The sequence below is a fragment of the Pristis pectinata genome, chromosome 27 (assembly GCF_009764475.1).
Source record: "Pristis pectinata isolate sPriPec2 chromosome 27, sPriPec2.1.pri, whole genome shotgun sequence".
NCBI lineage: Eukaryota > Metazoa > Chordata > Chondrichthyes > Rhinopristiformes > Pristidae > Pristis > Pristis pectinata.
Window position 1 is genome coordinate 28481402 of NC_067431.1, and position 72089 is coordinate 28553490.

Here is a 72089-nt window from a genome sequence, read left to right on the forward strand (position 1 = left end):
AAACAATGACTCATCAAAATCAGCTGTTCCATGACAGATTACACAATTACTTCACAAGCCCGCTCAAAGATACAGCCACATCCACCACCTCTGCAATCTGGTGTTTTTATTTTAAGAAAGAATTGTAGGGCTACTGGGAAAAAGGAAAGCCAAAGGAACCAACAGCACAGGAACAGACCATTTGGCTCACATTGTTTGTGCCAAACTGATGCCAAATGAAACTAATCCCTTTTGCGTGCACATGATTCATCGCCACCATGGGACTGATGGGGTTGCTGCTACCAATGAGGTTGGACTTAATGCGCTAAATGTCCCCTCCCAAATTCCATCAGGCCACTTCTTTGCTACCTTCCAGCACCTGCAAAAAGTTATTTTCAATCCCCTCTCCCGGGTGCAGCATCAACTTGCAGACTGACACTCCATCCTCAACTACTCAATCCCAATCATGAGTCGCAGACCGTTAGGGAAAGGTGGGTGTTGCATCCTCCGCCCGTCGGCACATGGCTGCTACACGTTCCCACCGGCGCCCCGTGTCCATTCGCAAATGTTCTGCCGTTTGTAGCGGACATGGACCGGGGAATCTACAGGCTGATGAGGAAATTCCTCCAGACTGAAGTCATCCGGTGTGTGCTCGGCCGGCCGGGAGCCCCACGGTGACTGGGAGCCGGCGGAAGGGGCAAGTCCACGAGGCAGCACCCAAACCACGGGACCCCCCACCCACTCCAGGGATCCCAGCACCCAAACCACGGGACCCCCGCCCCCCACCCACCCCAGGGATCCCAGCACCCAAACCACGGGGGTTCCCAGCACCCAAGGCCACGGGGACCCCCTCGCCCACCCCAGGGCTCCCAGCACCCAAGGCCACGGGAACACCCCCCCCCCCAACACACACACCACGGGATCCCCCCTCCCCCAACCAGGAGCAGATCACGTGCCGCTCTCCCGGCACCGGGGTCACGTGGGACGGCCCCGCGGCACCACGTGGTCGGCGGGAGCCTGAGCCCGGCGCAGGCGGCGGTTCGTCCGCCGCCCGCAGTTCCTCCCTCCGGCGCCCAGGTGGGAGGGCGGAGGCTCGGAGACTGTTCGAGAAGAGTGGGCGGAGTAAAGCGGCGGGCCGACACCCACCGACGTCCTCGGTCAGTCGGGACACTGGGCCCGCTGCCAGCCGGCGCCCTGGGGGTCGGCTCGGGTAAACAGCCGCAGCATCAGGGCGGCGACGGGCCGGGGGCGGAGGGGAGAGCACAGGAAATGGCGGCAGAGCGCTTGAAGGCGGCCGGTATTCGAGTGAGTAAACATGAAAGAAATAGAAAAATACATAATTACTACACAAAACGTGAGTGGAGTGGAGTGGAGTTACTGAGCCGGGGCTGTACCTGGTGCTGCTGGCGGGGTTGAGCCGGAGGACCGAGCCGCGAAGAGAGCTGTCTGCAGTGTCCGACGCCGCAATGAGACCGCGCCGCTCCCGCCCGCCGCTTTTATGGCTCACCCGAAAGTTCTAGAAAGCCGTGCGCGTCACGCCGCCGCCGACCAATCGCCGCCGAGCCGGCTCTCGTCAGCGGGCGCGGCGGGAAGGCAGGCGTGGAGCTGATTGGCCGGCGCGCCGGCGAGGGCGGGACTGCCGGACGGGGCGGGGAGGCCGCTGGCGCCCTGGGCGGACAAAATGGAAGCCGGAGGTTCCGATGGCGGCGGTGGGCTGGGCGTGAGCCCGGGGAAGGGTTAACGGTCGGGGGAGCCCATCCGTGCACGGCAAGATCCCGGAGGGGGGAGGGGGAGCCCATCCGTGCACGGCAAGATCCCGGAGGGGGAGCCCATCCGTGCACGGCAAGATCCCGGAGGGGGAGCCCATCCGTGCACGGCAAGATCCCGGGGGGGAGGGGGAGCCCATCCGTGCACGGCAAGATCCCGGAGGGGGGAGGGGGAGCCCATCCGTGCACGGCAAGATCCCGGAGGGGGGAGGGGGAGCCCATCCGTGCACGGCAAGATCCCGGAGGGGGGGAGGGGGAGCCCATCCGTGCACGGCAAGATCCCGGAGGGGGGGAGGGGGAGCCCATCCGTGCACGGCAAGATCCCGGAGGGGGGGAGGGGAGCCCATCCGTGCACGGCAAGATCCCGGAGGGGGGAGGGGGAGCCCATCCGTGCACGGCAAGATCCCGGAGGGGGGAGGGGGAGCCCATCCGTGCACGGCAAGATCCCGGAGGTGGGGAGGGGGAGCCCATCCGTGCACGGCAAGATCCCGGGGGGGGGGAGGGGGAGCCCATCCGTGCACGGCAAGATCCCGGAGGGGGGGAGCCCATCCGTGCACGGCAAGATCCCGGAGGGGGGGAGGGGGAGCCCATCCGTGCACGGCAAGATCCCGGAGGGGGGGAGGGGGAGCCCATCCGTGCACGGCAAGATCCCGGAGGGGGGGAGGGGGAGCCCATCCGTGCACGGCAAGATCCCGGGGGGGGAGGGGAACCCCAGCGGCGAGGACCTCTGCTCCCTCCCATCGGGGAGGCTCATTACTCACGCCACCTTAGACTGCATACGTGCTGGTTTGCATGACTTCCCTCGGCGAGGGCCCGGTGGTTTGTGTGAGGGGTGTTAAACGTTAGGCGGGAGTCTGGGGGACGGGGGTTTAATGTCCACCCCCCCCCCCCCCCGGCAGTCCCGCACCATGATATCAGCTTGTATTTCTGTGCTGCTCTCTGGAGTGAGACTGCAACCCGCAGCTTGTTGACAGAGCCACAGCTGTGGGATCCAGCAAGTGTTCCGTGACTGAAAGGGGCAATTTACTTGTAAAACATCTGAAGCACATGTTCCTTTTGACGCAAAACGAGTGCTACCGACTGACAGGAATGGCCATGTGATTATTGGAGTAATGCGGGCAATGGGATACAGGGCACATCCTTTCCAAATCAATGGCGTAGGCTCTTGTCCACCTGGGTCAATTGAGCCTCGGTTTAATAGCTCACTTCAAAAATGCTGTATGCTTGTTCGTAGAATGGCACAGATCATGATAATTAGTTGACAAGCAATTGTGAGCAATAGTTCATTATGTATTTTTCAAACCCATCTTTTTATTTTTGTCTAATTAAACGTGACTTTGAATTGATAGGCATCGTGTCAGTCAGCAAGGCGTGGTTTCGTGTTCTGCTCAGAAACTTGAGCACAAACTCGAGGCAGCCATTCCCAATGAAGTATGAGGAAGTGGCCCCAGAACCTTCTAGAATCTTTAAATCGCTTGCAAGGACATTTTATACGACAATTAAGAGCAATCATTGTTACGGGGCTGGAGTTACACAAAGGCTAGGGTGGTTAAAGGCATAGTTTGAGAACAATAGTGAGCATTTTTTTCATTACAATCTAACATCTTGATCTCTTATGATTACCTATTTTATATTGTATATTGAATGTAAATTCTCAAAGTGTTGCAATGAGGTTTTAATTATTTGCAGGATTATTGGTGTAAATTCTGAATTGGAAGTTTAATTAAATAATCATTAAAAAAAAGTTCTCTGTAAAAAATTTTTTTAGGGTTCCTTCTGAGTATCAGAAACATTGAGAAACTTTCATTTGAGGGTATGCACTAGGATAGTATTCTATCCTAGCACATGCCAGCAAGTGGAGTAAAAAAATGAATTCTTGTCTGGGTTCATTCTTCAAACGTGGAACAAATCTGTAATATATTTGGGCTATGGGGAAAAAGCACATTACATATTTGTAATAAAAATAGAAAATGCTGGAAACATTAAGCCAGACAGATTCTGTAGACAGAGAAACAGAGCTAATGTTTCAGATAGAAGACCCTTCATCAAAAAAGTGAGAAAATAAGTTGATTTGAAGTGGCAGAGAGATTATGAGTTGGCATTCTGGTTCCCAGACTATAAAAAAGACACAACTGCATGGAGAATGTACAGAGGAATTCACCAGGAAGTTGTCTGGCATGGAGGAGAGACTGGATAGGCTGTTTGAGCAGAGCAGGCTGAGGGGGAAGAGTCTCTTAAACATTCCTATGCTATCTGTTTCTACCACCCCCCTGGCAGTGCATTCCGGGTCCCCACCACTCTGTAAAAAAAAACTTACCTTGCTCATCTCCTTTGTACTTTCCCCCTCTCGCCTTAAATACATGCCCACTAGTACTTGACATTTCCAATCCTGGGAAAAAGATGCTGGCTATTTATTTATAGGAATATAGAAAACCTACAGCACAATTCGGGCCTTGCATAATTTTATAAACTTCTGTCACATCTCACCTCAGCCTCTGCCACTCTATAGAAAACAGCCCCATTTTGTCAAACTTCTCCTCATAGCACATGACCTCCAAACTAGGCAGCATCCTGGTAAACCTCCTCTGCACCCTCTATAAAGCTTCCACTTCCTTCCTATAATGAAGTGACCAGAAATGAAGCAATGCTCTAAATGTGGCCTAACCAGAGTTTTATAAAGCTGTAACATAATTTCCTGGCTCTTGAACTCAATGCATCGACTAATGAAGGCAAACACACCTTCTTTACCACCCTATCAACCTGTGTGGCCACTTCTAGGGAGCCATGTATCTGGACCCCAAGATCCCTCTGTTCACCCCTTTATGTTGGATCTCCACCTGCTACTTGTCTGCCCATATCTACAACTGATTTATATCCCGCTGTATGCTTTCGCAATCTTCTATGCAATCCACAATGCTACCAATCTTTGTATCGTTTGCACACTTACTCATCCTACCATGTTTTTATCCAGATCATTTACATATATGACAAACAACAGAGGTCCCAGTACAGATCCCCGCGGAACACCACTAGTCACAGACCTCCATCCAGAATAAAACCCATCCACCACTGCCCTCTGCTGTGGGCAAGCCAATTTTGGATCCAATCAGCCAAATCACCATGGATCCCATGCATCCTAATTTTCTGGATGTGCCTACCATGTGGGACCTTGTCGAATACCTTATTAAAATCCATGTAGACAACATCCACAGCTCTACCTTTATCAATCACCTTCATCTCCATGAAAAATTCAATCAGATTAGTCAGACGTGACCAGCCCCACACAAAGCCATGTTGACTGTCCCTGATTAGACTATGCTTCTTCAAATGCTCGTGAATCGTATCCCTAAGAATTCTCTCCATTAATTTCCCTACCACTGACAGACTCACCGGTTTATAATTTCCAGGATTATCCCTATTCCCCTTCTTCAGCAAAGGAACAACGTCAGCTACCTGCCAGTCCTCCGGCACCACACCTGTGGCTAGAGAAGATACAAAGATCTTGGTCAAGGCCCCAGCAACCTTATCTCTCACCTGTCTCAATAACCTGGGGTATGTCCCATCAGGCCCTGGGGACTTATCCACCTTAATGTTTTTCAAGAGACCTAACACTACCTCTTTCCTAATCTCGAAATGCCCTAGCATAGAACATTACAGCACAGTACAGGCCCTTCGGCCCACAATGTTGTGCCGACATTTTATCCTGCTCTAAGATCTATCTAACCCTTCCCTCCCACGTAGCCCTCCATTTTTCTATCATTCATGTGGCTATCTAAGAGTTGCTTAAATGTCCCTAATGTATCTGCCTCCACTACCTCTGCTGGCAGTGCATTCCATGCACCCACCACACTCTGTGTAAAAAAAAACAACTTGTCTCTGACATTCCCCCTATACCTTCCTCCAATCACCTTAAAATTATGTCCCCTCATGTGAGCCTTCATCACCCTGGGAAAAAGTCTCTGACTGTCCACTCGATCTATGCCTCTTATCATCTTGTACACCTCTATCAAGTCACCTCTCATCCTCCTCTCCAAAGAGAAAAGCCCTAGCTCACTCAACCTAGCCTCATAAGACATGCTCTCCAATCCAGGCAGCATCCTGGTAAATCTCTGCACCCTTTCTAAAGCTTCCACATCCTTTAATGAGGCGACCAGAACTGAACACAATACTCTTAGCATGCTGCACTCTGATATCACTATGCGTCCTTCTCCTTGGTAAATACTGACACCAAGTACTCATTTAGGATCTCGCCCACATTCTCTGCCTCTAAACACAAGTTCCCTCCTTTATCTTTGAGCGGTCCTACCCTCTCCCTAGATATCCTCTTGCTTTTGATGTATGTGTAGAATGCCTTGGGATTCTCTTTAATCCTACTTGCCAAGGACTTTTCATGATCCCTTCTAGCTCTCCTGTACCCTTCTTAAGATCCCTTCTGGCACCTTTATAGTCCTCAAGCACCCTGTTTGATTCCAGCTTCCTAAGCCTTATATATGCTTCATTCTTCTTGACTAAATTAACTACCTCTTGTCCTCCAAGGTTCCCATACTTTGCTATCCTTGTCCTGCCCTCTTACTGGAACAAACTGGTCTTGAACTCTGTGCAGTTGGTCTTTAAACAGCCTCCACATGTCAGATGTAGATTTGCCCGAAAATAACTCTTCCCAATTAACTTTCCCAAGCTTCTGTCTGATGCCCTCATAACTTGCCCTCCCCCAATTTAATACTTTCCAGCAGGGTCCACTCTTGTCCATATTCATAGCTATATGAAATCTTAAGGAGTTCACCCAGTGAAAGGTCAATCACCTGGTCAGCAACACTGTAAGAAAGGAAATGCAGGAGCAAGATCCAGTATAGCTTCCCCTCTAGTTGGACTATCCACATACTGCTACAAAATCTTTATTAGTCACATGTACATCGAAACACACAGTGAAATGAGTCTTTGTTTTTGCATTACTGAGAATGTGCTGGGGACAGCCTGCAAAGTGTTGCCGCTCTTCCGGCGCTGACATGGCATACCCAGAACTCCTAACCTGTAGGTCTTTGGAATGTGGGAGGAAGCAGGAGCACCCAGAGGAAACCCACGCAGACACGGGGAGAACGTACAAACTCCTTACAGACACCGGCCGGAATTGAATCCGGGTTGCTGGCGCTGTAATAATGTTACGGTAACCATTACACTACCACGCCTGCCCTCTTTGAGCCTCTACAAGAAACCCTCTTTGATACACTTAACAAATTCTGCCCCATCCTAAACCTTTTGCACTAAGGAGTTCCCAGCCTATGCTGGGGAAGTTGAAGTCACCCAGAATGATACCCCTGTTGTTTTTGTTCCTTTCTATAATCTGCCTGCGTATCTGCTCCTCAGTGTCCGTATGGCTATTTGGAGGTCTAATAGTATAAACCTATTAAGAGTGATGGCACCTTTCTTATTTTTGAGTTCTACCCATACTCAGTCAATGAGCCCTCCATTTCTTCTCCTCTGAGTGCAGCTGTGACATAATCCAACTCCTCCCCTTCTTTTATCTCCCTATCTCTTCTAAAACATTGAAACCCTAGAACAGTAAGCAGCCAAGTCCTGTCCTTCTCTCAACCAGGTCTCTGTAATTGCCACAACATCATAGTTCCATGTACTGACCTATGCTCTAAGTTCATTGCCCTTACTCTTAGTACTCCATGCATTGAAATAAACACCTCAATCCATCTGTCATGTTGTTTATATGCCCTGGCTCATGACTTTCCTTCCTTATAATATTGCTGCTCATGACATCTAATTTAGCTTCAATCTCTCCATTCTGTGACCTAGCGCTCTGCTTCCCATCTCCCTGCCAATCCAGTTTAAACCCCCCCCCAGGTAGCAGCAGCAAATCTCCCTGCCAGGATATTGGTTCCCCTCCAGTTAAGGTGTAGCCCTTCCCTCTTGTACAGGTCACCCCTGCCCCAGAAGAGGTCCCAATGATTCAGAAACCTGAAACCCTGCCACCTGCACCAGCTCCTCAGCCACACATTCATCTCCTCTAACTTTCTGCTTCTACCTTAACTAGCACGTGGCACTGGGAGTAATCCAGAGATTACTACCCATGAGGTCCTGCACTTTAATTTCTTTCCTAACTTCCTATATTCACTGCGCAGGACCTCATCCCTCTTCCTACCTACGTCGTCGGTACCAATGTGCACCATGGCCTCTGTCTGCACACACTCTCCCATGGGAATGTTCTGTACCCACTCTGAGACATCCCTGACCCTGGCAACCGGGAGGCAACACACCATCCTGGTATCTCTTCTGCGGTTACAGAATCTCCTATCTGACCGCCTATCAAGACACCTATCACTACTGCTCTGCCTGACTTCTCCCTTACCTGCTGAGCCTCAGAGCCAGTCTCAGTACCACCGAGCTGGCTGCTGCTGCTTTGCCCAGAAAGGTCGTTCCCCCCCACCCCCAGCAGTATCCAAAGGACCTCGCTGAGAGGAATTGCCACAGGGGAACCCTGCACTGTCTGTCTGTTTCCTTGCCTCTCCTGGTGGTCACCACCTGGACCTTGGTGCTTCTAGTGTGGTCTTTTCTGCATTGGAGAAACCAAACGAAAATTATATGACCGCTTTGTAGAGTACTTTCTTTCAGTCTGTAGGGATGAGCCTGAGTTTCCAGTTGCTTGTCACTTTAATTCTCAATCCCACTCGCAATCTGACCAATCTGCCTGAGGCCTCCATTGGAGGAAAGGAATTGTCAATGTTTCAGACTGAAATGTGAAGAATTCCTTTCCTTTCACAGATGCTGCGCAACCCACTGAGTTCCTTCAGCAGATTGTTGCTCCAGATTCCAGCACCTGCAGTCTCTTGTGTCAATGTTCTCTTTGGCCACATTGTAGCCTTCAGGACTCAATATTTCAGTAATTTGCTTTCTCTGTATAAAAAACTGGCCAGTTCCACAGTAAGTCTAATATCGAATCACTTTTTATTCTCCATGGACACTGCATTTCCACATTCTCCTTTCTATTTCAGTTCCCTGTGACAGCTCTGATCTTTCAGTTTTTACATACCTTTTTTCATCTTTTCACTCTTAGTAATTTATCAACCAGTGACTTTGTAAACAGTGTATCATCATGGCAACCCTGGCCTCACCTAATCAGAGATATTATCAGGCCTTATTGGGCCTGTACTCATTGGAGTTTAGAAGGATTGGGTTGGGGGGGCGGGGGGGATCTCATTTGAAACCTACCGAATACCATAAGGCCTGGATATAGTGGACGTGGAGGGGATGTTTCCAGTTGTGGGAGAGTTCAAGACCAGAGGGCACAGCCTCAGAATAGAAAGATGTTCCTTTAGAACAGGAATGAGGAGGAATTTCTTTAGCCAGAGGGTGGTGAATGTGTGGAATTTATTGCCACATATGGCTGTGGAGGCCAAGTCATGGATATATTTGAAGTGGAGATGGATAGGTTATTGATTAGTAGGGGCATCAAAGGTTATGGGGAGAAGCCAGGAGAATGGGGATGAGATGGAAAAATAAATCAGCCATGAACAAATGGCAGAGCACACCCGATGGGCCAACTGGCCTAATTCTGCTCCTATGTCTGGTGGTCTTATATTCCCTATGACTTACCCATGTTTTCTGTGTTCTCTGAACTCAATTTATGTTTTCTCACTTTTCCAGTTCTGAAGAAGTCTTTGACTTGCACTATTAACTGTTTCTCTCTTCACAGATACTGCCTGTGTCTTTCTAGCATTTTGTTTTTACTTCAGATTTCCAGCATCTGCAGCTTTTACATTTTCAATTACATTATTTCTTATAATAACATGTGATTTGATATTCCAGCTGATCATCATAATGAGACCATTTGGTTCATCTTGCTAATGTTATTTTTCAAGAGTTATCCATGAAGTCTCACTTGTCCACACTCTCCTCATAGCCCTGTGATCAAGTCTCTTCAGGACTGGAGGTGGGAGGGAGAAAACACTGGGTGTAGTTTCTACTTTATACATTTCAGAAACCATAAATAGTTTTGATAAATTCCTTAACATTCCCTGCTCTGCACCACCAAAGAATTTTAATTAAATGGGATTATTTAATATATTCTGAACATTCAGAAAATCCAGAGGTGAGAACGCTAGCTGCTCTATTGCACACAGATGTAATCTGCATGACCTGATTGGACACTTATCCTCCATCCCTGAGCTATGCAAAATCCTGGGAGAGGCAGAACATCTGAAAAGTAAAAGCAGAATTAAAGTGGATGCATTTAAATCTGGGTAATTCCTGTCAGACAAAATAGGTTCAGGTGACCCACCATGTACTTTTAACTGTTCATCCAGGTACCTGCCAGATTTTGCCCTTAATGGTGCTGAAAGGTTTGATAATGACTACCAATCTGGTTATTGTTTTCCAGTGGCAAACTCATGAATCCTTCTGGTTTACTCAGTGAAAGGCAAAAACAGGATGGGCAATGAAAAAGACTCAGACCTACAATGTGGATGTTCCTCTGTGGTTACAATTACTGTATTGCAAAATGTTGAGATCACTATTTACATAATTGTGAGATCAGGGAAATTTAATAACATCAACCCTCACCTCAAATGTATGGACTTGAGCACATTTACATTGGAATGCAGGAAATTACAAAGCTAGTCTATCACCTGACCAGGGAAGCAATTAAAGTGTGTAAAGGAGAATTAAATTTTTGACACCAAGAGGGTGGCTGAGATCTATAATACTGAGGTGGTGGTAGGGGCAGGTACTTCCACAAGCACTAAGTGCCATGGCAGAGAAGGCTATAGGCTGTGTACTGGAAAATGGGATTAGTATGGATATTAATAGGTACATACAGTAGGCAGCCTGCACTCCACTAACCACCCTTTTCATAGCATTTTCCTCATGTAACATAGGAGATGCAACATCTGCTCCTTTAACTAGTCCTTTCTAAACCATCTAAGGATTAAGTAGATTCACTTACATTTTAAAAGTTCCCATACAACTTGCTTGTAGTTAGAAAATTTATACTGGAGGATGAGAACTTAGTCAAAGAACTTCTGGAGTTGAGGCACCTGTTGATCGACTAGGGAAGCTTGGAGATTGATGGACTATGGAATGGAACAAGTCAATAGGAGGGATATGATTGGACCACAGAAATCCTCAGTGGAAAGGCATCAAAATTAAGTGATAGAATGAAGGTGATTGACAAAGAACCAAACAATCACTTCAGGAAATAGTACTTGTGGTTTGGAATTTATTGCTGGGGAAGTAGCAGAGGCAATTGTAAAATTCAGGGAAATGAACCTGGAAAAATTTAAGAGAATAGAGACAGGCAGTGGAACCATCTAGATTGATCTTGGATACAGCTGGAATTTGACAGACCAAATAGAACCCTGTGCTGCAATCACACAGGCTGTGAAACTGAAAGACTTTTTTGGGAGGGGGGGTGGTGGTGGTGGTGGGGGGCAGGGCAGCAGTTAGGAGAAGGAATAGGAAGATGGTGGGTAGAGACAATCTTTTGCTGGAAATACTTTTAAAGGTTTCAAGCATACATCAAATGAGTAGTTACTTAATCCAAACTCAACCTTGTCCCCTACATTTAAGAGGGTGCTTTAATGGAAAAAGTACTAGAAACCCAAGAAAAACCGCAAATAGTTCAATAGCATCTGTGGAGACAAGTTAATATTTTTTAGTCTGTTACCTTTCACTCAATTTTTGAAGCAGTTCTAACTAGAGGTGGATGGCAACAGGAAAACAGATGATTGTGCAGAAGGATGACAATGAGATGTGAAGTAACACAAGTGTAAATAGAAAATGTGAATGTTCAAATTAGAGAAGTAAAAACTGGAAGTGTTGAGACCAGAAAGCTGCAAGATGCCTAATCATAAGATAACTCTTAAGCTTCCATTGGAAATGTACAAGAGATTGGATAAAGATTTAAAGTGGCTTTTGCATTCTACCAAGACAATGTAATAGTCTCAACTAGAATTTATTTATCCACATATTTAAGTCTCAAACTTACACCACATTTAGTAACAATAATGGGATGTTTGTATTACAGTACAGTAACAGCCAAATTACTGATGCATGTGTTTTAGTCAACTTCTTCAATAGTTGGTCCAGATGTTCCTCCAGGAGCAGCACCAGCTCCAGGAAAACCTTCTGGCATACCACCGGGCATGCCACCAGCACCCTGATACAGCTTGGCCATGATTGGATTGCAGACCTTCTCAATTTCTTTTAGTTGATGTTCATATTCATCTTTTTCTGCAGTCTGAAAAGATAATTGACCAGTTAGCTGATTGGTAAAATATTCATGTTTTAATAAGCATTTCAGAATAGATTACCCAGTCAAGGCTGTTGCATCAAATCAGGATCAGCTGAAATATCAGTGTCATTAAACTCTTGATCTCTCAGCTTACCTTGTCATGGCCCTTGCACCTTTTATTGCACTCTAACTGTAATACTGTAGTGCTTTTCTCTTTGTACTACCTTCATATACTTGTTTTGGAATGATCTGGATGGCATGCAGAAAAGTTCTTCCACCATTTTGGTACATCTGACACTAATAAACCAATTACTTTTCACACTCTGCAAAATCCTTAAATGCTTCCAATAAAATTCTCACTGAAGAAACTAGTAATTGAAAGAGTTTAAGCACTCGGCCATCTTTCTCTTCCTTCCACCCCACAATCCCCTTTGCCTCCCCCACAGAAAGAACAAAATGATTACCAGCCACATCTGTCCACTTTTTAAACTGGAGTTTTGGTGATCCTATACTGATCAAAAATACAAAATCCTTCTTGAAAACTTGATTTCAAAATTGGCCAACTCTCTTGGATAATACTTTCACTTAAACCCATTGTACACATTAGCTTTAATACATGTACCTGACAACACTAACTCTTAAATTCCTTATTCTTCACTTAGTCAATTCGTGCTACTCAACTCCATAGCCATTTCCACTACCAAGTATAGCTCTGAGGTACAGAAGTTCGAGTTGAGCTCATGAGTACCACAAATTGGTACCAGCATTTAAGGAGTAAAAGCCACATCCTCTATTGAGGAAAATTTTGCAAAAGAAAACTTAAATGTACCTGGACAAGCAACTTTGGTACGGGACAGCCCATAGAAATGACCCATTATCTGCTTGGTAAAAATCTGTAAAGATTTAAAGTGTTCCACACACCAAGTCAACCCATTAAAATTTACCTGGTTTTTGTCCAGCCAACTGATAACCTCATTACATTTATCCAAAACCTTCTGCTTGTCATCATCACTTATTTTGCCCTTCAGTTTCTCATCTTCAATGGTAGCTTTCATGTTGAAAGCATAGGACTCAAGAGAGTTCTTTGAAGAAACTTTGTCACGCTGTTGTTCATCTTCTGCTTTGTACTTCTCAGCCTCTTGGACCATACGTTCAATGTCTTCCTTGCTTAAACGACCTGTTGATTTAAATCAGAATGTTTACCTTTTTACTAAAAATAGAAAAAGAACTCAATGAGTTAGAGACAAAGAACACTTCAAAATTTGCACTGCTCATGTTTTTTCCTGTAATTAAGTAGGAACTTCACGGAAGCACTCTTTCTGCAAGTCATTTACATTATATAAAGGCTAGTTTTGTATTGGATACTTTCACCTTGACACTGCACTAATGTATCAAATCATAATTTTAAGCACTGATGCAGTTGACACCACTTAGCAATTTCAGTAGGTTTGCTGAATGAAGAATCAACCAATTAGCAAAGAGCAGTCTCAGGAAAATCAGGTGCCAGAAGTTCAAGGACCATTTGAAATCCTAATTTTGCAACTAGTACTACATGGGAGCTTGATTCAGCACTAAGGCAATGAATACAAAGGATGTAAATCTATTAATGCCCCTGTGTTAAACAACTTGAGAATCATTCAAAAAGGAATAGCATTTCCCACTTTTCTGCAGATATAACTTTTACATAATAGATCAAGGAGGCTTCCAAAAACAAAAATGGAAGCTAGAGGCAACATCAAGACAGATTCCAAAAAGGCATTTAAGAGTATCTTACAAGACCCAGACATTGCTGATTGGGAACTATAAGGCTGATGTGGTAGGATGTTCAGCTTGGGTTGCTGAAATTAAATGCATTTATAGTGCCATGAACCATGTGCAGTTGATCACTGGTTTTAGCTGCATCTCTGCCCTTCCCATAGTGAGGTTTAAACAAAAGGATTTGATAATATTGGTTTGAAATCTGTGCCCATCATATACTTATAGACTTCAGAACAAAATTGATGAGAGCTGTTGAGGCATTAAAACCTATGGAAAGTGATTTACCTTTATCATTTGTGATTGTGATCTTGTTTTCTTTTCCTGTGCTCTTGTCCACTGCAGACACATTCAAGATACCATTGGCATCAATATCAAAAGTAACCTCAATCTGAGGCACACCCCTCGGAGCAGGTGGAATTCCAGTCAACTCAAACTTGCCCAGCAAGTTGTTATCTTTAGTCATGGCTCTCTCACCCTCAAATACCTAAGAATACAATTTTCAGATTACAAAAATCGTCAAGCACATTAAATCATTCTGTATGATTTTTATAAATGACTGAGGATGTGGAAGGTGGGTTAGTAGGTTTGCTGATGATATCAAGGTTAGTGGTGTTGTGGATAGTGCAGAAGGTTGCTGTAGATTACAACAGGATATTGATAGACTGCAGAGGTGGGCTGAGAAGTGGCAGATAGAGTTCAACCTGGAGAAGTATGAAGTGATACACTTTGGGAGATTGAATTTGAAGGCAGAATACAAGGTTAATGGCAGGACTCTTAGCAGTGTGGAGGAACAGAGGGATTTTGGGGTCCATATCCATAGATCCCTCAAAGTTGCCGCACAGATCGATAGGGTTGTTAAGGCAGCGTATGTACGTTGGCCTTCATTAGTCAGGGTATTGAGTTCAAGAGCCGTGAGGTAATGTTGCAGCTCTATAGAACTCTGGTTAGACTACACGGAGTAGTGTTCAGTTCTGGTCACCTCATTATAGGAAGGATGTGGAAGCTTTAGAGAGGGTGCAGAGGAGATTTACCAGGATGCTGCCTAGATTGGAGAGCATGTCTTATGAGGTTAGGTTGAGTGAGCTTGGGCTTCTCTTTGGAGAAGAGGAGGATGAGAGGTGACTTGATAGATAAGAGGAATAGATAGAGTGGACAGCCAGAGACTTTTTCTCAGGGCAACAATGGCTAACATGAGGGGGGCATAATTTTAAGTGATTGGAGGAAGATACAAGGAGGATGTCAGGGGCAAGTTAATTTTTTAAATACACAGTGGTGGGTGCATGGAACATATTGCTGGCAGAGGTTGTGGGGCCAGATACATTTAGGGACATTTAAGAGACTCTTAGACACATGAATGATAAAGAAGTGGAGGGTTACATGCGAAAGAAGGGTTAGATAGATCTTAGAGCAGGATAACATGTCAGCACAACATTGTGGGCTGAAGGGCCTGTACTATGCTGTAATGGGCAAGCAATAAGTTCACCAACATTGTCCGCAAATTCCACTATCTGATTACTGATAATCAAAATGTGTTTCTCAATTCTTTCTGCTTTGTAAAGCTGTGCCTTGGGAGACAACTTCAAACTACCCTGTAATGTGACATTTAACAGCTAGTTCTGACTAAGTGTACTTTCAAACAACTCTGGCACAATTTTAGTATGAACTGAACTTAGACCACCTTCTGCATACATCTGTTAGTAGAGATCATCCATGCTTTTTTTCACCTTCAGATCAAAAATTTGCTCCTCTAGCCAGACAGTTATTCTACTTGTCCAACACTTTGGCCCTAAATGTACAGTTACTTCTGATCCCCAGCAATTAGTAACTCCAAGTTTAAATGCAAAGAACTCACCTGAATGAGCACACCTGGCTGGTTGTCAGAGTAGGTGGTGAATGTCTGAGTTTGCTTTGTTGGAATGGTGGTGTTGCGTTTGATCAAGACTGTCATCACACCACCAGCAGTCTCAATGCCCAAGGATAGAGGAGTGACATCCAGTAACAGTAGATCCTGTACATTTTCCGACTTGTCACCAGCCAAGATGGCAGCCTGCACAGCTGAAGTCAAAGTTCATTATAGATTTGGCAGTTACTTAGAAAAGCTACAAGATTATGCTTACAAATAGACCTCTCATTCCAAGTATCACGTATCAATACTTCCCAACATTAGAGTATGAACTTATGGTTTCAAAAGTATAATTTCAGGTAAACGTTTGAGTTTACTTCTGCGAACCAGATATTTCCCCCTAAAATGAATGAACTTTGTTACCTGCACCATATGCAACAGCCTCATCAGGATTGATGCTCTTATTCAATTCCTTGCCATTGAAGAAATCTTGCAACAGCTTCTGGATTTTGGGAATGCGGGTGGATCCACCAACCAGTACAATATCATGAATTTGAGCCTTGTCAAGTTTAGCATCTCTCAAGGATTTCTCTACAGGGTCAAGTGTGCCACGGAAGAGGTCAGCATTGAGCTCTTCAAATCGTGCTCTAGTGATTGAGGTATAAAAATCAATACCCTCATATAGAGAGTCAATTTCAATGCTAGCTTGCGTACTGGATGACAGTGTGCGCTTTGCACGTTCACAAGCTGTGCGGAGACGGCGAACAGCTCTCTTGTTGTCAGTAATGTCTTTCTTGTATTTTCGTTTGAATTCAGTAATAAAATGATTGACCATGCGATTGTCGAAGTCTTCACCACCAAGGTGGGTATCACCAGCTGTAGATTTGACTTCAAAAATTCCATCTTCAATGGTCAAGATGGAGACATCAAAGGTACCACCACCCAGGTCAAAAATCAGGACGTTTCTTTCTGAACCAACCTGTGACAAGAAAATACATTTTTTCTCTTAAAAAGGCAACTTTGGCAAGCTGCACATAAATCCAAGCTACGTTAGTGGCCCGAATGGATTACGTTTTAACTAGACCTCAACCCCTGCAACACCTTCTGCAGCCCTGAGCTAATTGTCAGAGGCCGATTTGCTGCAGCATCCTGAGGTGAAACAGTTCACAAGTGACCACCAGGCCTCAGCTGGTGGTTTCCCTAAGGTTCATCCTCATGGCCCTTTTGACAGTTAAACTGGTCAAAGCTTTGACAACAGGTGATCAGACATTTACACTGTTCAAGTAAAAGTTATTTAACACCTTAAATACTATAAGTGAGCTATTTTAATCATGGCCATTCAAATAAAATGATGCTACATACATTACCTATGCTCAGCTTAAAGTGAAGGGCTGGAGGTAAATTCCACAAAGCCCTTGCATCAAACCAATAATACCACTCTCATCTCCACTTCCTTAAATTTGATTTTGCTCATCATTCCAGGACCTTAGAATTAAACATGCACCTTCATTTCCTACATATTTGTTCAACATTTCAGCTTCAAAATGAAAGATTTAATCTTGATTATCCTCCTCCTGAACTGCAACATACCCTTTCTTTGCTTGCTTCAAAATGCCATTCAAGAACTTTAACTTGCAGATTACCCCAACCTCAAGCACAGTAATTGGTCAGCCCTGCAGTGAATATAGATAGGCTCAAATACCTAGCAAAGCTTGAAGGCACTAACTAATGCCCACGTCATTAAAGCATTTTGCTTCTGAAATACCTTTTTATCCAAGCCATAAGCAATGGCAGCAGCAGTTGGTTCATTTATAATACGGAGAACATTAAGTCCAGAAATTGTTCCAGCATCTTTTGTTGCTTGGCGTTGGGAGTCATTAAAGTAAGCCGGAACTGTAACAACAGCATTTGTAACAGTCTGCAAGGTAAAGTATTTGAATTGAATGTTATACAATGGTTGTAGCACATGCAAAGCCAGTTCAATATTTATCTCAAATCACTGGTCCCCAATTTCCTAGTTCTTTGAATTTCAGAACTTCTTTGATTATAAGTACTTTGAAAAGAACACTTTTAGGGAAGAGTTAAAGTAAATTTTGTCCAATATACAATCACTGTGCAGGTCAATTGGGATGGAAATTACCATAAAATATGACCAACAATGGTTTACTTCCATTTTAGTGTCTAGATTAAGAAATGAATGCATGTTCATTCTGCATCAAATGGCAAGGCAAATGCTCATTTTAGCACGAAGTTAACGGTTACCTACTTTTCCAAGGTAGGCTTCTGCAATCTCTTTCATTTTTGTGAGCACCATCGAAGAAACTTCTTCAGGGTAAAAAGACTTGGTTTCACCTTTGTATTCAACCTGAACTTTGGGACGACCACCATCATTTATTACACTGAAAGGCCAGTGCTTCATGTCAGTTTGAACAACACTATCTTCAAATCTACGTCCAATGAGGCGCTTGGCATCTGCAAAATTCAGATTTGATGAAAATTTAAGTTTACAGGAAAAAAGTTCTGTTACGAGATAGCATAGTTCTACAGACTTATGCTCTACAACAGCATTTTCCAAGATGACTTGGACAGAAATCTACACCAGCAAACCACTCAAGTTGAGAAATCTCAATCTCAACACAAGTATCCACACAAGCAACAGCAAATTACCTCACCTGTAAAGCTCAATGCAAATCACTCAGCAAAGTGTTAACTTGGTTACCTAGTCCTTGTGCATGTCCAAATTCATCTAGCTGTACTTTTTTTAAAAAAAGTGTAAAATACTAAAGGAAGAATACGATAAAATATTGCAGTTTATAACTACATTGCAAGATCTTTATGTAACTCACCAAACACAGTGTTGGTCGGGTTCATGGCCACCTGATTCTTAGCTGCATCGCCAATGAGCCTTTCTGTATCAGTGAAGGCAACATAGCTTGGAGTGGTGCGGTTGCCTTGGTCATTGGCAATAATTTCAACTTTGCCATGCTGGAAGACACCCACACACGAGTAGGTTGTCCCAAGATCAATTCCAACTGCTGGTCCCTTGGACATTTTGCCTGCAAGAGAAATTGTGTTTTTATTTTCAAAATACGTATAGAAACAGAAGTAGACTTCAACTATTTCCAACATGATTTTTTTGCAACCTATGGAATATGGGAATCACTGGAAATTGCCATCCCCAATTGTCCTTGATGAAGTGGCAGCAATCCTCTTGCTATGACCTGTGGTTCTGATGAAGGCACACCTATTGGATGGCTATGTAGAGTTTTCAGGATTTAGACCTAGGGATAATGAATAAAAATTCTATTTCTAAGTCAAGATGGTATGCAACTTCAGAAGGGAATCTTCACTTGTTGCCTGGTTCTCCGAGGTGATAGAAGCTGCAGTTTGGGGAGGAGGTGTTGTCAGTGTGATCACGACACTTAACTATAGCATATTTTGTGGCTATCCACAAATTGTACTGATGAAATGTCAATGTTCAAGGCAGAGGAGACAATGGTACCAAAACAGTGGTTGGAACATTGTTTATAGACTAGTAACCCATAAACTGGCAAGCCACACCGCACCCCCCCCCCCCAAAAAAAACTTAAGTAGGCAGCTTTGTACTAAGGTGTTCAGCCTCTCTTATTCAAGCAAGTGGGCTGTACTCCAGTCCTGATTTACGCAGAGGGGAAAGTGTGTACAGTCACTCTCCACATTACATACATCAATGTGTCAGTTGGAGCCTTTATTTATTGAATGTAATTTCGGCATGGATGCCATTGCCTCAAGATTCTTAGTAAAACTATTTATAAAAGTTAGTCACATTAGCTCCAACTATGGTTAAAGTAGTTATTGAGTGTAAACAAAGGTGTGAACAAGACCCTGATCACACTCTCAGAGTAGAAATAGCTACACGTGGTATTGAACTGACCAACTGAAAATCCAGATGCAAAACACCTGCATTTCTGATGAATAAATTTCAACAGGAAATTACATGCTGGAATCTGGAACAAAAACAGAATGCCAGAAAAACTGAGCAGATCAAGCAGCATCTGTGGAGGAAAAGGTGAAATTGATGTTTTGGGATAAGGGAAGGCTGGCTAGTATGAGGGGGTGGGTGAGATAGAGATGGATAGGTGATAATGATGGGAAGATGAAACCAGGTGGGAGGGAGGGATGGAAGAGATGAACAAAGGGAGAAGAGAACTAGGTGGACAGGTGATTGTGTGGAGAACACAGGGTGTGGGCTACATTGGAAAATTCAATGTTCATACCATTGGTTGTAAGCTACTCTAGTGGAATAAGAGATGTTCTTTCATTTTGCAGTTGGTCTCTCCATAGCAATGGAGAGGTCCGAGGACAAATAGGTCAGTGAGAGTGGAAAGGAAATTTAAAATGAGATGTAATCGGGAGCTCAAGATGGTCATTATGGTCAGAGCACAGGAGCTCTGCAAACCAGTTGTCTAGTCCACATCACGAGCACCAAATGCAATAGTCTATGTTGTAAGAGGTGCCGGTGAACATCTGGCTCACCTAGAAGTCTATTTACGACCCAGAATGGTGGTGGAAAAATATTGACTGTACCTCCTCCATCCTGCAGGGATGCCATTATTTTTGTCAATTTCTCCTTCTCCACTGTATCTGTTCAAGATGAGGCCTTCTCAAGTTTCTAAAATGTCCTTTTCTAAAAGTGTGGCTTCTCCCTTTGCCACAGTAGATGGAGCCCTCAGACTTATTCCTCCACATCTGCTCTAGCTCTTTCCGCAGGGATCACTTTTCGGGACTCATCCCTCCCTGACACTTCCTTCTGCAACAAGAGGTGTAGTCCTGTCCCTTCACCTCTCATCATCACCATCCAGGGACCTAAACAGCCATGTGAGGTGAGGCAGAAATTCGCTTTCACTTCTACCAAACTTGCCTATTGCATTCAATGCTTAAAAAAAACAAGCCAAGGCAACTGTTTTGCAGAGCACTGCACTCTTACAACAATCGTCATCTACAGCACATCATTTTAACTCTTCCATTCCCATAGTACAGAGGAGCAAAATACAACTTGGAAGAACATCTCATATTGTGCTTGGGTAGCTTACAATCCTATGGTAAGAACATTGAATTTTCCAATTTCAGGTAACCCATACCCTCAGTGCACTCCTCCCACACACATTCATGTGCCCACTTTGCTTTTTCCCTTCTTTGTTCATTCTTCCTCCACCCCTAGTTCCATCTGCTCATGATTTCCTCCCCATCTAGCTCCACCCATCAGCCTCTATCCCTCCCTCTACTGGCAATCTTTTCTGTTCCCTCAATCCTTATACAGGGTCTTAATGTGAAGTATCAACTGATACCTTTTGCCTCCACAGATGCTGCTTGACCCAGTTTTTCCAGCATTGTTTTTAATTCAGATTTGCACCTGCACTTCAATCTTTTTTATTAAATAGGAAACAAAACTTGAAAAACATGAACACAAGGAGTCAAGCATGTGATAGTAAAACCATTGCAGAATAAGTCTGGGGAGTTATGAAACAGCAAAATTTCACTCTCCCCCAAGTAAGTATAGAAACCAACCCACCAGCTCACCAAGTCCATGCTGGTGATAAAGTATCTTTTTACACTGATCCCATTTTATTCTCCATATGGCTATCAACTTTCCCCAAATTCTACCACTCACCAACACTGGGGGCAACCCACCAACCCACACCTTTGGGAGAAAGCAGGAGCACCCAGGCGGAACTCATGCAGTCACAAGGAGAACGTGCAAACCCCACGCAGGCAGCAGCCACAGTCGGCATTGAACCAGCTGTCACTTGCCACCCATACCGAACATTTCCCATTACATGCAACTGCATGGACATTGGACAGTGAACTGGAGGACATCCTATCGCAAGGAGAGATCACACATCAGTTTGATCTGCAGTCAGCACCATAGAGGTGTAGAATTCACCCACACCTAGGAACCAAGGAAGGAATCAGTTATTTCAACAGAAATAGGCATTTTTCAAAAAAAAATAATCACGAAGAGGGGTGAATCAATAGCAAGCAGACAGCTTTGTGCTTATTTATCAGCAGCTAATGAGACAGTTTGAATGGTAATGGTTGAGGCGCCCATTTATCCCATTAACTGAAGTTGTTAAGGGCTCAGGGAAAGAAGCTGCTTTAAACCCCGGGGATTATCGTTATTTGAAATAGCAAATCTGCCACCTGAAACCTCGGGACGAGGCATGCGGTTGGGAATAAACGGAGTGCGGGGAAGCGGGCTCACTGCAGGCTGTTCCCCGAAGGTCTGGGCATCGAGGAGCCGCTCCCCCGGAGCCGGGGGCGGACGGCGAGTACCGTGGGGAGAGGGTCGGCCGGTGCTGGGATCCCATCACCCAGGTCTCCACATCCCCCTCCACAGATGCTGCCCGAGCCCCCACAGGATACTTTTTGCTCCAGGGTTGATCCGAAGCAAGGTCACCTTCAGGTGCGCCAGTTTAATTCAAAGCCCCAGCAACGAATGAACCCCGCCGTGAATTAACCACAGCGTCAGGTGAAGGAGCGGGGAGTGGACGCTGCCCACCGTGGACGTGCCGCCCATACTCACTCCTGGGTCGCGACTGCTGTCCCGGCTCCACACACGACACCGACGATGCTCACAGCGCTCTGCCGCCTCGCCGCTGCCGAAGGTGCGCTACCTCAATCGCCCCAGAAGCTTCTGGAAAGAACGGGAACCTTCCCACCAATGAAAAGCGCGCCCTCCCAGGCTGCGGCACGCAGGCCGGCCCGAGCAGCCAATGGGAGCGCGGCCGGCGGATGGAAGCATCTGGAAGCCGCTCGAATCTTCCACCTGGTGCGTGAGTCCGGCAGATTCCCACCAAACGTGTGGAAACCCTCCTGTCTCCGACCCCCGCACCGATTCCCATCGGAACACTCATCAATTCACCCGTCACTGAAATCCCAAATTAACCTTCGCTAAATAAATCAATTAACCACCGCAACCAGGTGATTCCCTGAACGCCGCCGACGGTGATTTAAATTATACCCGTGATTTTGTTAGAAGGGATGGCGCTTCAAACTTCTTGCGTTTTGTCGGCAACAGCAATGCATTTTGTTGCTGTTGAAGACGGCGCCGGCTGCGAGGGGGATGGCGCTAACCCGCCGGTTGAAGGTGCCCGCCGTCCAAGGTGAGACCATTATTCCCGAGTGCCTAATGCCAATTAAGGGGGATGAGATTACTTCGCGTTGGCAGCTTCAGCCTATAAAATGCGATTGAACGGCTCAGTCCAGCCCCGGGTCCGCCAGCAAACACACGGTTCCTGAGAACAAACCGCGAGGAGATGCGATGGAGGCAGGTCACTGAGCCAGTGACAGGGTAACACGGGAGGGGGGGATCCCTTCAAACCAGCGGCGGCTTCAAATCCCTCCTGTTCCCTTTGCCTCGGGCACTGCTGCCTGTGTCTGGCTGCAATGGCGTAGTGGACTTGCAGATGCCGGGAAGCAGAAGAAAATGGTTCTAATCAGGCAGCTCTGCGGTTTGATTCCACTGCAATGCTTTTTGTCGTTGCTTCTAACCCTAAAGCTGGGGGAAATGGGCGAGGTCTTAAATAACACACACGATGCTGGAGGAACTCAGTGGGTCAGGCAGCGTCTGTGGAGAGAAATAGTCGACGTTTTGGGTTGAGACCCTTCATCTGGACGTGAAGATAGAGGGAAGATAGCCAGTATAAAGGAGGGAAGGGCTGGGACAAGAACTGGCAGGTGATAGGCAGATAGAAGAGGGGAGAGTGGGAATAGCACCAGAAACTGTGTCTGCATTCACCATCCAGGACATTGTAGTTGGAGAAACAACCAACCTGGAGGAACTCAGTGGATCGAGTAGCGCACGGGGGGGGGGGGGGGGGGGAAGGAACTGTCGACGTTTTGGGTCAAACTCCTGCATCAGGAATGAGAAGGGAGATGGCCAGTATACAGAGGAGCTGGGGAATGGTGAGACGAGCCCAAGGTGATTGGTGGGCTGAGGAGGAGAATTCAGAGAGAGGGTCAGTGGAATTCTGGAACAAATTAACATTACAGAGGAGGAGGTATTTGATGTTTGAGCAGGCTTAATTCCCAGGGCCTACAAGTTTTCAAATCTTCTCTGCCCACAGAAGAGGTGCCAGTTAATTGAAGGACAGCAAGTGTGACATCCTTATTCAAGAAGAGCAGCAGGTAATTACAGCCCAGTCAATGGTAGGAAAATTACTGGGAAAAATTCAGAAGGATAGAGTTAATCTGCGGTTGGAAAGGCAGAGATTGATTGAGAATATTTCAGGGAAGTTGTTGTCTGATGAATTTGACTGAATTTTTCAGAGAAGATGAAGGGTGTCGAGAATAGTGAAGTTGATGTAGTCTATGTGGGGTAAGGTCTTTGACAAGGTCCCATATAGGAGACTGGTTCCAAATTAAACTGAGTCCATCGCATCTTGGGCAATTTGGAAAATTGGATCTTGCATGTTTCAATGAGGGTTGGTCATATTGAAACATATCAGATCCTGAGGGGGGATTGTTGAGATGTTTCCACTAGTGGGTCAAAGTCAGTGTTGAGTTTATTGTTACATGCAGAAGTACATGTATGCACAAGTGTAATGAAGAACTTACTTGCTGCAGCATCACAGGCATATACCATCATTTAAGCAGCATTCACAAGAAAGACATAAACATAGATTACACACAATTTTTACAAGAAAGAACACAATTAGAACAAAAAAACGAAGTCCATTTTAGTGGAAAGTGATCAAAGTATCACTATCAAAAGAGTGGATATTGTTAGAAGATTAGGGAGGTGGTCATTTAAAACTAAGGTGTGGAGGAACTTCCTCTGACGAGCATGGTGAATCTTTGGGATATTTATATCTTGAAAGCTAAATATTGCAGATATTTAAAAAGGATATAAATAAACTTTTGAAAGGGGAATCGAGGGCTATAGCAAACTGGCATCAGTCCTGCAACAGATCAGTCATGATCTTATTGAATGGCAGGATGAGCCTGAGGGGCTAGTTGCCTTTCTCCTACTCCTATTTTCTTTTGTTCTTGTGTGTTTATGAAATTGGAATAATAATATTTGGAATATTTGGTTTATTATTGTCACATGTACAGAGATACAGTGAAAAGCTTTGTTTTGCATGCCATCCAGGCAGATAATTCTAAGCAAGTACGTTGAGGTAGTACAAAAGGAAAAATAATAACATAGTTCAGAATTGGCATGGTAATATGAGGCAAATGGTGACAACGGAGGTTGTTCTTGTGATTAGAAGCCTGCGATCAGTGGTGTACCACAAGGATCAGTGTGGGAACCCTAAACTGAATGTGGATGTAGGAGTTTCGATGAGTAAGTTTGCAGTTGACACAAAAGATGGTGGAGTTGTTGACAGGGAGGAGGGTAATCTTCGGCTACAGAATAATATTCATGATAAAGTGGGCAGAGCAATGACAAATAAAATTTAATCCTGAAAAATATGAGGTGGTTCATTTTGGGAGGACTAATAAGGCCAGGGTATGCACAATGAATGGTAGGATCCCAGGGAATACTGAGGAAGAGAGGAACTTGGACATTTCCAAAGATGCCTTAAGGCAGCAGCATGTAGATAAGGTGGTCAAGAAAGCATAAGGGATAGCTGGGGCACAGAATATAAGACCAGGGAGGTTATGGTCTTACTATATACAACATTAGTTATTTTCCAGCGGGAATACTGTGTGTGGTTCTGGACACTACACTATAGGAACAATGTGATTACACTGGAAAGGGCACAGAGGAGATTCAGCAGCATGTTGTCTGGGATGGAGCTTTTAAACTATAAGGAGAAATTAGATAGGTTGGGTTTGTTTCTCTTGTGACAGAGAAAGCCGAGGGGAAACCTGATTGAGGAATGTAGAATTGTGAGGCATATCAGTAGGATGAAAAGTGAGCAACTTTTCTGCTTGGTCTATAACCATAGATATAAGGTATGGGGTAGAAGATTTGAGGAACATTTTTTTTCATCCAGAGGCTGCCTTAGGGGGTGGTGAAGGCAGTTACTCTCACAACATTTAAAAAGTACTTGGATGAGCACTTGAAATGCCATGACACAAGGCTACAGGCTGAGTGCTGGAAACTAAAATTAACATGGATGGGCACTTGATAGCTGGTGTAGAAATGATGGGCTGAAGGGCCTGTTTCCGAGCAGTATGACTGCAAATCCATGATGTAATAGCTGAGATGTGGCTCTATCTGGTAGCAATTGTGTGATTTTCAAGTACTAAGTCATAGGATTGATCACAGCCAATCTCAATGCCATTCACTGTCCTTGTGTACTAATTTTATGTACTTCTGTGAATGCCTCTTTCACATCCTTTAGGGTAATAAGTCTTGAGTCTTTATTGATCGATTGTTCAAAACTTAGGTTTGTTATAGACCTTCTAGGGTTAGTGCTGGCATCATTAACTAAATTGAATATCCTGTATTTATAGCAGTTGACTTTCATTATTTAATTCCTGTTTAAAAAAAAAACCTATTCTGTAGCGTTAGAATTAATACCCATTTGGTTTGGTGAATCACATTTTGAATTTCTGCTTGAATGTATGAAGGTTGACTGGGTATGATAGTACTTCATGAGAGGAAATCAGGCACTCTTCATTTCATAGAGAAAAAATAACAGCAATGAATTCAACCTGTACCCTAGTGCTTTTGTATAAAAAGCTACAAACAGGTTGTGCAAAAATGATGGGGTTGTCCTGAGGAAAGATTGAGCAGATGTTCTCTGGATGTCTTTTTTAGATATCAGTGAAATATATATGATTTTGAGGGAGTGATAGGGTATGTACTGGAAGGATGGTCCCCCTGGTATGGTAGTCCTTAACTAGTGACATAGTCTCAGATATTGAGAATTTTTCTTCTCACAAAGGATTGTGAATTTTTGAAGTCCGTACTCAAGAAAGGAGAATGGACATTGAATCATTAAATATATTCAAAGTCGAGGTAGATTTTCGAACAGAAGAAGAATCAAAGCTTATGGTCATGGATTAAATTCTCTTTTGGTGTTTCTGTCTTTTGTTAATAATCCTTTGCTCTCAGTTGACAAAGATCAATCTTTCTTAAATGCTTGGGTATAAGGATTTTCTAATTGTCAAGTTAGTAAATAGGTAATTTATATAACTATCTATAGGGAATTAGTATTGGCTTTGAGCCTGCAGTACCATTCAATTAAATCATAGCTTATCTGCATCTTAACCCCATGAAACCACTTTATTCATCAACAGAAAACTATTTCATTAGCATTTTAATCACCAACTTTCCCAGATGCATCTGTTACATTTAATTTATGTGAATTTTAGTATGTTTAAAAATACAGTCAGGAAGTCGGCTAGTAGACTTTGCATTGTGTAACAGATGGTGGTTAAAGAAATAACTCACTATGCTGCAATCAACAGGTTAAGCTTTATGGTAGAGTTTCCCAAAATATGGAATTGGGAGGAATGATTTTCATTCATATAATCCTTTCATGATGTCCCAAGGTGTTTTACAAACAATCAGGTATTTTTTGAAGCATAATGACTGTTATAATGTAGAAAATGTGTCAACTAATTACCCACAGTAATGCTTAGTTAAACAGCAGTAACATTATCTGTTTAACTTCAGCGATAAGCATTGGATAAACCATTTCAGGAAATACCTCTGTTTCACAAAAATACTAACGCATAGGATATCTGCATTGAGCTTTAAACAGGATTTTGAGATGAACCCCTGATTTTAAAAGAACTTGTAGGGAAATTTACATTCACTCAGTAGGAAAGTTTAACTTTTTATTCAAAAGACCCTGCAGCATCTCCACAGCACTGTACTGGTCCAGATTTTGTGCTGATGTCTCTGGAGTAGTTTGAGCCTGCCACTTTCTGACCAAAAGAAGAGTGGCCAACTGAATTATGATATGTGTGTTAAAGAAGCATAAATGCTCCTGTTTTCCCTCTCATTAATCAGTGGCACAAAATACACTAAGCATCCTTTTTACCTCCTCCCACTACTTCCCTTACCCCAGACTCTCCCCCAACCCCCCTGCTATCCCTGAATTGTTTCCCCAAATTGAGTGCTGTTTCTCTTTCTCCCACTGCCACCTCCTCCTCTCAAACATCCCACTTTGTGTTGTCGATGTAGGAATACTTTCCACCTGCAGCACCAAAGTGTGAGGAACCTGTCCCTAGCCATCAGCATGAACAATTGTCCAAAACTAAGAAAAAAAATGGATAGTAGTGAAGGGTCAATGGAAAGCAGGGTGATGTGAGGTGCTTGGGGAAGAACCAGACAGAGATTGAGAGGAGAAAAGGCAGAGATAAGAGTGGTACTTTGAAGGCCAGAGTGACAGAAGAGCTGTGTGTGCTTCTTGGAGGTGGGAGAGAAAGGAAGATGCAGAATTAACTGGAATGTTAAAGGTGTAAGCCTGAACTGGATGTGGTGATCTAACTCTTCAATCCCCATTCACATTTAACAATACTGCACTCTCAGACTCCCCAGAAATCCTCACATACCCACACAGTTTGACTTCCAACGAGAGAATGTGAAATGAAGACAAAACATGTTTAAGAAATATCAGAAAATAATAAAACTTGTATTTGTATTTAATGTGCAAATAGCAATAAATATATATGCAATTCATGTATAAAAATCATTAAACACATACATTTTACAGTTGTTAAAGAACATTTTAAAGATGTATTTCTAATTCACATTCAGTCAACAGGTTTTTTTATATTTCAAGTTTTTTTTTACAATTTATGTTGAAATAAGTGCAACAAAGATTTAAAAAAAACAAAAGACTAGTTTTGCATCACAATAAAACAACTTAAACCGTGCTCTCTTTTATTTGATCTTCAGGTATATCATTAGAATATTGTTTTATTTGTTCCTCTGAATTTATATGGATTATGTATTGCTTATGAAGATTGGACTCTGTAAAGAAACAAAAGTATATAATTATAATGTAAGTTATCACATGTTTAACAATAATGATAATTTCAGCAGTAAATGAAAATCATAAAAAAAACAAAGATGATAGAAATGTTAAAAAATAATAGAAAACACTGGAAAGAGATGAAGACCTTTTTGTTTTCAATCTGAAATGTTAACTCTGTGTCTCTTCCCACAGATCCCCCTACCTGCTGAGTGTCTCCAGGATTTTGTATTTTTATGACAAGTCCTGCACTCATTTAGGTTTCAACGTTGTGACTTAGCAAATTTAATTCAGTGTTTCTATTATTTATAAGAAGCCTGGTGATAGCAGTACAGGGAAACGTATTCAGCTAGCATTCGTTTATTCAATGAATGGTGAATGGGTAGTGGTAGAAGTAGTAGTCGTACTAGTAAACCGAAGCAACAGCTTCATTTAGACTTGCAAGCTTTAGGTTCAGTGTCTCAAATTGTTCCCACATCTTTCATTCCCTGTGGTGAATTTGTAAGTTATCCTAAGTGCTTCACAACAGCTCATAATACTCTTCCCGGATGCAAGCCAAGTATTTAACTGCATTGTGAGTATGTTTCACAAAACCAACATTAAGTTTTGGTGAAACATTAACTGGTTTTGGACATGTGGAGAATAGGGAAAAAGGATGGGAATCAGCAGCTGAGATATCTCAATGGAAGTATATTGTTGTGACCTGAATTTTTCATTTGAAAATAGAGTGAATTTTCACTTGTTAGGTTGCTTCTGAGATAAAGGTAATTGTAAATAGGAGAATATACTATGAAGCTCTTATAGAAGTTTTTGCTGGTGACTTGGATATGGATTGGGTTATGAATATGCAGGGAATGGAGGGATATGGAACACGTGCAGATAGAAGCAATTAGTTTAATTTGGCATCATGCTTGGCACAGACATCGTGGGCTGAAGGGCCTGATCCTGTGCTGTACTGCTCTATGTTCTAGGCACATGCTTTCCTTCAATAACATTGAGGCTTTTGAAGTTTAACCTTGTCATCACCTATTCACTAAACATTGTGTTGATGTACTACCTTGGTAGTGCCTCATCCTTTGAGTCTTGGTGTTGTTTCTTGGTTCTTAATTTAAAGAGAATATTACATATTTTTAATACTACTTCTGTAGTTTCAAAGATGGGTATTCCAATTTAGAATTGATCAACTGAAGCAGGACAGTCAATCCATTTGTACTTATGGAATAATTCATAAATAATATTGTTCAAAATGCTCCACAGGATATAGTCATCCCCAAATTACCTTGATTATTGTTTTCTGCTCGACCATTTTCTTCATGACTTGACTTATTTGATCTGTTACTATCCCCTGTGGTGTCAGATTCATCCTTTTCTGCAATAAATGGAAAAAAAATTGTAACCGTGGAATCTATAAATGCAATGACAATGTCTTAATGATGTACTGCTCTCCATTTATCCTTCCCAAAGGAAGCCTCATTTGAAGAATGCAAAGATGGGAGGTAAAGCTATATTTGTGTGGAATCTTTGAGCAGGACATAACGGTGCCTGGTGAGGGCAACCATAAATAGAACTCTAATTCAGTAAAGAAGTCATATTTTGGTGCTGAGGGTAGCAGGGAATCTTAAGTGTAAATAAATGTACAAGAAATTAGCTTACGCTTTCTCCACTTTAAATGCTCTTTCCATAATTTTAGCACGAATAATTGGAAGATGATGACCAAACCACAAATCAGGAAAGCCACAAGTATCAGTAATAGGGCTCCATTCTTCTTCATGTGTTGTTTCTCATACTTCCCGTTGTTTTCCACTGTAGGAAATATAAGCAACGTTAATGATAACTTCCCACAAGCAGTTTTTTTGGTCTGGTCTTCACATTGCTAGCAATGAGAGTAACTAATCCAACAGAATATAAAAACAGAAAACTTCAGTCACATTTCTTGGTTGTCTGAAATGTCTGGAATTTCTTGGTTGGTCTGATATGATTTCTGGGGCAGCCATGTGCAGGATTAGGTCATAGCTTATCCATGGTCCTTTTAGAACATCTCAGAAAGCTTAGCCTAGGTTTTATAAGGCAATTCCTAACTTGCCATTCACCCTCTGGCTACCCTCACAGCATTCAATCCTGTCCCTCAAAACCACCTGATCTTGTAATCTACCCAACAAGGCCCAAGGCACAACTCTCCAATCCCTTGACCTTCTGATCTCCACTGGTCTTGTCTCCAACCTTCTGATCTCCCAAAGCCCAAACCTCGTGATCCTTTGAGTACCCCTCCCCCCACCTACACCCTCACCCCCAAAGTTTAGTCCCAGTCACCACCTGATTTAGGAATTGGTTTAGACAAACTTACTGATATTATTGTTTTGACATTTTATTGTGGAAGTTGAGTTCTCATTTTCAATAGATGAAGTATTTTCTTTATTCCAGGTAAATGTAGAATTGAATGTAGTACTTTCTGAAAAATAAATACAGGAACGTAATTAAGTAAAATAATTATTACTTAATGTACACTTGGAACATTATGAAGGTATTGTTCTATAAAAGGAGAGTTCAGGTTATGCTGAATCATGAGAGAAAACAGTTTATAACTTGATTTGAAGTACAAGGTTAAACTCTATCATGCTTTGAATCTTTTGATGTCTTGAATAGTTTTATTATGTGCTTGTGGTTAGAGTTTGTGCTCATTAGTTTGAAATCATTTTTGCTTGAAATCTTTTTCATTAACAAGGGAATGGCAACATAGTGGTTAAGTTATGGGACTACCATCCTGAGACCTTGGTGCAATAGGGGGCTATTTGCCCACTGAGTCATGATAATACAAGAAAATAGGTGAAGGAGTGGGCCACGTGGCACTCAGTTCTGCCCCACCTTTCAATGTGACGATGGCTGAACTGCCCAAGCCTCCTCTTTGCTGGTTCCCCATAGCTCCCAATTCCTGAGTTTTCAAAAAAATTTGTTCTTCCTCTTTAAATATCTCCGGAGATCTAGCCTCCACAAACCTCCAGAGCAGAGAATTTAAGAAATTCACTACTCTTTGTGAGAAGACTCCATGCTGGCTTTTATTCAGTTGTTTCTCCCCATTTTATTCAGTCGTGTCTCCCCATTCTTTCCTTTACTGTTGGAAATTATTTTCTCTCACTAGCTATGCATTTCCCTGCTGAAAGCCCTGATTGACTGTCTCTACTACTGCTACAGATAGCCCTAGGTCATAATCACTTTCTGTCCAAAAAAAAAAGCTCTCTCATGCTTCTATGTCTTTTCTCCTTCACTTTGAACCTGTGACCCCTGCACTATTTATTCATACCCCTCCATGGCAGCTGAGGTAACTTAAGTAATTAAATAAATATGGAATGCAAAGCTAGTGTTATTTATGATGACCCTAAACACTGGACTTTCATTAAAAAAAATCACTGATTCACTAATCTCTTTCAGGGAAACAAATCTGCTGTACTTCCCCAGCTAATGGTCAAGAAAGCATAGACTATTGAACGGTTCCCTTATACAATGAGATGGACTATGACCTCACGATCTACCTTGTTGTGACCTTGCACCTTGTTGCACTGCACTTTCTCTGCAGCTGTGACACTTTACTCTGAACTGTTATTGTTTTTACCTGTACCACATCAATGCACTCTGTACTGACTCAATGTAACTGCACTGTGTAATGAATTGACCTGTACAATTGGTTTGTAAGACAAGCTTTTCACTGTACCTCGGTACAAGTGACAATAATATACCAATACCAATAAAGCTGCCTACAGATCTACAATAATGTGGTTGGCTCTTAATAGTTATTTGAAAAGGCTCATCAAGCCACCTGTTCAGGGGACAATTAGGGATGGATGTCAAATACTAGCCTTTCCAGTATTGTCCAGATTCATGAATGAACTTTTTTTTGCATAATTCATGTTTTATTTTGAATTAAACATAATCTTTGAAGAATGTGTTTGTGTTTTGAATGGTTATCAGGCATTGTTGCTGCAAGTTTATTAGCTGATATTAATAATGCCTATAGATATGCAATGGTGACCAATCACTACACTTATACTGGTGGTCATCAGTGAATAATGAGTACATTCAACATTCAAAATTGATCACTTTTCTGAAACTGATACAACTGTATCCCTAGATACAATTTTCTTAAATATTTTATTGCTAATAGGTATAAGTTGGAATTTTCCCATTTCTGATGATCTAATTGAATACTACTTTTCACCCTAATGCCAAGTCAGAGACATCATAAAAAAAATCACAAAACTGGGAGGGCTGTCCTGCTTTAAGAACTTGCTCTTATAGTTTTCTCATTTTTAGAAATGGTGGAATGTGACTTGTGAACTTGCAGATAGAGGGCACTTGTTAATCTTGCAGCTGCTATCTCAATTGTGTAGTAGCCATAGGAAAGGGGGTCAGTACTGAAAGTGTTCTCTCCATGGGGGCCCATGGTGTGGATTGGGGCAAAATGAATCGGTGAGGGAGGAATTGGGGAAGCAGGTGTTGAGCTGGAACTGCTGTGAACTGCAGTGAAGTGAATTGCATCCCCCATGTTATACAGTGTCCTATTTGCTCCCCATTCTACTGTCTGGTCCTGTGCTGTGACAGGGAAGTAATGCTTACGTACCATTTCTCTTGGTGCTGTTTTCATTTGAATTGAGGGAATTGCTGTCATTTGCTGAAAAAAGTAGAAAAAAAGTATTTAAAAAATATACTTTGGGCATAATAATTATATTTTTAAAAGAAAACATTTCTATTTAGTAATGAACCAACTCACCGATGAACGAGTATACTTTATTCTGGAAGGTGCTTTGTTGAATTTTTGTGAATGGTAACTCCATGCTTGGCGTTGAGCTGAGATTCATTGATGTCTCATTTACTATGGGGGAAACAAAAATCTGGTTGTCAAAATTAATCCAAAAAGAGCAGCTAATGTTTTTAAATGAATAATACTTCTCAGCAACAGTCTTGTATACAAGTTGAAAAGCAAGAAACTGCAGATTCTGGAAATATGAAATAGAAGCAGAAAATACTGCAAACACTTAGTAGGGTCATGCAGCATCTGTGAAGAGAGAATCAGAGTTAACTTGTCACCTTTTATCAGAACTTGAGTAGCATCATTTGTTAGTACTGTTGTTCTGAATACATTATCATTTTGCAATAAACTAACTTATAAATAAATGAGTCTGCTTTATTGAACTTTTGTAAATACTAACTCCATGATGGGTGTTGAACTTGCATTCAATGTTGTGTCATTTTCTACTGGTTGAAAGTTTTTTGAAAAAGAGGCAGCAAATATATTCAACTAAGTAATTCCTCCCTGCAACCATCTTGCATGCAAATTGAAAATTGAGAAACTGTGGACTCTGGAAATAAGATGACCTCAGCACTACTTTCCTGTTCTCTCTTCATCCCCTTTCAACGTTACAGTAAATACAAAAACAGCTCAATCACAGGCACAACCCTCCCCACCACCAAGGACATCTTCAAGAGGCAGTGCTTCAAGAAGGCGACATCCATCACTAAGGACCTTCACCATGCAGGACATGCCCTCTTCTTGTTACTCATCAGGGAGGAGGTACAGGAGTCTGAAGACCCACACTCAATGATTTAGGAACAGCTTCTTCCCCACTGCCATCAGATTTCCGAACATCCATGAACCCACCCCATTACCTCTATTTTGCACTATTTATTTATTTTGTAATTTATAGTAATTTTATGTCTTTGCACTGTACTGCTGCCAAAAAACAATAAATTTCACGACATACAAGTCAGTGATAATAAACCTGATTTTTGATTCTGAAAACAGCCAATTTCCTGATTCTCCACCTACTGGCAAGGTTAAAAATTTCAATTTAGATATGAAAACTTCATTTTGACAGAGACAGAAGCACGATAATTATCTTAGGAATTCTTTAGCAGTGGAAGCAAGTTTTTCACATAAAGGATGGAGGTTATTTGCAACAAGCTGCCAGAGGAGACAGTAGAGGCAGAAACAATGACATTGTTTAAAAGACAATTGGCCAGGTACTTGGATAGGAAAGGAGTACAGGGATACAGGCCTAATGCAGACAAATGGATCAGTGTAGATAGACATCATGGTTGACATAGATAAGTTGGGCTGAAGGATCCATCTCTGCTGTACAGCTCTATGACTCAATTTGAAATGTGACAGCAGTTTCATTATTTTGGGAATATTCTATGGCTCTATGTTCATTCTGCATTTTTATTTATTTAGCATTTTTTCTAAATCAAGACAGCCATCATTTAAAAATCAAACATTTGATATGGGAGATGAAATGTTAATTTTTTTTATTGTCAGTACGGTTGATCCCTTTTCTTATTTCAGTTTAGTTAATGAAGCAGTCAGGATCATCTGTTAGCTGTTACTTTAACTGAACTTTCCATCTGTAATGTAATTCAATCAGCATATCCTTAATTATTAATGAGAAACAAGGGTACAATTTCAAACCATCAGATCTGTTGTTTTAAGATTAAAGTATTAGAGTGCCTTTGTGTGGTAGTGTCATTGAAATGTGATTATTCCCACTATTTTTAACGTAGTAAACATTTTTCTGTCAGGAAAAAGTGTGAACCACCAAGGAAATTGCATGCACCCAGCCCCCAGTGGCCAGTTATACAGTAGGCAATGAAAATTCAAAATACTGCAAATGTTGGAAATCTGAAACGAAAACAGAAAATGCTTGAAGAACTTAGCAGGTCAGGCAGTATCTGGAAAGAGGAACAGTCAACATTATGGGTCTGTGAACCTTTGTCAGAACTTTCCACAGTTGCTGACTGAGCTGAGTTTTTCCAGCATTTTCAGTTGTCCACCAAACCAAGTAGGCGATGGGTGATACACCCATTAAGACAAATGGAAGGGAACAAGAAAAAGGTAGAAAGAATAATGAAAGTATGTGGCATTAAAAAGACAATGGCAACACAGATTTGGAAATGACAGTGCAGAAAGTGGAGAATAGGACTGAATATTTGTCAATTTGGAGTACTGTCCAAGAATATTGAAATTAGGGTATTGTTGATAACTATCATAATTATCTCAACCTCATGGTTTCCAAAATCCAAGGCCATAAACCTCCATACCGCCTCACCTCCACCTCATCCCATAGTCCCATTCTGCCACCATTGCTTCCCTACTCTCTCCCCTCTCAAACCATTCATTACTGCACTGGTATTCTGGTTTTCTGCCCCTGAACATACATTAGTCTGCTAGTTCTTCTCCCCTCCCCTGCACACCCCTCCAATCTGCTGGGTTTCCTGGCCCAGTTCTCTATATAGCTGATTGTACCTTTAACTGAAATCAGTGTGTCTTGTTTCCGTTTATGGCATAGAATTTGTTCAGTTTTGATCTCGTCATTCTTTTGAATCCTGTTCAAAAAGCAGCTTTTACCATTAGCAGAACAGGATTCAGTGCCAGTCAATTTATTTTAGTTGTGCTTTTCTAAAGGAAATTAGTGTAGTATTAATTTCTGTCCTGTAAAGTAGAAGTTTCTGATGCTATCTCTACTGCTTAAGATAAAATTGTTATGGTCTATTTAGTAAGAAATAGGAGCAACAGTAAGCCAGATAACCCACGGAGTCTGTTTTCTGGGAATGGAAGAGAGGGAAATGGAAAACTGGTTGAGGATTTGAATTGGGCCAATTACTGTCACTAATAATGCTTTGCAAAGCCGGCAGGAAATGCTTGTTTTACAGTAATACTGTATCAACACATTCATGACAAATCCTCACAGACAGAACTAATACTGAAGAAAAACTGGTGAAAAGTTCACTTTGCCCAAATCAGGATTCTTTCTTATGATTCTTTTGTTTGATTGTTTTCAAAAGGGAGAGATCAGTGTTTTCTTTGGTAGCATTTTAATGTTATAGAAGTGCAGAGGATGAGAGATGTGCAGGTTGTCTCCTTCCTTCAACAACAACCACCACCGGACCAGGGATGACAAGGGTAGAAGGTTTATAAGAACAATATCATCTACGGGTTACATAGTTACATAGAACATGGAACTAAAATAGTTACATAGAACAGTACAGCTTAGGATCAGGCCCTCTGACACATGGTGTTTGTGCTGACCATTATGTCAATCGAAACTAGTCCCATCTGTCTGCATGTGGTCCATATCCCTCCATTCCCTGCCTGTTCATGTGCCTGTCTAACTGCCTCTTAAACGTTCCCATCGTATCTGTTTCCACCATTTCCCCTGGCAGCGCATTACGGGCTCCCAACTCTCTGTGTGTAAAATAAAAATTTGCCTTGTAAATCTTCTTTAAACTTTCCCCCTTTCACCTTAAAGCTATGCGCCCTATTATTTTTGACATTTCCATCCTAAGATAAAGACTAACTATCTATCCTATCTATGCCCTCATAATTTTATGTGCTTCTATCAGGTCACCCCTCAGCTTCTAATGCTCCAGAGAAGGCAATACAAATTTGTCCAACCTCCAATCCAGTCATTGTTTTAACATGGATTGAAGACTGATTTGAAGACTAGGAGACAGAGTTGCAATAAATGGACCTTTTTCAACTTTTAGTCCTCAATTATTTACTCTTCATATTGGTGACTTGGAGGAGGGGGCTGGGTGTGAGAGATCCAAGATTACTGATGACCCAAGGATAGATGGGAGGGCAGGCTGTTTTGAGAGTATTTGGACTCTGCAACAGGATGTAGGTAGATTGAATGAGTGGGCACAAACTTGGCAAATAGAGTATAATTTAGAAAAATGTGAAGTCATGCACTTTGGTTGGAGGATTCAAAAGGCAGACTATTAGTGGAATACTGAGAGATTGGAGTATGGAGGGATCTGGTGTTCTTGTTCATGAAACACAAAAGTTAACATACAGGTGCAGCAAGTAATTAAGTCAAATATCATATTGGCTTTTATTGCATGGAGGTTGGAGTTTAAAAATACAGAAGTACCATTACAATCGTATGGGGTGATTGCGAGGCCACACCTGGAGAACTGTGTACAGTTTTGGTCCCCTTGTTTAAGAAAGGATACACTGGTATCAAAGGCAGTTCAGAAGAAATTCACTAGGCTAATTCCTATTGAAACATGTAAGATCCAAATGGGACATGAGAAGCTGAGGCCTGCATAGAGCAGCCATGATCATAGTAAATGGTGGGATAGGTTTGAAAGGCCTGATGGCCTACTCCTGCTCCTATGTTCTTTTGTTACTGTATATTCATGACAAGGTAGAAGTTGAGATGTTTCCACTAATGAAAAAGTCTCAAATGAGGGGACAGAGTTACAAGAAAAGGGAACAGTCATTTAAAACTGAATTGCTTAAACAATTCTTTTCACAGAGGTGGAATGAAGAGAGTTGAGGAGGCTAGAATTCTGGAGGTATTTAAAGAGGAAGTAGATAAATTTTTGAAAGATGGGGATTGAAGACTATGTGCAACTGGCCCAGGTGAGGAATTGAGCCCTGGGGCAGATCAGCCATGATATTGAATGGTGGAATAGGCTTGATGGGCTAGGTGGCCCATTCCTGGTGCTGTTTTCAATGTACTTTCTTGTGTTAAAGATTTAAACATAAACAAGCTGGGCAATCCAGTGCAGAAGCCTGGGAGTGCTGTTTTTTCAGAGATGTTGGGATTCAAAGAAAATACAAAAATCAGTTATTGCTTGTTAATTCAGATGTTTACTAATTGTTGCATGGCTCTGTTTGAGGGGTAGAGTTATTTTAACCTGCTAGCCATATCCTTCACTCAAACAGGAATTCTAGCCATCCAGTATTCCTATCAAGTGTGGAAAGAACAATTGGTAATGTTTTATAGATATTTCTTGTATGGGAATCCCTAAAAAAATGCTCTTTATGAATTAGTAATGGCTGTATTTAGCTTAAGCTGAACTAATTATCTTTTGTAAGCAGCATAGAATCTTCTGTTGATGCGGGGAAATCATCTGTTAAATTAGAAGAAAATCAATATTTACACATTCTTTGAAATAATTTCAATTTGAATGTGCTATAACTTGTATTGATTCTATTTATTTTACAAGCAACTTGCATATATGTGTATTTTTCAGGATGTGGGTATCACTGGCGAGGCCAGCATTTGTCAGTCATCTCTAATTGCCCTTGAGAAAGGGGCGGTGAGCTATCTTCTTGAACAGCTGCAGTCCTTCTGGTGAAGGCACTTGCACAATGCTATTGAGGAGAGAGTTAGACTCAGTAATGATGAAGGAATGGCAATATATTTCCAAGTAAGAATGATGTGCGACTTAGAGGGATCTGCACATAGCTGTGTTTTTGAAGCCTTTGCCCTTCCTGGTGGTAGAACCTCTGTGATCTCCTCATTGAATCACTGTTGATCTCCTGGCTTTTTAGTAACAATTGAGGGAGGGATGTGGTTATAGATTGTTATAGTATATGCTTTCACAGTGCCTCATGGATCTCCAGTTTTGAACTGTTTTGAGACTATCCCATTCAGTATGATGGTAGTGCCACATAGCCTGATGGAGCCCATCCTTGGTGTGAAGGAAGACAAGACTTTGTCTCTATAAGGAATTTGCAGTGGTCAATTTAACCAATGTAGTCATGTTTCAAGTATTGTTCAATATGAAAGGGACCATAAGACACAGGAGCAGAACTAGGCCATTCGATCATGGCTGATTTATTTTTCCCTCTCAACCCCATTCTCTTGCCTTCTCCCTGTAACCTTTGATACCCTTACTAATCAAGAACCTATCAACCTCTGCTTTAAATATATGCCATGACTTGGCCTCCACAGCCATCTGTGGCAATGAATTCCACAGATTCACCACCCACTGGCTAAAGAAATTTCTCCTCATCTTTGTTCTAAAGGGACGTACTTCTATTCTGAGGCTGTGCCCTCTGGTCCTGGACTCTCCCACTACTGGAAACATCCTCTCCACATCCACTCTGTCCAGGGGCCCTTCAATATTTGGTAGATTTCAATGAGATTCCACCCCTATCCTTCTCTACTCCAGTGAATACAGACCCAGAGCCATCAAACACTCCTTATATGTTAACCCTTTCATACCCGGTATCATTATCGTAAACCTCCCCTGGACCCTCTCCAATGCTGGTACATCCTTCCTTGGACATGGGGCTGAAAACTGCTCACAATACTCCAAATGTGGCCTGACCAACACCTTATAAAGCCTCAGCATGATATCCTTGCTTTTATATTCTAATACTCTCAAAATGAATGCTCATATTGCATTTGCCTTCCTTAGCAGCGATTTAACCTGCAAGTTAACCTTTAGGGAATCCTGCACTAGGACTGCCAACTCCCTTTGCACCTCCAATTTCTGAATTCACTCCCTGTTTAGAAAATAGTCTATGCCTTTATTCTTTCTACCGTTCTGCCAATCTGTCCAAGACCTTCTGGAGACTCCCTGCCTCCTCAACACTACCTTCCCCTCCATCTATTTTTGAATCATCCACAAACTTGGCCACAAAGCCCTCAATTCTGCCATCCAGATCATTAACATATAATGTGAAAAGTAGCAGACCCAACACTGACCCCTGCAGAACACCACTAGTCACCAGCAGCCAACCAGAAAAGGCCCCCTTTATTCCCACTCTTTGCCACCTGCCAGTCAGCCAATCTTCTATCCACGCTATTACCTTTCCTGTAATACCATGGGCTCCTATCTAGTTTAGCAGCCTCGTGCAGCTTTTGAAAGAGCACCAATTCATCAACTGAGGGAGGATGGTAATCAGGAGATATTTTCCTGGCATTTATTTGACCTGATGACATAAGATTTCATGGAGTATGGAGTCAATGTTGAGAACTCCTAGGACTTCTCCCTCCTGTCCATATAAAACTGTACTGTCACTTCTATTGTGCCTAACCTGTCGGTGGGACAGGGTCTACTCAGGCAGGCATATTCTCTGTAAGATATGATTCTGTGAGGATGACAATGTCAGGATTTATATGACACACTTGTTATTTTAGCAGTTTCTGGGTATGATTTTTGTCATGCATTAATTGCTATCAATAAGTTGCCTTGTTAAAGGCTGTACTATTAGGACTATTGTCAACTCTTACATCAACAAGTATAATTTTATATAATGAACCATATTTAATTTTGTGATCGTATTGAACAGTTGAGGACTTGCTTGTATTCCTGTGAAATACCCATACAACAATGCTCCCTTTATATAAAAAGCCACTTTAACATTTCATTAGAGTTAACTGATTCGTCTGCTGTGTTTGGTGTAATTGATGTATTTAAAAAAAACGGAAAATCTCGGTTCATTAATTGCCTTTTCTAATTGTTAACTCTTGCAAACAGAATCTCAGCCCTTATATATTCACGCCTTAGAAGTGTAAAGAACTAGGATTGGTTGAAGATTTTATTTAGAAGGAAACCAGCAGAAGTTTTAGAATTGGCAAATTCAGTATAGGGCATTAATGAAGTATGTACACAGTGAAACTATTTAAAGATATTACTGCCTAAAATTGGCAGGGTAAATACATTGTATGTATTTAACTGCCCAAAGTAATTGAAATTTTTACACAATAAAATTATTTATGGTACAGAAGGAGGGCATTCAGCCTATGATCAGTGCTGGTGAATTTGAGCTGGATAAGCTTTACATCACATATGCCATGTACTTGAGCAGCAATTCCTTGTAATCCATTCTCCTTTTTGCATTCCCCTTGATGAATGCACAATTGTTGTTTGCCTCATCCACTCAGCAGTACTGAATTCAATATTTTTATTGCTTAGTTTCTCTCAATTGAATTCATAAGTGTCCATCTTGTGCTTAAAGCCCTTAAATGTGACATCTTCCAAAATAAAAGTGTCCCATTGAAATCGAGTCCCATGGTAATGGCAAATAGTGAGCACCATATATAAAAATATTTACATTTGGTTTTATGAGCTTCTTGGGTGTAAACCTCCTCCATGTCTGAGGCAGGTTGCTAACTATCAACTGTTGGTTCTAGGATGGTTGTAATCATATCTGATCATTAAAACAAAATGAGTTCAAAGCTGAAGCAATCTGAATAAAGATAAAGGAGTATTTTTAAAAATCAAGCAGAGGCTTATTCACATTGCATTAATGAATTAGCATGCTGCTATGTAAATGTAGACTGGAGTTTGATTTCTGCAATTGTACAATCCGACTTTGGGATTAAACCAAGTGGGATAATGAGCAGTTGATTAACAGAAAGAAAATTAGCTGACAGATCCATACATTCCATCCTGGAACGTGTCCCATTGGTACCTTGGGAACATCAGTAGTGTGAAGGCAGTGGCCTTTCATGGATGATCTGTAACTCATTAATCAGTAGGAAGACCATAAGATTTTGGATAAAAGATACAAAATTGACTTTTTTTAAAACTTAAAAACCACCAGTATCTTTCCTAGAAGTTATACTTGACTGCGAGCAGAAAATCCAGGTTTTTCCTTTACTCTAGCATTTGTGATATTGGTTAGCTTATGTTTAGCCACTAGGTGGAGCATTTCAGAAGTGAGAACAAGAACATAACACACAAGAAAGGGGAACAGGAGTAGGTCATGTGGCCCTGAAAGCCGGCTCATTCAATGACGTTATGGTGTCATCTTAATTTTCCTGCCTGGTCCCCATTATCGTCCAGTTAAAAAAATTATCTTGGGCTTGAATATGTTCAATGATTCAGCCTCCACAACTCATAGTCATAAAGTCATACAGTATGGAAACAGGCCCAACTGGTCCATGCAGACCAAGATTCCCATTAAGCTAGTCCCATTTGCCCACATTTGGTCCATATCCCTCTAAACCTTTTCTATCCATGTACCTGGGAGGGAGGGACTGACTGCCGATCTCTGTGTCTATGGATGAAGAACAATAGCTATGATTGTCACTATAAATCCATGTATGGATTTCTGGAGCAATCTATGGAGTCCACTGTGTCATTAACCTGTACTGGAAGGCAGGTACTTCTGTGGGCGGCCACGTATCAAATGCCCTCGGTGTGGCAGATACTTCAGAACAAAGCAATGGAGATCATCAGTGACTGAGGTGTCGTATGGGTTCCATTGTGGAACATGTGGATTTCGTAAATTCTCTCTACATTCTCTCTACAATCTACTGTGGTTTTCAAAAGCCTTTGCTCATCGTCCTACCTTATGACTTGCTGAACTGAATATTGAGAACTATTCCTAGACTTGGGGTTTGGGAATTTGCCACACACACACTTTGAGTTTATTTTTGGGGTCAATGTTTAATATCTAACGTTTTTATTTCTCTTATTATTACAAGTAGTTATTAATAAATTGATTCTAACATTTATACATGGCTCGCTGTGTTTCTATTGTTGCTGGTACTTAACAGTTACATTTGTGATTTTCCAGTCTGCAGGAAATATTCACAGAATATGAAAACTTTGGAAGATCACAACCAATACATCTAGTATCTCTGCAGCTACTTTTTTAAGACCCTAGGATACAGCCTATCACATCTGGGGTTTTGTCAATCATTAGATCCAATAGTTTGGCTAGTACTTTGTTTCTAGTGATCTAGCGATGATTGCTTTAAGTTCCTTCCTGTCTTCCCCCTCTGCCCTTGATTGTTTACTATAATCATAGTTTTTAGTGTCTTTTACCATGAAGACAGATGGAAAATACTTGTTTGAAGTCTTGGCTATTCCCTTTTTTCCCATTATTAATTCCCCAGTGTCATCTTCTGAGGCACTAATGTTTACTTCAACTACTTTAGTTTTTATTATATATTCTTATATTCCTTGTGTTTATTCCTATTATTAATTTTCTCTTTTATTATTTTGTTTTGTTGATTTCTAAAAAGTTGCCAATCTTTTGTCCAACTTTCACAACATTTAGAAGCCTTTTCTTTCAATTTGATACCTTCCTTGGCTTCCTTAGTTTGCCCTGGATTGATCATATTTCTCAAAGTGTCTTTATTTCTCAGTGGAATATATCTTTGTTGAGAAATATAAAATAATGCATTAAATGAGCATTTATCTATTCTACGATCCTTTAATCTATTTTCCCCAGTCAACTTCAGGCAACTGTGGCTTCAAATCTTTGCTATTGTCTTTATGGTATTGAGGGCTTAGGAAATATCATACATATAGTTCTAAGGGGTACAATTAACCCAGTTTACAGATGATCCAGGAAGTTATCTCATATTTGAATTTAATAAACGATTTTTATGCATCCTTTACTGAATGTGTGGAGTTTTTGTAAATCTTACATAAGGTTTTTCAAGGGTCTCAATGAAGGGTAGTAGATTGTCTTGAAGTTTTCCTTGAATCACTCTGGTAATCTACATCTTTGAGCCATTAAGCTCAGTGTGGGCTATGCACTTTAAAGCGGATGTGCAGCTATGTACCTTCAAACCGCACCCACGTTGCCAGGATGGATGAGAGTGTATGTAGTTCGGTTACATTGATGGTAGATGAAGAACTGAGATTGAAACCAAAACTCACCATTTGCAGTTTGTGTGTACGATTCAGTTGGTTCCATGAAATTGTCTGTTGCAAACAAAATATTAATTATTTACCCAATAAAATTTAAATTAAAAAATATTAAACCTTATATTATTAAGCCTTCATTATTAAATCTTAAATATTTGTCATAAGTGACAGCTACTTGTTTGTATTCATTGTAGGTCTCTTTAACATTTGAAAACATGTCTCTCTGTCAAAGTGCCTAAGCATTTATGATGATGAAAATTTTACTCACAATTGTTATCAAATCTGAGGGTTGCTGTAAGAGTCCTGTTCATTAATGCTTCATGTCGAACCACACAGTCAATTCTGAAATTCTTGTTATGAGCTTTGATTTTCAATTTACTGATTGTTGTAAACTTTGCACCCTTATTTTCTAGTTTATATTTTGTGTGTCCTGTGTTAAAGAGAAGATTTGTTGGATGAAATTTAGTAAAAGAACAGAGCAATAAGTTGTTCACATACTGAAATGGTAGTTAGCTAATATGACACTGTTCACAAGCTATTGATAAGCAATCCTTGTATTGGACCTATAGTATCTTCCACCCTACCCCTGGTGTAATGTTCTTTATTTTGACTCTTTCTATTGTCAATGAGAATTTGTGTCTTATATTAGTTGAAAATTAAAACTGAATGTTTTTAACCTAGCAGAAAATGTCCATCACAGTGAAGATTTCTTTGAAATTATGTAAAACAGTTTTATTTTAACAATTAAGATTGGTATACCAGTCTTAGTTTGGTAGTGAGCACCCCTTCTGGAGACAGGAAAGGGTCAATTCAAACCTGTTCAAGAGACTTTAGTAAATAATCTAGTTTGACACTGCAATGCAGTATTGAGGGAGTGCTACATAGTCAGATGGATGTACAAAAACTACTTGAAGAAATATTGTGATATCTTGGCCATTACTGGTCCCTCCACCAATATCAAAGTTGAATATCTGGTCATTATTTAATTACTGCTTGTAGAACGAAATCTTGTATGAATTGGATGCTGGAAGCCAGAAACAGGTCTTTGATATAGTGAAGGGGATTGTGCATATGTAGAAACTGTTTCCAATTTTTAGCAAGCCTCCTTACAGATGCTGAGTGCCTCAAGTAGTTCACTTTTTTTTGGTATTTCAGCTTTCCCACATTTTTCAGTTTTTTAAAAAATTTCACTTAGTTTGAGGATTTATCAGCCAAAAAAGGACTATCCCCTTTGTGAGTAGGACGCAACATTTAGTTGTGATGGAATCTCTCACAACATTGCAGTTCTAATGCAAAGATGTTAGAGTTAATATAAATGGAGAACATGCAAAACAACAGCATATCATAAAGGGATTCAAATCCCAATTGCTTAAAAATTTCTCACCGTGCAACTCCAGTCTATTGTTGAGGAGCCAGGTTACTTGAGGCTTTGGCTTACTTCCGGTGGTGATACAACTGACCACCTTCTTTTTCAATGAATGTTCCGTGATGTTCAGTATAGGGGTTGATGGTGGAGCTGGAAGATACAAAAATGTGCATATTGTTTCGAAAAGCTTCCGTGAAAATTAAATGTTACACAAAATGATGTATACAAAAATGAATTTATTCCTTAGCACGGATTTTAATTTTGTCAATCAATAATTAAACATGTAATAACTTTTTTATCTTACAAGTATACATACCTAAAACAGTGAGGTGCACTTGTTTGCTTACTATTTTGTGATCATAAAATAAGCAGCAATACATGCCGTCATCATCCACTGTGGTATTGTGTAGCGTGATGATTAACTGTGAGGTTGAGTAATTAACTAATTTGTATCTACGATCCTTTAGTGCTGTTGGAAAAAGAAATTTCTTAATTATAATCTTTATAATATACAGTCGTTTGTTAACTGTGAATAAACTTCTTTTAAAAACTTCTAATTTTATTTATACATCACGGTAACAGGTCCTTCCGGCCCAATGAGCCCACACTGCCCAATTACACCCATGTTATCCTACTAACACGTACACCTTTGGATAAGAATGACATGCTTCCAATTAAAGATGAAACTTAAACCTTTTAAAATTGTAGAATTTTTTCTCTCAGAATATTTTATTGGTTTGATTTTTCTTTTTTCTTGCCCTTTTCCCTGACCCTTACACACACACAGGATGCACTAATAGAAATGGAAAGTGGTACTGCAGATATGGTGTTTGATTTGCTTCAAATATTATTAAGAATATTGCAAAAAAATTCAAATAATATTAACATTTAAGTCTGATATGCTTTTCTGTGATGGTGCTTTCACAATAAAAAAAGTACCCACGATGTTGATTAGGATGTGGATTACCAAGGTAAACTCAAGTCCTCATTGTAAACCTTACACAATTCATAATTCACTGACTGATGGAAATGGGAAACATTCAGAGATCAAGAGAATAGTGTAGGTCTAACTTTAAATGGGTGTTGATTTACTAAATTATCTATTTTAATGTAAGTATTTTTTTAAAGAATAACATTGTTTAACAATTTAAGCTATTAGAAATAAGTTGTGGAATTGCAGAAGTGGATGCACCAGAAACAAATGAAAATAGAAAAAGAAATGGTGAGTACAGGGAGAAAATTAAAGCAAATCACTATTTTGTAACTATCTAGATCAAGTTTAACTCTTGTAATTTCATGGCTAGGTAAAATGCAAGAAGACATTTTACAGTTTGTTGGACGTGAAGAGCTTAAACAAGCAGGCAGTGCATTCACTGTCCACTTGCAATGTCTGTAAGCTATTGTCCTGGGTCCAACACCCCAATAATCCAATGTAACTTGATAAACACTTCCATATCTCCTTAAAACCTATTTCACTCATCAAGCTTTTGATCCTAGTATCCACGTATATGAAGCAGTGTTGGATTATATCTCATTCCTCTTCTGTAAAGCCCCTTGGGATGCCTTTCTTCATTAAAGGCACTACATACAATTGTGTACATGTGAAGCAAATATAAGTTGTTTCTTTTGGGGTAATTTGTTTGATTAAATCTGCACAGACTGAGGAGACTGTTTCCAAAAAGTACTTTTATGTCCTTTGTAAGAATAAATTTCCTAATTGATCCCTTCATTATTGTGTTGGAAATTTTACAGTTGCTTGGTGAAAGTAATGTTTCCTTTTAATCTGATCAAAATCTCTCCCAAATTTTAGCACTTCATAATTTCCTTCTCTCACAAGCAAAAGCCCCAACATCAATTTAAAATAAGAGTCTTGGTAATCTCTCTGGGAACTATTGATCCCCTAGTATAACTTCAGTAAGAGGTGAATTGTTCAGAGATCATATGATATGCCACCTCTGATCAACATCATATAGGAGTCATTAGAGACATTTAATACATCTTCTGGAAAATTTGATTTTTTTTATCATATTGTTTTAATTGAATTTGTTAATGGACAAGGATAAACCAGTGGGCATTGTCTATTGAGCTATTAGAAAACATTTGGTAAGTACCTCACAATAGCTACTGTACAAGATAGAATTCTAGAGAAGTTCGCTCCAATAAAGCCTATTATTGCTGTGTCTTTTTTCAAAACTGAAAGACTTTTAGAGGTAAGATTATTAATGAGTATGGACCAAGACAGGTAACTAATCTAAATGAATACTGGAACTGGCTCAAGATCTGAACAATGTACTGTTTTACATTGACTGCAATATTCTTACTTACCTTTGATGTTGTTAAAGTAGAGAAGTTGCTGCTTTGGATTTTTCCATTCAATAAATGATCCTTCACTTTTATTCATTGTACAATTAAAAACTGCTGAATTTCCCTCAAGCACCTTGATGTTCTCCCACTTCAGGCTGTGTGTGCTTGCTGGAAGTATAAAAAAAGGTGTATGAACATTGTCAAACCAGCAAAATTCAGTTGCATGCATCACAATGTGTGCCACTTTATTGTTGTTAGTGTTCAGCCTCTCCCTCCTTTGGTTCACAATAATATGTTTTGACTAAGTGCATAACCTTTGGTGGTGAAACCAATTTTGATATACAAGATAGTAATTAGACTAAATATATGGAGAAAGTGACTTTTTGGCCTTTGTATCTTTGCACTCACTAAAGAACTGTTGGAAGTCATTTACCTTAATAACCATATTCCATCCAGAGCTGAGGTTGATGTTATATATGATTTCATGACTAATCCAGAATCCATTCAGTAACTGAATACTTCAAAGCTACATTCGTGAAGCAAGACTCCCTGATCTAAATTTCCTTCAACTCTGAGAAAAGACATTATTAACCTATTATCTGTCTAATCTTCTGTGTATCCCTGTATGTTTATTATAGTAGCTACTAAAGTACATGAGAATTTCCCTTTGTATCTCATATTATCCTGGAATCATGCCTCTGAGTAAATGTGCATCAAAATTAGCCATTCATTGCATTATGAAAACTTGTAAAATTGCCTCACCATTTTATTCCGTACAGAGCTGAGGTAGTTCTGTAATGGTTTGTTGCCTATCATAGTGAGTTTTTGTCACTTAATAATTTCCAAAGATATCCCGCTTTTCTGTTAGTGTTACTGAAGGCTGTGGAGGTACTGTATCATAGAACATAGAACAGTACAGCACAGTATGGGCCCTTCGGCCCACAATGTGGTACCGACCTATATAAACCTACTCTGATCAATCTAACCCTTCCCTCCTACACAGCCCATAACCCTCCATTTTTCTTACATCCATGTGCCTATCTAAGACTCTTTTAAATGTCACGATTGTATCAGCCTCTACCACTACCCCAGGCAGTGCGTTCCAGGCACCCACCACTCTCTGTGTGTGAAAAAACCTACCTCTGTCATCTCTCCTAAACTTTTCTCCTCACCTTAAACTGATGCCCACTGATATTGGCCGTTGCTGCCCTGGGGAAAGGTGCTGGCTGTCCACTCCATCTATGATCCTCATAACCTTATACACCTCTATCAAGTCGTTTCTCATCCTGCATTGCTCCAAAGAGAAAAGCCCTAGCTCGTTCAACTTTTTCTCATAAGACATGTTCTCTAATCCAGGCAGCATGCTAGTAAATCTCCTCTGCACCCTATTTAAAGCGTCCACATCCTTCCTATAATGAAGCGATCAGAACTGAACACAATACTCTAAGTGTGGTCTAACCAAAGTCTTACAGAGGTGCAACATTACCTTCCAGCTCTTGAGCTCATCCCCTGACTAATGAAGTCCAGCGAACCATAAGCTGCCTTAACCACCCTATGAAGTTGCACGGCAACTTTGAGAGATCTATGGACTTGGACCCCAAGATTCCTCTGTTCCTGCACACTGCTGAGAATAGCAGTGAAATAGGAAGAATGGCAAGAATATCATTAGGATAACTGCAGTTGTTCTGAAATCAGCTCCCCCTATTGCTAAAGGTTTCTGTAATTCTAGATGAGTTTTTTTTCTAAAATTTTTTTTCTAACCTTTTCAAAATCTATTGAAAAATGCTCTCTGAAACCAATAATTTTTGCTGTATGCAGTTCCACAATTGCCTCACATTGACCATTTTGATAATATCTTAATATCTTTGACTGCACAAATCTAAGGTAAAAAGCAGCTGCATCCTTCTTCAAAGCATCAATAAGCTTGACAAATTTATGTAAGTTATGAGATAGCTGTATTTAACTATATCAGTCTCTGAGAGGCTATTTCCTCCAGCTGTTGAATCTGGACCTAGAGGGCATAGCCTTTGGATAATGTGTTGGCCATTTAGAACTGAGACAAGGAGAAATGCAGTGAATTATTTCCCTCCCAGGGCTTTGGATCCTCAGTTATTGAGTATATTCAAGGCTGAGGATGTTAGATTTTTGGACAGTAAAGGAGTTGGAGAACGTGAGGATTGGACTTGAGGCACAGGATCAAGCATCTTTTTGAATGGCAGGGCTGGCCCATGGGCCACTCACAGATATTTCTTGTGTTCCTATGTATTGGTTGTATCTACAAACCGTGCTAGAAGAATCAAGATTCTCCAATGGTTACTTGGGAATTCCAAATCTGGGCTTTCCCAAGTTTATATGGGGAACCAAATTCACAGAAAATTGCAGAAGTTCAATTTTGACAAAGTACAACTTTTGCAATGTGATGAGAGGAAATGAAAATTGAGAGAGAGTTTTATAGTATTATGAATGTTGGGTGTAGATCATATGTGGAAAAATTTTAATGTGACCAGTGTGCAAACTGTGACCCCCTTAGACAGCAGAACCATAAAGAGGCATGGAAGAAGAAATGTAACATTCAGTGCTTGGATATTTTCTGAAAAAAAGGTTGCTGTATTGTATGCTTCCTTCCCCTACCCCACTCACCAGACTATGTGACCACAGTGGTCTTTCTGGTGTGAAGGAAACTACAAAAAGGCATGATTCATTAAAAAGCCCCTTATGGAAAATTCTTTACATGTTCGCCTAAGTGAACCTATGTTGCCTTTAATCTTATTATTCACATTTCTGTTTTTAACACATGTGATGATTCACTGTTGGCTAAGTGTCTAAGACGAGTGCAGCATATAAATGACACCAAGTAAACCACAAACATTACAGTGTCTTTAGATAGTGGAACAGTGGGGTCTTTGTTGAAATTAACTCAAATTATATATTTCCAAAGATTCAACTGAAGGTATTTTTTGTTGCTTTGCTATAATATCAGTGTTTTAAATAAGGAAAAAAAAGCTCTTATGAAACCCAGGTGCATTTCTGTATGAAAGATGGAAACATTTACCACTGATTTCAAATACTGTACTTGCTCTTAGAGAAACAACCTGGTCAAAGGAATAATATGCCAAAGTAAATGTTTTCATTTTACACATTTTATACATTACATATTTTACATTGTTCTAAACAGAAAAAAAGCATTTATCAACAATGTTGATGATAGTGTTGCCTTTTTATAGTCATGTGACACAAAAGGTGTGAAGAATTCTTTTGATCCAATATAATAAATTCATTTGTCCTGAACAGATGTATGGACAAATATTGTTCCAATGATGTAAAAATATGTTCTTGCTGATTTCCTCTCAGGTAGGTAAGAATATAGTAAGACTATAAAATTGCTTATTTTCAGTATTTTCATAATTTTGAAGGAAATATGAAGGAAATCTCCAAAAACATGCTTAAGCTGACTGAAGCAATGTTATCCTAATATTTTTAATAGCTGCTGGAGAAATCCTTTGAACAACTTGACATTCAAATCTATCTGCCTTGGTTAGAATAAACTCTTGATGTCTCCTGCCTACAAGATAAACCCTCATCATAATAAACCCTCAACATAATCTAATCCTGAAAAGAGGAGAATCTGAATTTATTGATTTTTTTTTTACAAGTGTTTTAAATTATTTTGGCCCACTGCATAAACCAGGTACAAATAGAGCTATGTAACATTTCTGTTAGTTTCCCATACCATTTTATAGTAAAAGTTTGAAATTTGATAATGCACTAAATATATAGTTCTAAAGCAATTAACATTTGTTACATTGTTTTCTTCAAGATAGACCTCAATTTAAATGATAAAAACTAAATACTTAGGTGAGGTCTGCCTAATAAAAATGTGTGTAATCGTATCTCCTGCTTTGTACACCAATGAGATTGACGACATCATCAAGTACCTAAATGAAGTGACCAATATCTAGCAGGGCAACATTGATGCTTGTCATCCAGCCCATCTTTTTTTTCCCCTGATATACTACCATTTATTTTACTCCTCAGCCAAAGTTGAATGCCATTCCTTTAGCATTTCAGTCAGACAGTATTGCATAATTAAACTGTAATTTGAAAATGGATTTCAACTTTAGAAAACAGTTTTCCTTTCTACCACATTCGACATTTTAGGAACAGCTTCTTCCCCTCTGCCATCAGATTTCTGAACGGTCTATGAACACTACCTCGCTATTCCTATTTAGCACTATTTATTTTTGTAACTTGTAGTAATTTTTATGTCTTGCACTGTACTGATGCTGCAAGACATAAAATTTCACATCATATGTTAGTGATAATAAATCTGATTCTGACTACCCCTCTGTGTCTACCATGGATCTGTAAATAGCATTCTCCTTTGAATATGAATGTCATGCAGTCTGGGCTGATACCCCAGTCTGGTCACGGGAAAGTGCTGCTCTGTCTTTTCTCTCAGATAAGGCCGCCTTGGTTCAACATCTTATCTATTTTCTAAAGAGAAAGTAAAAATCCCAAGACATCACAGGAAGAAGACAAGGGGAATTCTCTCAGGCTTTCTGGGCATTACTTATCTTTCCATCAACATTCTTAAAAACGTGTTTGGTTCTCCCACTGTCAAATTTGCTGCTCCTTTTCCTGTTTTGCAAATAATGCTTAAACTTAAAAGATATTTCATAGTCTGCAAAGCAGATTGGGATACCTAAGGATGTTGGTGCTATTATATTGAGGTAAAGTTTCACAGTCAGTGGGTGATCAAGTGATTGTAGTTTAAGTGAAAGCTTCGTCTGTCATTCATGCATGCCAAAATTCATTAGGCATTACCATGTTGTAATCAAGAATAGAAATCAATTTAATCTTACCAACTAAGGGAGTTGACCCAATTATAACATTCAAACACAAAATTGATTGAAACTGATGGCTCCTTACTGAGTGGATTCTAATAACACACAGGAGGAAAAAAACTAAATGAGGAATCATGAAATACTCAACTGTTTAAACATATTGGCTGAACTCCTATCATATTGCTTCTGTGGTGTGGCTAGCTGAAAGACTGAGTTGGGGTAAGTGTGAGGAGAAAGGTGTTTCTGGATATAAGCCTGAAATGTAGAAGGCCCTGCTTAATGCAGGACTTTCAAAATAGACTATCTTCGCTACAATTTTAAAAGATACACCAAAGGAAGTAAGTGAGGTGAAATATAAAATACTTCTACAATTTGAAAAGCATTGTAAGGTCAAGGATTTTCCCTAATTTCCTTGGCCTGCTGAATTGTTACTAAATTTTCTTTCCATATACAGATATATCCCCTTCAATGAAGACAAACATAATTTGTTTTTTTGAAAATACCATATGGAAAAATTCTCAATGTGGTTAAAAACAATGCCCACCTATTGCTAGCCTTTCATGCTTTTGGAACAAGCTATGAGGGTTGTATATTTAACACATTTCACTTTGGGGCCATTTCCTCAAGCAGTGGATTGGTTTGGGAACCTCATGGAGAAGCCTGTGTTCAAGTATGAGTCCTGAGAGTTGAATGTTATTGAAATCATTTTCCATAGGGCATGATGGTTGCTAAATTTAATCCTGGTCTCATTTGGTACACGTACTAATAAGAGTAAATGTAATTGGAAACTTGAGCTATGGCCGAGTATTCTGTCCTTACTTAAACATATACACACCAATTGGAGCATCCTTTGTTTTGCTAAGGCTCATGTGAGTACAGTAGTGCGGTGGGTATATTACTAAACTGATAAATAAGAAACCTGGATTAATGGTTTGAATTCTACCTCATCAAAACAGCTGGGGGAATGTAGACACATCTGGAAATAAAATTATTGTAAGCTTGCTTCCAAGAAGTTAGATAAAGGTTTCGATTTAAAAACAAAAACACTCAGAAGGTCAAGCAGTATCTATGGAAAGAGAAAGCTAATGTTTCAGGTTGAAGACTTTCGTCAGCTCTTCAGTCTGAAACATGAACTCAGTTTCTTTCTATAGTTGTTGCTTTATCTCTGACTATTTACAGTAGTTCCTATTTTTATTTTAGATTCCAGCATCTGCAGGATTCTTTTTAATTTTCAAAGGTTTTGATTTACCTTGAAGTGCTAAAAAGATTTGAAAAGTTAGTAATGGTAATGGTGATCTTTGAACTACAGATTTGTTGTAAAAAGCCCAAGTGGTTCATTTATCCTCTTTATGGGAAGAAATCTGCTGTCCTTACCTGGTGTGCCCATAATGTGAATCCACTTTCATCACAATGTGATTACCTCCTAACTGCCCTCTGAAATGACCCTGCAAGTCCCTGAGTTTCTGGGCAATCCAGGAGGGGCAACAAACATTGCCTGTGCCAGTGATGCCCACACCCATAAATGGATAATAATAAAAATAAATAAATAAACTACTAGTTAATGATTCAACTCTATACCTTCCCGATGCATTTAGTTCAATTAATGTTTTTAAAAACAACATATTCGTATTTGAACAATTTTACAAGTACTTCATGCATTTCTCTGACAAACATTTTCTCAATGTAGACTGTCATTCAGATAGTTTGATTGTAATTAACCTTGGTGATTAGCCAGTTATGCTAGTGATCTTTTGTCATTTACCATCAGTGACTATAATTGATATGTATATGAAATCAGTAAAATATCAATAATAAGTAGTACTATTTTGGAGAGAAGCTCTTACAGCGCAAAAACTTTCCAACATTGAATTTCAGATGCTTTCATTTTAAAAAGCTTCATGTAAAAGTTATACAAACAGGATGTCAGCCCAAGGCGCCTACAATTCACCCTCTCTAGCCATATTGCTCAGTAGTTTCTCAGTACAGTTAAAAATAAGGTTATTTTAGTTTTACACCCAAAAGTTAAGTAAAGCTTTTGACTTACCTTGAAGTGCTGCAAGGACTAAAAAATACAATATGGAACGAATAGCCATGTTATTCCTGCATGAACTAAACAGTATCTGTCTGGACTCCTTCTGCTTCTGTATTTAGTAAAGTAACAGGACGTGGGTTACCATGACGTCACAACACCATAAGTAGTAAAATGACTTCCACCTAGTTTTAATCTACGTAATGTAGACATTAACTGGAGTAAACATTACAATGTTTTGAATGTACATTGTTTTGAAAAGAATGAGATCTCTTTCATTGCCAATGTTGGAAAAGGTGGCTGCAAATTTTCCCGTGTTATTCAGTGCAATCATGGCATAATTACAACATAAAATATTTGCAGTGTAAAGATTGATGAAATTTGGGTGCAAATTATGTAAATCCAATTTTAACCATTTGCTCAACTTCCTTTTGCGTTGATTTAATGAAATATTCAACACATTCCTATACCCTCATTAGTATCAACCTGCTCCAACAAACACATGGATGTAGTTCCTTGAAGTAGTGGTAGTTCTGAAAAGGCTGTGATTTTATGCTTAAAATCACATTTCTATTGATTTTTATTTGGCCTCGATGAATCCTACACCTCCTACTATATATTTAGTATTTCCTTTCCATTTTCAAGATGAGTTACACAAAGAGTTGAAGATCCTTCATGATTATGTTACCTCAATGATATTTGCCAATGCAAACTACAGTGTCCATTAGGACCTTTTGTGCTCTTGCTTACTAGGTCAGTAAGCTCAGAACTAACAGCAGTGGCTGCTCCGTCAATATAATAGTCATACCATGTGATACACCATGTGGTACACTCCATTTTTAAAGATACACTCATATGCATATACTTCAGAAACTTCAGTAGTACCTGAGGCACCATGCCTTTGGTGCTGCTGAAAAGGATGTTATTCTTTGTTGTAAATGAAACTATGCTGTCCAGGATGAAGGCTTGGTGTGGGGTCAGGGGTTAGGGCAGGCAGTCAGGTTGGAGATATATGGTTTGGTTAGGATCGGTGTTTAGGATCAACCTGAGGTGGAGGAAGCTGGGTTGGATTGGGCTGTCGCTCAAGTCAGGAGCCACATTGGCCAGGTCGTGCATCTGGGAAAGATTTGTGGTCACTGATTAGAACCTCAGGGGATGGGAGATAGGGAAGAGGGGAAACTTAAGCTTAAGTTGCTGTGGGTGAGTTTGCTGTAAAATATTAGCACAAATTCTGGTGTAATTTTCTGATTTGTTTTTAATAGAAATACTGGGTCAATTGAGTGGCAGAGTAGCACAGCATGTAGGACTGCTGCCTCACAGCCCCAGCAACCTGGGTTCAATCATGACCTCTGCTGTTCTCTGTGTGGGGTTTGCACATTCTCCCCATGACCACGTGTTTTCCTGGGTACTCTGGTTTCCTTCCACATCCCAAAGACCTGCTGGTGTTAGATTAATTAGCCACAATAATTTTTTGCATAGTGTAGGTGAGTGATAGGAGAATAAAGGGGTGTTATAAGCATGTGAGAGAGAAGAGGCTACAGGAAAATAAGTGGGGTAGTGGGATTGATAAGGTTTCTCTGAGATGTGGCATAGATTCGATGTGGCCAAGTTTGCGGCTGATACAAAGAAAGGTGGAGGGGCAGGTAGTGTTGAGGAAGCAGGGAGTCTGCAGAAGGACTTGGACAGGTTGGGAGAATGGGCAAAAAAGTGGCAGATGCAATACAGCGTAGGGAAGTGTACAGTCATGCATATTGGTAGAAGGAATAAAGGTGTAGACTATTTTCTAAACGGGGAGCGAATTCAGAAATCGGAGGTGCAAAGGGGCTTGGGAGTCCTAGTGCAGGATTCCCTAAAGGTTAACTTGCAGGTTGAGTCAGTAGTAAGGAAGGCAAATGCAATGTTAGCATTCATTTTGAGAGGACTAGAATATAAAAGCAAGGATGTAATGCTGAGGCTTTATAAGGATTTGGTCACACCACATTTGGAGTATTGTGAGCAGTTTTGGGCTGGTATTGGAGAGGGTCCAGAGGAGGTTTACAAGAATGATCCTGGGAATGAAAGGGTTAAGGTACGAGGAGAATTTGATGGCTCTGGGACTGTACTCGCTGAAGTATAGAAAGATGAGGGAGGATCTCATCTACCAAATATTGAAAGGCCTGGATTGAGTGGATGTGGAGAGGATGTTTCCAGTAGTGGGAGAGTCTAGGACCAGAGGGCACAGCCTCAGAATAGAAGGACATCCCTTTAGAACAGAGATGATGGGGAATTTCTTTAGCTAAAGGGTGGTGAATTTGTGGAATTTATTGCCATAGACGGCTGTGGATGCCAAGTCATTTGGTATATTTAAAGTGGAGGTTGATAGGTTCTTGATTAGTAAGGGTGTCAAAGGTTACAGGGAGAAGGCAGGAGAATGGGGTTGTGAGGGAAAAATAAATCAGCCAGGATCAAATGGCAGAGCAGACTCGATGGGCCGAACAGCCTAATTCTGCTCCTATGTCTTATGGTCTTATAATGGGCCAGTTTGTACTGCCCCTGTAGGACAGGGTATCAGGTCTGAAAATTGTGTTGCTGAATTTGATGCACCTTTAGAGGATTAAGAGGAATTTCAGAGAAATTCAGAGGATTGAACACAGCACAGGACCGACCCATATAAACCTACTCATGATCAATCTAACCTTTCCCTCCTACACAGCCCATAGTCCTCCATTTTTATTACATCCATGTGACTATCTAAGAGTCCTTTAAGTGACCCTATTGTATCAGCCTCTACCACCACCCCCAGCAGTGTGCTCCAGGCACCCACTACTCTCTGTGTTAATAAAAAAACACTTACCTCTGACATCTCCCCTAAATTTTCCTCTTCTCACCTTAAACTGATGTCCTCATGTATTGGCCATTGCTGCCCTGGGGAAAAGGTGCTGGCTGCTCACTCTATCTATGCCCCTCATAATCTTATACACCTCTATCAAGTCGCCTCTCATCCTGTGTCGCTCCAAAGAGAAAAGCCCTAGCTCGCTCAACCTTTCCTCATGTCATGTTCTCTGATCCAGGCAGCATCCTGATAAATCTCCTCTGCACCCTCTCTAAGGCTTTCACATACTTCTTATAATGAGGTGACCAGAACTGAACACAATACTTCACGGCTCTTGAACTCAATCCCCTGATTAATGAAGGCCAGCACACCATACGCCTTCTTAACCACCCTATCAACTTGTGCAGCAACTTTGAGGGATCTATGGACCTGGTCCCCAAGATCCCTCTGTTCCTTCACACTGCTAAGAATCCTGCCATTAACCTTGTACTACACTTTCATGTTCATTCTTCCAAAGTGTATCACTTCACACTTTTCCAGATTGAACTCCATCTGCCACTTCTCCACCCAACTCTGCACCCTGTCTATATCCCATCTATATGGCAACCTTCTACACTGTTCACAACACCTCCAACTTTCACTTCATCTGCAGTTTTACTCATCCATCCCTCCACTTCCTCATCCAAGTCATTTATAAAAATCACAAAGAGCAGGGGGTCCTGGAACAGATTTTTGCAGAAAGCCACTTGTCACCGACCTCCAGGCAGAATACTCTCCATCTACTACCACCCTCTGCTTTCTGTGGACAAGTCAATTCTGAATCCATGCAGCCATGTCTCCATGGATCCCATGCCTCATGACTTTCTGGATGACCCTCCCATGGGGAACCTTGTCAAATGCCTTACTGAAGTCCATATACACTGCATCCAACACTCTATTTTCGTCAATTTGTTTTGTCATCCCCTCAAAAAACTCAGGCTCATGAGGCATGACCTGCCCCTCACAAAGCTATGCTGACTATCCCTAATTAGACTATGCTTCTCCAAAGGGTCATAAGTTCTGTCTCTAAGAATCCTCTTCAATAGTTTGCCCACCACTGACATAAGACTCACTGGCCTATAATTCACAGGATTATCCCTATTACTTTCTTGAACAAGTGAACAACATTTTTTCATCCTCCAATCCTCTGGTACCACTCCTGTGGCCAGGGAGGACACAAAGATCATCATCAAGGCACATGTTTCCCCCTTTATCCCTGTGCAGTCCTACTCTCACTCTAGTCATCTTCCTGTTCTTTACATACATGTAAAACACATTGGGGTTTTCCTTAATTCTACTCACCAAGGCCTTCTCATATCCCCTTCTAGCTCTTCTAGGTCCTTTCTTAAGATCCTTCCTGGCTACCTTATAATTCATAAGAACCCTGTCTGATTTTTGCTTCCTAAACCTTAAGTATGCTTCCTCCTTCCTCTTGACTAAATGTTCCACCTCTCTTGTCAACCACAGTTCCTTTACCCAATCATCCTTTCCCTATCTCAATAGAACAAACCTATCCAGAACCCCATGCAAGTGTTCTCTAAACAGCCTCCACATTCCTGAGAGCATCTGTTCCCAATTTATGTTCCCAAGTTCCTGTCTAATACCAGCGTAATTAGCCCTCCCCCAATTAAAAGCTTTCCCATATCATCTTCTCCTATCCTTGTTCATGGCTATGTGAAAGGTCAGGGAGTTATGGCCACTATCTCTGAAATGCTCGCCCACTGAGAGGTCTGTCACCTGACCAGGTTCATTGCCCAGTATTAAATTCAATATGGCCTTTCCTCTCGTCTGCCTGTATGTATACTAGACAGGAATCCTCTTGGACACACCTAACAAATTTTGCCCCATCTCAACCCTTTGCACAAAGGAGGTGCCAATCAATATTTGGGAAGTTGAAGTCACCCATGACAACAACCCTGTTATTTCTGGACCTTTCCAAAATCTGCATACTTACCTGCTTCTCAGTGTCCTGGTGGCTATTGGGGGGGCCTATAGAATACTCCCAATAGAGTGATTGCTCCCTTCCTGTTTCTGACTTCTACCCACACCGACTCAGTAGATGATCCCTCTACTACATCCTCTCTGATTAGCAATGCCATCCCCACCCCCACCCCCTCCTTTACCTCCCTCCCTATCCCTTTTGAAACGTATAAACCCCAGAACGTCAAGCAGTCCATCCTGCCCTTGTGACAGCCTAGTCTCTGTAATAGCCACAACAGAGTAATTCCTCGTGCTGATCCATACTCTAAGTTCATTACCCTTATTCTTAATACTTCTCGCATTAAATTAAACACATTTCAACCCATCCAACTGACTGCATTTATGCCCTATTCACTGCCTGTCCTTCCCCACAGTCTCTCCGCACATCACATCTACCTTTACACCAACTGCTCCATCATCTGACCTAACACTCTGGTTCCCATCCCCCTGCCAACCTCGTTTAAATCCTCCCCAACAGCTCTAGCAAAACTGCCCACCAGGACATTGGTCCCTCTCGAATTCAGGTGTAACCTGTTCCTTTTGTACAGATCATACCTTCCCCAGAACAGATTCCAGTGATCCAAAAAACTGAAACCCTGCCCCCTGCACCAACTCTTCAGCCACACATTTGTCTGCCATATCTTCCTATTCTTACCCTCACTGGCATGTGGCACTGGTACCCAGGAAGGATGTCAATGGTACTTTAAGGTAGCTCTAGGTGGCTTATGCCTGATCTGCTGATTGATATTTGGAAAAGAGTACCTTGACCAGCATTCCTTAATTGGATAGCAAATGGCTGATGGATATCTATAGATGAATACAACGCCAGACCCCGTAAAATGGATCTTTCATTTGTATCTGGAGAGTTCCTCCTTTCCCCCAACTTCACTCAGCAAAGGAGTCCTGTATTTCTCACTCCCCTTTCTTCATCAGTATGGCCTTTCCATAGTAGGAGGATATATAGGAAAAAGGATATCATTCCTCTTCTATGTGCTTGGTTTGGTGGTTGTGCAGTGGGCTCCACTAGTTTGTGACCATTAATCTTTCACATTCAATATTCAAAGAAAGAAAGAAATGATTGAGGGTAGTTAAAATTGAAGGGGCGTTCAAAAACCCTATTAATTTTTTTTACAGAATTTCCCCCACGTAACATGGAAACTGGACTCAAGAGAAATGCCCACACTGTTTAAAGTGTGTCTGTGGTTTGGAAAAAACAGAAAAGGCAGCAGTGCACGCAAAATAATTTTGAAACTGATGCAAGTGTTGGTGGTGTGAACAACTGTCCACCACTGACCTTAAATGATGCCCACAACTGATGGAGTCAGAGCTAAGTTTAAAATCAGGAGTGGGATAAAGCTTCACAACGTGCTCTGCTTCTCACTAAACAATCTTCCAACCCACAAGGAAAAAAGGTACAAGCAGATCACCACAGGGTTACTCATGAATGGGGGCAACCTCTTTGTAGCAGACTGCTTCCTGTTGTACAGTTTGAATACATGCATATAATGTATGTGGTTGCTTTTGCAAAGGAAAAGTGAACTATATAGTGACATCAGCTTTAACCAATATTGTGATTAGAGCCTCAATTCTTGGGTTGTTGGCCTGGGAGTATTTTGAGATGATTATTGTTGCTTGTCCATATTTCTAAAGCATGTAGGAGGGTAGATTTCACTGCTGTTTGATAGTTTTATGACTTCTGTGCCACATTTTTGGTCTTATTCTTGTAGAGGTGTCTCCCTGCTCCCTGTTGCAAGGAAAGTCTTTACATGGATACTCCTCTGAGTGGCCAAAGAGTTCCTTCCAGATTTGCAGTACAGATTTTACCAAGGAGTTCGATGGACATGATTCTCAGCAAATGCCAAATCCAAGACACAACAACTTCTGCACGTGGCCTTTTTCTCAGCAACTCTGGTCACATTGCAGAATCTCTTTGATGTAGTCACACAGTGATTCTGTCTCTGTCACTTTCATGGCTTCAGTTGCATAAACAAATTGAGCCTGTTCTTCGTAGCTTACTAAAGATTAAAGAAGAGCAAGGCTTTCTAAAGATTAAAATGAAATTTTGCAGTTGTCACTGTGAGGATGAACAGCATCTGTGCAACTGGTTACATGGACAGTCATACTGTATCAGGAACATCATAAACTAAATTTGTATTTCCATAGTGCCTTTTCATGAAATCAGTTCACCTCCAAGTGCTGGACATCCAATGAAACACTTTCAACCTGAGTCATTGCTGTGCCATAGGAAATTTCACAAGCAGAATGTGATTATGACCAGATTATTTGACTGAGGGATAAACATTGGCCAGGATGCCGTGCATGAATTACTGCCAGGATAGTTTTAATGCCGATTCTTTAGAGAGCAGCCTGCATCTCTGGAAGGACAGCCCTCTCTCAGTTCCCTCAGTACCACATGGGAGTGAAGGCGGAGATATTTGTGCCCTATTTCCTAGAATGGAGCTTTGTATCCATGACCTTCTGACAAACGGTTAAGAGTTTGATGGGCTAAGCTACAGACTTGGGAGAAGTGAGAAAGGGAAAATCTATTCAGATGATATTTTTCAGTAAAAATACAGCCTTGTGATGTGAAATTCAATTAGAAACACAAAAAGGGGAAGCTTAAAGATTAGGCTTTGGCTTATAAGAAGTAAGCATGTGCAAAAATACTTTGGTTCCGTAATCGAGTGTATAGGTATTGTCTGAGAAATATTCTAGTAAGTGACTAATTGCAAAGTCCTAGGAAGGAAAATCACATCCATAGAATAAATAGAGAATTTACATTGAGCAAATGAATACATTTTTTCTATAAATGTTAAAATCTATTATTAATAAAGACGCTTCCTACTAAGAACTGGAGCAATGCCAAAGGTTAGATTCAAGGAGCTGAAACTTTTTATTGGAACAATGAAAGTTAAGATTTTTTTTAAGAAAAGTTTTTTTTTGAAAAAGTGCGTTTATCTTGCACCTTCAGATATTTCAAATTGTTTTTGGTCCAATGAAGTACCTTCTGAAATATAGTGAAGAAAATAAAGTACTCAGTTAGGTCAAGGGAGTCTCCTATAAAACCAATGCAATGACAACCAGCTCATTCATTTTATTAGGTCAAGGGAGTCTCCTATAAAACCAATGCAATGACAACCAGCTCATTCATTTTAGTGTGCTGAGTGGCGGATAAATGTTGGTGAGGACATTGGGAACAATCCCATTTCCTTTTTCAAATACTGCTTTGGGTTCTTTCATGTTCACTTAGGGAAGCAGATGGAACCTGTTTAACATTTCAGCTGAAAACGGTACTACTGACAATGTAGCACTTCATAGCAGGTCAACCCAGTTTTTGTGATCAGTCGTGTGGACTGGGACTTGAACACCACAATCTTCTGGTTTGGAGGCAACTGAACAACAAGTATAATCAATGAGTAATGAAAGATTGTTTTTATTGGTTGTGAATCAGGGATAGGAGGCATAGATTTAGAAATATTACTAGACGAACAAAAGGTGAAGTTAGAATACTATTCTGACAGACTTATTAGGATGCAGAGAAAAGCTGGTTTTGAGGGGCTGGGAATAGAACTTGGGAAGATAAAATGAGCAGCAATGTTGGGAACAACGATGAATAGCAATAATGTGAAGCATTTAAAATGGGGTTCAACAGAGCGCCAGAACAGTATATTTTGCTGATAGGAAAAAACAAACTTAAAGACACATGAGATGAGAGATAAGGGGGTAACTGGGGGTAATGAAACAGGTGTTTATTAGTACACAGGCAGTAGAGGAGGGCATAATAAGAGGGAATAGGAAGGGTTTAGGAGAGATGCAAAAAATAAAACTAGGAAGCAAAGTAATTATGAAATTAAATTATCAAGGGATATAAAACATATTACTGAAATATGAAAGGAAGGTTGGGATGGAAGTAGGGGCATTTAGAGTTAGATGGTATCAGAGGTAATGTGAGGAAGATGGCAGAATTGTTAAATCATTATTTTGCAGCAGTATCTGTCAGGGAGACCATAAGGTACGGGAGCAGAATTACACCATTCAGCCCATTGAGTCTGCTCCGCCATTCAATCATGGCTGATTTTTTTTCAACCTCATTCCTCCTTCTCTCTGTAACCCTTAAATTCCTCACCAATCAGATATCTATCAATCTTTGCTTTAAATACACCCAATGACAACCCTCTATGGCATTGAATTCCACAGATTAACCACCCTGTGGCTGAGGGAATTCCTCCTCATCTCAGTTTTAAAGGGACGTCCCTTTATTCTGAGGCTGTGCCCATGGATCCTTTACTCTCCTCCTAATGGAAACAACCTCTCCATGTCCACGCTCATCCAGGGAGGATGATTTTGAATGTTGAAGTGAACAATGTGACCCATTCCACTCTGACAGCTGAATTTTTCCTTTTAAACTGTTCCAATAGAGCTCAAAATAAACTGCAAGAACGCATGCCATCTTCTGACCTGGCCACACTTTTCTGTTTGTGTTAGAATTGGCCAGTTCTGATAAAATTTCGTCAATCTCTAATATTAACTCTTCTTTCCCCTCTCTACAGATGTGTTCTGATCTGCTGGGTATTCCAGGATTCTCTGTTTTATATCAGATTTCTAGCATCCACACTACTTTGTATGTCATAGTTCCAGAACATCTTTCTCCCTCCTTCCCTCTTTTTATTCGTCTTCTTTGATTCACATTTCTAGAAAGATAAACAACCCTTCACCATTCTCTCTCAACTGGCACTACCATCAATTGTGTCATTCAGTCTTACTTACAAACAAGAACTAGAATAGCCACCTGGTATGTTCATCCTGCCTCGTTATCCAACAAGCTCACGGCTGATCTGATTGTAACCTCGACTCTGCAATCCTACCAATCCCACTGTAATTTTTCACCACCATGCTTATTAAACATCCATCTAACGCTACCGTAAAAATATTCAAAGACCCTTCTACACGTCTTTGAGAACGTTCCAAAGCCTCACAACCTTAGAGAAAGAATTTCAGCCTCATCTCTGTTTTAAATGGGTGATGCCTTATTGTTAGACTGTAGCCCTGTGCTTCTCGATTCCCCACAAGAGAAAACATTATTTCCATATCCACCCTGTCAAGGCCTCTTATGTTCAGTCAAGTTGTCTTTCACTCTTTCAAGCTCCAGCAGATACAAGCCTGCCTAAAATTTCCCAATAAAACAACATGCTCATTCCAGATATTAGTCAAGTAAACTCTCTCTTAACAGCTTCCAACTCATGTATACCCTTTTACCTTTTCCCTTGCAACCACGCAGGGCCCCAAAGAGTCCTTCTGAGGGAAGTAGTAATTCACATACAGTTCTTCTAATTTAGAGTCGTAGAAATATACAGCAAGGAAGCAGGCCCTTTGACCCAACTCGTCCATGCTGACTAAGATGTCTATCCAAGGCAGTCCAAGTTGCCTCTGTTTGGCCCTCATCCATGTACGTGTCTAAATGTCTTTTAAACATTGTAATTGTGCCTGTCTCTACAGCTTCCTCTGACAGCTCGTTCCATAGATCCACCATCCTCTGTGTGAAAAAGTTTCCTCTCATGTCCCTGTTAAATCTTTCCCCTCTCACCTTAAACCTGTGTTCTTTAGTTTTAGACTCCACTACCCTGAGGAAAAAAAAGCTGTGGCCCTCCACCTTATCTATGCCCCTCATGATTTTTATATACCTCTATAAGGTCACCCCTCAGCCTCCTATGCTCCAGGGAAAAATGTCCCAGCCTGTCCCAATAATTCAAGCCCCCTAGTCCCGGTAACGTCCTTGTGAATATTTTCTGCACCCTTTCCAGCTTAATGACATCCTTCCTGTAGCTGAGCGAACAGAACTGCACACAATATTCCAAGTGCAGTCTCTCCAATAACTTGTACAGTTGCAATGTGACATCTCAACTCCTGTACTCAATGCCCTGACTGATGAAGGCAAGCATGCCAAATGCCTTCTTCACCACCCTGTTTACCTGTGTTGACACTTTCAGGGAACTATGTACCTGTATCCCTAGGTCTCTTTTCTATAATGATCTTCAGGGCTCTACTATTTACTATGCAAGTCCTGCCTCATTTTAACTGACCAAAATGCAACACCTCACATTTATCTGAGTTAAGTTACATCTGCTATCCCACTTCCCCAGTTCATAAAGATCCTAAAGTAATCTTGGATGACTTTCTTCACTGTCGGCTTCACCACCAATTTTGATGTCAACTGCAAACTGTTAACAACGTCGTCATTCAAATCATTAATTTTGTGTATCAATTTGATATTCACAATGTAAACCACTCTATATTGGAGAAACCAAATGTAGTGTTGGTGACAGCTTTGCAGAATACCTCCGTTCAGATTGCATAAGCTTCCAATCACCTGTCACTTTATTCTCTCTCCTACTCCCACACTGATCTCTCTGAATTCAGTCTTCTGCATTGTACCAGTGATGCCCAATGTAAGTTTGAGGAACAGCACCCCATCTGCTCTCTGGGTATGTTGAAACCCTTGGGACTTAAAATTGGATGCAACTATTTCAGGTAACCAGCTCTTTTCTCACTCCAGGGATGAGACAGAACCTGTCTTTTTCAATTTGTTTCTTTATTCTTCCCTGCCTCAATCAGTCAGTTTTTTAAAGTAATTGTCATCTCAACAAACTTGGTCTGCACCTCTCCCAGACACTGTTCTCTGCACATTCTTTCTGCCACCTAACACAGGCTTATTTCTTCACTTTCAGTTCTGATGAAGGGTCCTTGATCTGAAACGTTGTCATTGTTCCTCCCCCCACTGATGCTCCCCAACCCGTAACATGCTTCCGGCACTTTCTATTTTCTGTCATTTTAAATGATAATTTACTGCCAGCTTTTCTAATTACTTACTGTAGCTACAGAGGGGTCTTTTATAAATCGCTCATTCCAGTCTATTTTGGTGTCCACCCTATCACAGACATTCCCTTTGTTCTTTCTAGCCCTTGCACTTCTCTAGAATTTAAAATATGTTTGATCACCTGAGACTGTCAATATAAAGGGGTCACCTAGAAAACTAACAAGGAATTCAGAGGAAACTTCTCTACCAAATGAGCTGTGAGAATATGTAACTTGCTCCCACAGGGAGTGCTTGAGGTGAATAGTTTGGATATATTCAAAGTTGAGTTTATTGTCATATGCACAGGTGCAATGAAAAGCTTACTTGCAGCAGCATCACAGGCACGTAGCATTAAAGAGAGAAAGGAGTAGAAGGTGATGCTGATAAATTTAGATGAGGAAGGATCAGAGGAGACTTGAGTGGAGCATAGGTGATGTTATAGTCTCTTCCTTAACTTAAAATAGGACTCAATTTGTATTGGACAATAGCGTGAAAGATAGGGGGAAAAGGTTGGAAAGAGGAGATATATCCAACTGAAGAGCGAGTTATTTGCACTGATCTGAATGAACGCTTTCTGTGCTCTCATTTAGTTCATACTCTGATTCTGAGATCAAACTCAGAAGCCCGAGTATTTACAGTTGAAGTCGGGAGGACTTCTGCCTCCAATCATCTCACAAAGGAAAGTTCAAGGCGTATCTGGGCAGATCTGGGTGAGGCACTACAGGTTGTCCTGCTTATTCCTGAGCAGAGATTACATGGGAGCCTTATGATCCCATAGCAACATCATTTTCATCTCAACCAGGGGCTTAAAGTATAAAATCACTACTGAGTCTGGCAGGGCATTTAGAAGGAACTTCTGTAACCACAGTGGTTAGAGTGTAGAGCTCGCTACCACAGAGAATAATTGAGGTGAATTATATAGAGAATAATTGAGGTGAGTTAAAGGGAAGCTAGATCTGTGTGTGAGGGAGAAAGGAATAGAAAGTTGTGCTGACCGAGTCAAATGAAGAAGAGAGGGAGGAAGCTTGTGTGAAGCACATACATCAGTATTGGACTTGTTGGATGGAGTAACCTGTTTCTATGCTGTATGCACAAACTTCCTGATTGACACAGGTTGGCCATCCATTGGCCCAAAGGAACAAGCATGATTGAATTGAGGCAAGGATGAATGCAGTGTTTGTGCTTTATTTTAACTCCAGCCCCTCCCAGTGTCTGTGTGATGGAGAGATGTTATAAAGTTCCAACCAACTTGCAATACAATCGCATGAGCTATGGGCCGCAAACTTGCAAACCTTTGGCTTCTTGAAATTAACAAAAGTGAATTGCTCCAAAATTCTTATTTCTTCCTGAATTAAACTATTTTTTCAGAAGGCAGCTTTTTTTAAATAACTAAGCCTTCACTGCTAACCAAAATGTTACACTAAAGATTTAAAGATTATGTTACTCGGTGTTTTTGACTTAATTTTATAATGGGAATGGAGAAGACAGTGGGGTGGGGGGAGGAGAGATGAACATTGAACTCCTTCAATGCAGTAGTCAGAGATTCTCCAGGGGCCTTTTTACACTGTTGCTCAGCTGCTGGGTCAGAATGGCTGGGAAGTGGTAGATAGTGAGAAGCAGTGGAATTTCAGTAAGAGTCTGCCAGTTGACATCAAAAGGAACAGTCACCATCAACAAGGTAAGCTGTGAAAAGCAGGTTTTCGTCAGTGAGGAGCAACATTCTGCTGGGATTCAGCCCTACCCCAATCATCAAGGCTGCAGAAGTGAAAATAATCATCTTCCTGCCATCTTCATTTGGCAAAGTGCCATACCTTTCATACTCAGTGAAAATCACAGGAGGAGCCTGATCATGTAAGGAGTTTGATCAATATATTCAAAGAATCTGGATTCAAATATAAATGCTCAATAGGTCAGGTCATCTGTGGAGAGAGAAACAGAGTTAACATTTCAGGTCTATGATCTTCCATTGGAATGCTACTGTGTCTATGAGTTCCGATGAAAGATCATCAACATGGGACATTAATTCTGTTTTTGACTGCACAGCATTTCTGCTTTTACAGCATCTGCAATTTCTTGTTTATCCCCCTGTAAATTCAGGTAGACTTCCTTGTTATCTGGTCAGAATAGCAGGTTAAAATAGAGGGCAGCGGGAAGTTAGTGGGTTGGTGACCAGGCTGATTTTACCAGATGGGTAGGGTTAAAATTACACCTTTGATCGCTGACCAAAATGTTGCACTAAAAATTTAAAGATTACATGTTACTCAGTGTTTTTGACTTAATTTTATGTCATGCTTTTTGTAAAGTATTTGTAACAGTTGTTTTGTAATGGTGCAATATTTTTCATAGATTAGTTATTAAATATAAATTTGAAATGAAGAGGAAAAGTGATTGTATTTGTTCAGTTTGGCTACACAGGCCACAAAAAAAGTAAGAGAATTACTGATAATATCTTAAAAGTACCTCAAGTGTATTAAGCTGTTGAAAACAGTAAGTTCACAGTGATTTATTCAATGATGCCCGAAGTGTTTGAAACAGCGTGTGCTATTTAATCACTTTAGAAATAATGCAGTTAGTAGAGGATGGAGGCACCTGCCAATCATGGTGACTTCTCTTCCCAGTTCTGCACCTTGACCTTGAGTCCCCAAGGATTGCTCCTTGGCCTGTCATTTTATATGACATTGCCTGAAAGCACAAGCTCAGATTCCACAAAAAACTCATGATATTGAGGTCATAACACCTCTATGACCTCTCCATTGCCTTTGCTGCTTTTGAATCATGCAATATTAGGATGTGCGGTGATTTTCACTGTTAAATATTGCAAAGGCTAAAGCCATTGTCTTTTGACATTTGCTGCAATTTCCATTTAAAAGCCAATTACTTCATCCCTATTGAGCCATCATACATTCAAATGTTTTATCCATAAACTCTAGAATTCTCTTCAGAAGTTTTTCTTCTTTCAAACTCTCCTTAAAAGCAACCTGTTTTACCAAACTTTTGTCTAATTTCTCACCTCAAAATTGTACATTCCTGTGAAGCATCTTGGGATGTTTTGCTTTGTTAATGGTGCTTTATAAATCATAGTTGTTTTTGACGGCATATCAGTGAAATTACTACATTGTTAGGAGTGCATGTGCTCTCTTGTGAAAGTTGTGAAATTCCGAACCAACTTCATTATGTTTCAAAGAATGCTGTTTTGCGTCTTTCTCAGTACTCCTTTGGAAATACCCAATGTTTAGTTTCTATAAGGAAGAAATTATAATTGGGTAGTGTGACTATGTAGGGAAAATGTCTAAAATAAAAGAGCTTATAATTCTTCATTTAGTATAGGATCTCCCAAAAATTCTGTTTTGGGGAAAATAATCACTAGTGTTTTGAAATACAAAACCATTAACTGAGGATTGATCTTTATTTCCTATAAATTTATTTTTGTCACAAACTTTATGGTTACCAAGATGCTGCAGGAGAAACTTGTGGAGCATGTTTGCCTGTAGGGGAAAAAAAGGCCCTTGGAGAGTGCTTTATCAGGATGTTAACAAGGATGCGGGACTTGTGTAAGGAGATATTAAAAAAGTTAGGATTGTTTTCTTTGGAACAGAAGGTTAAGAGGTGAGCTAAGAGGTACTCAAATCAGCCAAAGGTTTAGATGTGAGTAGAAAGAAAGAAATACTATTTTCTCTGACACATCGACTGACCAATAAGGGTCATAAATTCAAAATCAGTGGCAGATGATCTAGGAAGATGAGGAGAAATGTCTTTCACTTTAATGGTTGGGATCTGGAACTATTTTTCTGATAGGATTGGGGAAGTTGATTCTATGAATAATTTTAAGAAGGAAATCAGAATGAGGAATACAGAACATGAAAGTTTACTGACAAGTGTGGGACAGCTCTACAAAGACTCAACAGAAGCACTAAAGGTCAAATACCCTCCTCCAATTATGTGATTTTTAAATTGCATGATTATTTACAACTATACTACGGTGATACATCTGGCTATACAACAAAGGTTTAAAGTAACTGAGTTCTCACTATTGAGTTCTGATGAATGATCTTTGAAATATTAATTCTATTTCTCTTTTCACAGACGCTCCCTTATCTGCAGAGTGTTTCCAGCATTTAGTTTTTGTCTGATATTACATTCATGTACCAAAAACGGGTTTAGTTTTATGACCAGTGTTTGTAAAAGATAATAACCCCATTCCATAACTCAGGGTTGATGGCAGTTTAGTATTTAGAGTGGGCAGCCTCTAATGGGCCTGATGTTCAATAAACCGATTCTCCTTATTCTGAGATTTTCCTGGATGTCCCATCCACCATAAACTTAAACTCATTCAAAGTCTGCTGCCCAGACCCTAATTTGCACTATGCCTCATTCAACCATCACCGTTGGGTCTAGTAATCTACACTGGCTACCAGTTAAGTCTCCCCTCCATCCCCATTTCTTCTTCACCTCCACAACCCTCCAAGTTCTGTGTGCTTCTCAAGCCCTGTCATGTTGCACATCTGATTTTCAGTAGTCCATTCTCAATGGCCTTGCCTTCAATTGACTAGCCCCTAATCTTTGTGGCGTTCCCTCCCTAAATTTCTCTACCTCAGTACTTTCCTGCTTTTTAGGTGTACCTTAAACCTGCTTTCTTGTCCAGGCTTTTGGTTATCTCTATTATTTCCTTGTGTTAAGAATGCTGCTTAAGTACAATATTCTGAGCAAAATTCAGTGACAAGGTGTAAGAGGTTAATTGTATATACAATGCACAAAAGGATTGCCTATCAGAAAAAGCTTACTGCATCAGACTGCAAACAGGAAACCATAAGACGTTATCTGTTTTGACTATGAACCACTTCCTGACAAGCTTTGGACGCTGAACTATATATGCACTGTGCAAAGTCTGAGAATTGAAGCAGTCAGTTAGAATTCATACATCACCAGACCAGCCAAAGAAGTGACTGTTTCCATGCTGTATTACTCTATGGATCTCTGTAGAGAGCCAAACATGGCTTCCTGGATTATGATTTAAATTCCATTGACAAAACACTTGTATGCATTTAGAGAGAAAGTTTTGAGTGTAAATATCTATTTTGAGTATAATTTTCTCCATGCTGTCATCATGATAATTGTAATCTCGGTGTTATGTTTTGCCTTGGTGTCTTGGATGGCTATAACACTATCTTTAGTTGTAAGCTGAAATGTGCTTGATGCAAATGGTGTACTGATTTGATGATATGTATCTGTATAAGTAGAAATGAATAGGACACTGGTTTCTCCACTGAGCAACTACGAATATGACTAGTTTTGCCTATCCACTTCAATACCCTTTTCCATTTTAGAGTTAGAGAGAGACAGCACAGAAACATGCTCTTGGCCCACCAAGTCTGCGGTGAGCAAGAATTCATTTTGTTGAAATGAATTTTGTTGACATGCACATGCACACACAGACACAAACAGACTCTCAGAGAGAGAGAGAGAGAGAGAGAGAGAGACACACACACACAGCAAGAAATAGTATTGCAGCATGTGACAGTATAAGCTTTTCCTTAGCTGTGATATAGAACATGTTAAAAGTAAGGTTGCAGCAGAGATGGGAGGGGAGAGGGACAGCAAATGAAGAAGATGAAGGGGCTGACAAAGAGGGAAAGGGCACTGGGGGGGGGGGGGGGGGGAAGGTGGGAAGAGATGATGAGGAGAACAAGCAGGAAGGGAGAGATGGCTGCCAAGGAAGATGAAGGGAGAAGGTGGGAAATAGGGGCATCTGAGAGGGAATTGGGGAGGGAGGTGAGAGGTAGGAATTGAGCGAAGGAAGAGATTATAGGAGGGTGGATGGACTTTAAGTGGGAGGGGAGTTGAGAGTGGGAGGCCGTGGAAGAGAGTTGGGAAAGAGTATGTCTATTTTTGTCCGTATGTCTGTTTGGACGCAGTGTGTGAATATGTTAGTCCATGCATATTTGCATGTTAAGTCCACACAGCAGAACCTG

General features: G+C 40.8%; 3 protein-coding genes across 4 annotated transcripts in view; all 3 read right to left on the reverse strand.

Moving 5' to 3' along the window:
* Window positions 1–1527, reverse strand: part of LOC127583630 (heat shock cognate 71 kDa protein-like) — a 4926-nt gene extending 3399 nt beyond the window's left edge. Inside the window, exon 1 of the mRNA XM_052039805.1 lies at window positions 1374–1527. The gene's annotated coding sequence lies outside the window, so the exon portion shown is untranslated. The remainder of the gene's footprint in view (window positions 1–1373) is intronic.
* Window positions 1528–11681: 10154 nt separating this feature from the next.
* Window positions 11682–22489, reverse strand: LOC127583649 (heat shock cognate 71 kDa protein). 2 transcript variants are annotated; one of them, XM_052039842.1, is made up of 9 exons: window positions 22143–22489; window positions 18427–18636; window positions 17847–18052; window positions 17346–17498; window positions 16004–16559; window positions 15590–15792; window positions 14023–14221; window positions 12924–13156; window positions 11682–11985 (listed from the first exon to the last, which is right to left on the reverse strand). In XM_052039842.1, the coding sequence occupies exons 2-9, from the start codon at window positions 18629–18631 to the stop codon at window positions 11806–11808; spliced, it is 1935 nt and encodes a 644-aa protein (XP_051895802.1). In that variant the 5' UTR covers window positions 18632–18636; window positions 22143–22489; the 3' UTR covers window positions 11682–11805. The 2 variants fall into 2 exon arrangements, with proteins under 2 accessions (XP_051895802.1, XP_051895803.1); XM_052039843.1 differs by lacking the exon at window positions 17346–17498 and having other exon boundaries at window positions 22143–22279.
* A 5900-nt stretch (window positions 22490–28389) lies between these two features.
* On the reverse strand, window positions 28390–54528 carry LOC127583650 (cytotoxic and regulatory T-cell molecule). The gene is made up of 12 exons (XM_052039844.1): window positions 54452–54528; window positions 47585–47731; window positions 45576–45728; window positions 45278–45409; window positions 44162–44323; window positions 43906–43950; window positions 33260–33361; window positions 33110–33160; window positions 30842–30946; window positions 30151–30300; window positions 29777–29866; window positions 28390–28496 (listed from the first exon to the last, which is right to left on the reverse strand). The coding sequence occupies exons 1-12, from the start codon at window positions 54498–54500 to the stop codon at window positions 28390–28392; spliced, it is 1293 nt and encodes a 430-aa protein (XP_051895804.1). The 5' UTR covers window positions 54501–54528.
* Window positions 54529–72089: the final 17561 nt, after the last annotated feature.

Coding starts and splice junctions, on each gene's coding strand:
- LOC127583649 (XM_052039842.1), bottom strand. CDS start 18,631: ATGTCCAAGGGACCAGCAGTTGGAATTGATCTTGGGACAACCTACTCG. Junction 17,499..17,846: donor CAGAAGCCTACCTTGGAAAA/GTAGGTAACCGT, acceptor TTTACCTTGCAG/ACTGTTACAAATGCTGTTGT. Junction 15,793..16,003: donor GGCTGTTGCATATGGTGCAG/GTAACAAAGTTC, acceptor CTTTGACTTCAG/CTGTGCAGGCTGCCATCTTG.
- LOC127583650 (XM_052039844.1), bottom strand. CDS start 54,500: ATGGCTATTCGTTCCATATTGTATTTTTTAGTCCTTGCAGCACTTCAA. Junction 44,324..45,277: donor CAATAGACTGGAGTTGCACG/GTGAGAAATTTT, acceptor TCTTTAACACAG/GACACACAAAATATAAACTA. Junction 33,362..43,905: donor GTACACACAAACTGCAAATG/GTGAGTTTTGGT, acceptor TTTCCCCCATAG/TAAATGAGACATCAATGAAT.